At 39.5% G+C, this 72,089-nt stretch overlaps 1 protein-coding gene across 2 annotated transcripts; it reads right to left on the bottom strand.

Annotated features, from left to right (window-relative positions):
- Nucleotides 1-27,505: 27,505 nt before the first annotated feature.
- On the bottom strand, nt 27,506-51,639 carry LOC126343597 (protein max). Of its 2 annotated transcripts, none has more exons than XM_050001952.1 (4): nt 51,556-51,639; nt 49,684-49,794; nt 34,413-34,536; nt 27,506-28,016 (listed from the first exon to the last, which is right to left on the bottom strand). In XM_050001952.1, exons 1-4 carry the CDS (start codon nt 51,556-51,558, stop codon nt 27,835-27,837), a joined length of 420 nt encoding a protein of 139 aa, XP_049857909.1. In that variant the 5' UTR covers nt 51,559-51,639; the 3' UTR covers nt 27,506-27,834. The 2 variants fall into 2 exon arrangements, with proteins under 2 accessions (XP_049857909.1, XP_049857908.1); XM_050001951.1 differs by having other exon boundaries at nt 51,451-51,631.
- Between the last annotated feature and the right edge of the window lie 20,450 nt (nt 51,640-72,089).

The raw sequence follows: 72,089 nt of genomic DNA, 5'->3' as shown, positions 1-72,089 counted from the left end.
TTGTGAAACATTTTTACAGTACAATATAATTGGTTTCCCACTTCTGGAGAAGTATAATAAACATGGAACAGAAAAAATCTACAACAGTTGAGTTACATATAGTACCAAATACTTGGTATCTTCCCCCACAAATAAAAATGACTAAAAACCATTTTAAATGAAACCAAGAAAAATCTGATCACTTCCATTCTTTTGCATATACTTTTGTCCAATATGGTCATACAGTATTGGTATCTGATGCCCCACAAATATTTTATTCTCTGGCTGAAAGACAGAACTTAATTTTAGCATGAATGAAACAGACTGAAACCTTGGTCTACGAGGCAGCTACTCCAATGAATTATTTGTACAGATTTCCTCTTCATCTTCAATTTCCTCCATTATTTTTTAGTTGCTAGAATACAAAAAAGTCTCACAACTATGTTATACTTGGCTCTATTTTGCTATGTTACTTTAGTGCTAATGACACCATACTCACAATCAGAACATTATTATGACTCTTCATATTCTTCAGTTTGTTTCAGTTTCCTATCCATTATTTTCTACAGCATTATCTCAACAAACAGCCAGGCCACACAATTCTTTATTTTTTATGATCTTGGGGACTTTTATCACTGCTACAAAGAAAGATTGAGGGATCACTGTTCAGCTAGCTGGATACTGGCCACTGAAGTTTTCCAGTGATTCCAATATTCCTTACAGACCAATGACCATTTCCCCTCAACATTTCTCTCTCAATGCTTTCTTGCAGGTTTCTCAAACAAGCTAAGAGAAAAATCAAACTTTGGAAATTAACTTACCAAGAATTATTTTCCACTAGCCAATAATTCCATTCCATCTGTCTGCTATGAAATGAAAACTAAGCTAGCATAATGACAACTACTAGGTGAGGGTTTCAAACTGGTACAAACACAGTTGTTTCACTACTACTCTCTTGTTGATATATCACTTGTTGCACCTGTACAATTCTGAAACACCACTAAACTTGTAACTATCTATTGTTACACTGGTCCAAATAATTATGGGATCACATACGCCATCAAACATATAGCTATCTCGCCAGCTATCACTTTTTTTTTTTTTTTTTCGTCAGTCTACTGACTGGTTTGATGCGGCCCGCCACGAATTCCTTTCCTGTGCTAAACTCTTCATCTCAGAGTAGCACTTGCAACCTCTAGTACCATGGAAGTCATTCCCTCATGTCTTAGCAGATGTCCTATCATCCTGTCCCTTCTCCTTATCAGTGTTTTCCACATATTCCTTTCCTCTTCAATTCTGCGTAGAAACCACCTCATTCCTTACCTTATCAGTCCACCTAATTTTCAACATTTGTCTATAGCACCACATCTCAAATGCTGCGATTCTCTTCTGCTCCGGTTTTCCCACAGTCCTTGTTTCACTACCATACAATGCTGTACTCCAGACGTACATCCTCAGAAATTTCTTCTTCAAATTAAGGCTGGTATTTGATATTAGTAGACTTCTCTCGGCCAGAAATGCCTTTTTCGCCATAGCGAGTCTGCTTTTGATGTCCTCCTTGCTCCGTCCGTCATTGGTTAGTTTACTGCTTAGGTAGCAGAATTCCTTAACTTCATTGACTTCGTGACCATCAATCCTGATGTTAACTTTCTCGCTGTTCTCAGTTCTACCACTTCTCATTACCTTCGTCTTTCTCCGATTTACTCTCAAACCATACTGTGTACTCATTAGACTGTTCATTACGTTCAGCAAATCATTTAATTCTTCTTCACTTTCACTCAGGATAGCAATGTCATCAGCGAATAGTATCATTGATATCCTTTCACCTTGTATTTTAATTCCACTCCTGAACCTTTCTTTTCTTTTATTTTATTTTCATCATTGCTTCCTCGATGTTCAGATTGAAGAGTAGGGGCGAAAGGCTACAGCCTTGTCTTACACCCTTCTTAATACGAGCACTTCGTTCTTGATCGTCCACTCTTATTATTCCCTCTTGGTTGTTGTACATATTGTATATGACCCGTCTCTCCCTATAGCTTACCCCTACTTTTTTCAGAATCTCTAACAGCTTGCACTATTTTATATTGTCGAACGCTTTTTCCAGGTCGACAAATCCTGTGAACGTGTCTTGATTTTTCTTTAGCCTTGCTTCCATTATTAGCCATAACGTCAGAATTGCCTCTCTCGTGCCTTTACTTTTCCTAAAGCCAAACTGACCGTCACCTAGCGCATTCTCAATTTTCTTTTCCATTCTTCTGTATATTATTCTTGTAAGCATCTTCGATGCATGAGCTGTTAAGCTGATTGTGCGATAATTCTTGCACTTGTCAGCTCTTGCCATCTTCGGAATTGTGTGGATGATGCTTTTCCGAAAGTCAGATGGTATGTCGCCAGACTCATATATTCTACACACCAACATGAATAGTCGTTTGTTTCCACTTCCCCTAATGATTTTAGAAATTCTGATGGAATGTTATCTATCCCTTCTGCCTTATTTGACCGTAAGTCCTCCAAAGCTATTTTAAATACCGATTCTGATACTGGATCCCCTATCTCTTCTAAATCGACTCCTGTTTCTTCTTCTATCACATCAGATAAATCTTCACCCTCATAGAGGCTTTCAATGTTTTCAATGTATTCTTTCCACCTATCTGCTCTCACCTGTGCATTTAACAGTGGAATTCCCGTTGCACTCTTAATGTTCCCACCGTTGCTTTTAATGTCACCAAAGGTTGTTTTGACTTTCCTGTATGCTGAGTCTGTCCTTCCGACAATCATATCTTTTTCGATGTCTTCACATTTTTCCTGCAGCCATTTCGTCTTAGCTTCCCTGCACTTCCTATTTATTTCATTCCTCAGCGACTTGTATTTCTGTATTCCTGATTTTCCCGGAACATGTTTGTACTTCCTCCTTTCATCAATCAACTTAAGTATTTCCTCTGTTACCCATGGTTTCTTCGCAGCTACCTTCTTTGTATCTATGTTTTCCTTCCCTACTTCTGTGATGGCCCTTTTTAGAGACGTCCATTCCTCTTCAACTGTGTTGCCTACTGCACTATTCCTTATTGCTGTATCTATAGCGTTAGAGAACTTCAAACGTATCTCGTCATTTCTTAGAACTTCCGTATCCCACTTCTTAGTGTATTGATTCTTCCAGACTAATGTCTTGAACTTCAGCCTACTCTTCATTACTACTATATATTGTGATCCGAGTCTATATCTGCTCCTGGGTACGCCTTACAATCCAGTATCTGATTTCGGAATCTCTGTCTGACCATGATGTAATCTAATTGAAATCTTCCCGTATCTCCCAGCCTTTTCCAAGTATACCTCCTCCTCTTGTGATTCTTGACAGGGTATTCGCTATTACTAGCTGAGACTTGGTACAGAACTCAATTAGTCTTTCTGCCCTTTCATTCCTTGTCCCAAGCCCATATTCTCCTGTAACCTTTTCTTCTACTCCTTCCCGTACAAACTGCATTCCAGTCGCCCATGACTATTAGATTTTCGTCCCCCTTTACATACTGCATTACCCTTTCAATATCCTCATACACTTTCTCTATCTGTCCATCTTCAGCTTGCGACATCGGCATGTTATACCATTTTCTGCTGCTGTTGATTTTACCCGATACTCATCTGACCAGAAATCCTTGTCTTCCTTCCACTTCACTTCACTGACCCCTACTATATCTAGATTGAGCCTTTGCATTTCCCTTTTCAGATTTTCTAGTTTCCCTACCACGTTCAAGCTTCTGACATTCCACGCCCCGACTCGTAGAACATTATTCTTTCGTTGATTATTCAATCTTTTTCTCATGGTAACCTCCCCCTTGGCAGTCGCCTCCCGAAGATCCGAATGGGGGACTATTCCGGAATCTTTTGCCAATGGAGAGATCATCATGACACTTCTTCAACTACAGACCACATGTCTTGTGTATACACGTTACGTGTCTTTAATGCAGTGGTTTCCATTGCCTTCTGCATCCTCATGTCGTTGATCATTCCTGACTCTTCCGCCTTCAGGGGCAATTTCCCACCCCTAGGACAGAGTGCCCTGAACCTCTATCCGCTCCTCAACCCTCTTTGACAAGGCCGTTGGCAGAATGAGGCTGATTTCTTATGCCGGAAGTCTTCAGGGGCCAATGCTGATAATTTATCAAAATTTAGGCAGCGGCGGGGATCGAACTCGGGACCAAAAACGTTTCGTTTATGAATCAAAGACGCTACCCCTAGACCACGGGTACAGACCCCTATCATTGTATAATTATTTGGGCCTATGTAACAAACATGCAACATATCACACCACCAAATGTTTGGGTGTAGCAACCAAAAGGAATGAAGTTGAAAAACCAGGAGATGAAGACAATGAGTTTCAGAAAGCGGAAGACAAGGCAAAGGCATATACAGAAGCAGCCCTAGTGGGTGCTAACAGGACGACGAATGGTGATGAAGAGGAGCAGGAAAATGAAGAGAGTCCGAAAAAGAAAAGTTGAATGAAGAGGGAGAAAAGGAAATAGTTGAAGAGGGAAGAGAAGAGGAAACAGAAGAAGGGGCAGAGGAGATAACTGTGAGAAGGAATACGAAAAAAATCAAAAGATGGAAATTTCAGGAGGAGGTGGAGGAGGAGGAGGGACAAGGGAGGCACAACAGTTTAGAAAAGCAAGAAGAATTTGACAATTGGTCCAGCTGGGAGAAGGAAGAACCTTTCAACATACCACAAACTGAGCCAAAAGAAGATGAAAATTTGATGTTACCTGTAACTGGATCAGACCTGACAGAAGGGATAAATGAAGAAGGAAGAGTGGATTATGGAGTTGGTCCTTATTAGATAAGGAACCTGTGGACTTACCTAACCAACTATTAGCAACCTACCACAAGGGCTGCCCATTAATGATGCAGACAATGTATCACGAGAATTTGTTAGCAAAGAAGAGTTTTACAATGTTACTTCACCAGTTCATTTCGTTAGTTTGTTCTATGTGTGCTGCAAGGAGTCAGTGCTGTAACATATATGCAAGATAATGAGAAGCCCTAAGAGATTGGAACCACCACTGCGGTTGAAACAGTTGGCCCAACAAAAAATACTTGTGGTTTTTGGGAAGCACCAAACTTGATTGTTGAAGAAGAGAGGCTGGTTTACAGATGCACTGAAGCATCAGAATATGCAGTGGGGAAAATTTTGAGAAAGGAGAGGATGTGGCCTGTAAGAGACTTGTTGATGTGGGAAGTAGGAACAACTGAAAGTAATTTCAGCACACAATGTTTATACACAAAATAGCTGACAGCTAGCAAGTGATGGGCATGGCACTGCAGCTTCCATTATGATAGGAGTGAATGCACAAATGAGTATGGGAGTATGTGAGATTCAGTTACTCTCTGTCATTAAATTATGTATGTATCCATGTAACGATGGGCAACTGTAATAATAATAAATTATTCTTAAATTGGGGAGGCATATGTAATGGGCATATTTTCAGCCCCTTTTAACACTATCCAAAGCCTCTTACCAGTTTAATGTCTAGAAAGAATGCATTATAAATTTGTGTCTATTTAGTCTTTTTACCAAGTCTTTATGTAAATGTAAATAAGAATATTGTAAGAGTATGTAATATTCATTTGTTGCTGTTATGTTATGTTGTATATTCTGAAGCTTTGGTATAGACCAGAACTTTTTATCTATCTAAAAATTTGTCAGCACGGCAGGAATAAATGAAGTAGAGTGAGCCTAACATGGGACTGAGAAGTGTTAATAACACACTGATTAAGCATGTGTGATTATTGATAGAGAATCAGTTACATTTTGTATGAAGAAGTTGTTCTCTCTATAACAATGAATGAAAGGCAAAATCAGGAAGACAGTATTCAATGTATCGATGTTCAGTCAGTTTTGGTTGGGATTTAGATATGTGTGAGTGGACTGACATGAGCACAGAGTTAACAGTAAACTGGAATGAGATTTTCACTCTGCAGCGGAGTGTGCGCTGATATGAAACTTCCTGGCAGATTAAAACTGTGTGCCTGACCGAGACTCGAATTGCCTTTCGCGGGCAAGTGCTCAACCATCTGAGCTACCGAAGCACGACTCACGCCCGGTACTCACAGCTTTACTTCTGCCAGTATACGTCTCCTACTTTCCAAACTTTACAGAAGCTCTCCTGCGAACCTTGCAGGAGTGCTAGTTCTGCAGAGTGAAAATCTCATTCTGGAAACATCCCCCAGGCTGTAGCTAAGCCATGTCTCCGATATATCCTTTCTTTCAGGAGTGCTAGTTCTGCAAGGTTCGCAGAAGAGCTTCTGTAAAGTTTGGAAGGTAGGAGACGAGGTACTGGCAGAAGTAAAGCTGTGAGTACCGGGCGTGAGTCGTGCTTCGGTAGGTCAGTTGGTAGAGCACTTGCCCGCGAAAGGCAAAGGTCCCGAGTTCGAGTCTCGGTCGGGCACACAGTTTTAATCTGCCAGGAAGTTTCAACAGTAAACTGATTATTTTACAGACAGCATAACAGTTTTAGTAGTGTGATGAAGTGGAGGAGTTTAAGAAGATCAGGAGACAGAGCATGGAGACGGAGAACACAGTAATTACATAAAGAAATGGGTACAACTAAGAACTTTCTAGAATGTAACTGCTTCATTATTGCTGAAATAACTATTGAGATTTTGAAAAGAGGACTAATTCCAAAAATTTGACACAGAAGATGATTTTGCAAGTGTTGAAGAATTTTGAAGGAAAAAATAAGCAAGAACAAGAGCCAAGAATTTCAAGACAGATGATTTTTTTTTTAAAAAAAAAAAAAGGTTTATCACTGAAGACGTTGGGAGCCAGAAGCTAGTATTGCACCAAGTTGCCTTGAACAAGAAGCAATCGTATGAAGAGAACACAAATGCACTGAGATTTCTTCTGGCAGTATACTGATCTATTTTCACAGTTATTTAGGGCAGAACAGAGACAGTGAAATTTGCTCTTTCTATGGACGGTGTTACGACTGGAAGCTGACATCTATAGTCTCATGTCAAAATGAAAACTATTTCAAAGATTTGTTTGATCATTGTAAGGGCCAAAGATTACATTAATTAGAGAGAAAATTTATAAACAGACAACCTGTCACACAAAACACATAGGTAGGCAGTTGTCCACTTTAAACTTAAAAGCCTATCTACTCTTACCAAATCAACTTCTACATCCTACTCCAAAACGGTCTAGAAATTTCAATGTCTTTTTGGTCACAAGATGACACACCACAGCAAGACAGGAATTTTATTTGCATTCTGGTAATGCGCCAGACAAACTAACACTCGTTGGCACAGTCATGGGTTCTTAGATTTACTTCTAGGGGAGGCTGAGTTGACACTATAACAAACACAAAATATTAGATCACTTCATTATAACTTCAAAAGATGAAACAATACTTAACAGTGTAATAATCCATAGTCACAAGAATGTTGTGCATTTGTGACTATCAATGAACACCAACTTATCACCAAATACAGTACAGGATTTTCTCTTTTCTCAAAGCATGACTGAATATAAACTCTACTGCATAGTTCGGTCCTACACAACTCCTGCAATGCTGGCTCTGTAGTTTGATGATGTTGCAATTTTCGGCAATGATTGAAGAGTGGACTGAGAGGTATTCCACTCTGACATCAGCAGGCATGCTGCAGTAGTAATGTATGGAATTTTTAAGGGCGTGTCCACCAGATTCGCTCATTCATTGCAGCATCTGGCAGCAGTTACTCTTACTTGTGGTTCCATTGCTAGGTACCAACTCTGCCACGTGACCTCGTTCTTCGGAAGACACCATATCTCTTAATTTATGAAGACAGCATTTTTTAACAAGTTATTATGCAAACATTGATAGAGATTTAAGAATAGTATCCAGCATTCCCTAAGAAAAGTACTGAACAGAGCTGGCATGCACTGAACTTGCAATCCCGCCAGTACAGCGAAGTGTCAGGTGGCAGCTATTATGTCAATGGGCAGCCATTGACCTGTGGTCACTGGTGGCCTCCAGCTCTACATTTCAATCTCCAAAGTGCTCTCGTTGATGGTGAAGATATACTTGGCAGATATGTCTGCGTCCAGGTGCACCTGAGGTACTTATTTGAAACAGGGGTCAGCCCTCAGCCCATCTTTAGGAGACAGGAGCCAGCAGCATCAATGTCTGCCACAGGAACTACGACGAGCAGCAGCAAGTGGCCCTCCCTCTCGTAGGCATATGATGGGCAGCATCCAGGTCATGCAGGTCAGGCCTCCAGCAGGTCTGCAGGGTAATTTTGTGTTGTTTCAGGGTGCAAAAACAACTAGGGTCATACACCCTATGTCAGAACCGTAGAACACGCACAAAAAATTCTACATGTTAAGCCCAATTGATGGAAGGAAGGGCAGCTAAGAACAGGGACTTTGAGAACAGGGACTTGGAAAAAAGGTGCATAAAATATGGCATAGAGACAACAGATGTTATGAGCTAAAGACTAAATGAATGAAACTCCATTTTCTGGTGTAGTGTGGGACTATGGCTGTTCAATGTTCAATAAAAAAAAATACCATGCACGGTAGTATAGCTTTATTTCTATGCAACCGGTTTCTAAGTAGTGTAATGTCAAAACTGGTTGCCTAGAAATAAACCTATACAACAGCGATTGGTATTGTTTTTATTGAATAAAGGTTAAATGTCCTTTCCCATATTGTTATGACGGACAAAAAATGAAACGCAGTTGACAGCCTGCGCAGTGTTAGCTAAAATGGCCGATAATTCAGATGGCAAACATAAATGAGAATTTAAGTGGTTAAAAAAAGGACATCCCATCAGGAAATGGCAAACCATCAAAGGTCGAGGGCAATGAGCATAAAGTGGTGGGGATCACCATGTAACAAATGGCAATGGCTAAAAAGACAGCACCCAATACACAACCAAGCTAAAATGATCTACTCAATCTGAGAAGGCTCAGAGGAGTTCCGCCAAGCCGCTGGGAGAGTTTTAGTTCCTCGGAGTTGTTCCCGTGAAGGGATGACCAGTTGTGATACTAAAGTGACACCACCTGCTAACAGATGACAGCACAAAGATCATCATAGGGAATGGAAGAACGAGCAGAGCGATCTGATGCACTAAGGGATGGACAGTGTAAGCAAACACAAGCTCTGAACAGCAACGAGAGAGTCAGAGCAGATGAAAAAATCGAAAAGACTGTGTCTCAAGATGCAGTGCATGTCCTGATATAGGGCGAACAGTTCCACAGCAAATACTGAGCAGTGTTCCAGAAGCCAATACTGAAAAATCATCGGTACATCTGACTCCAAGAGACATCAGTGTACACAAAAGTATTATCGCAAATTTCCATCCAAAGGTTTAGAAACTTACAAGGAAGGCCTAGTTACAACACAACAATAAGTACTCAAGTGGCAAACCATCAGAAAAAAGCCTCTGGAATGTGAAGTTGCATAAGTCTGAAGCTGCCTGGATAGCTAGAATAGTGTCCTTAGGAAACGAATGAAGTCCTAGGTGAACATCGACTGCTGTACGAAGTCAAGGTGGTGAAGGGGTTACACCCATCGGGGAAAGAGCCAGGTAGTGTGAAGTTAAGCTGCCGAAAGCGAACTTCAGGAGGTAACAGAGAATAAGGACGCACCCCATATCGTTTTGATCAAAGGAGTTATCGAAGGAGGAGGCATACGATAGATGGTCAGGCATGGCAGGCAAACGGCACGCATATCTGCTGAGGAGAAAATCACGGCAGTATGACAACAGTAGTTCAGCAACTTCTGCATACAGACTCACAAACGGGCTAGTGTAAAAGGCGCCAGTGGCCAAAGTGATGCCACAGTAGGGAATTGTATTGAGACAGCATAAGAGGATAGACGTGTAGATAAATAAACAAAACACCCATAGCCTAGTTTTGAGCGGAAAGGGACCGGTACAAATGGAGGAGGGTGGGCCGATCTGCTCTCAAGGAAGTACTGCTGAGGACTTGTAGGACACTGAGGTACCGTGTACAGTGGGTGGCCAGGTAAGACACATGGAGCAACAAGGAAGTTCCCTTTCGAGCATGAGCCCCAGACATATCATAGTTTTAATGAATGGAAGAGTAACAGGCCCAAGATATAAATACCCTGCAGCACGATAGTGTCCTCCACAACCCATCAGCATTGCCTCAGAATTTGCCACTGCACCTGGCTGTGATCGAGTCCTTCCAGCGGGACATACGGTTCTACAGATGATCGAAGCTGGCTAGATGTGGCAAGGGTGAACTCCCATAGCCTCTCTTCTCAATGGATAGCAGTAACTGAGACAAGGGCTCTTATCTAACTTGTTGACCCCCTCACTGCCATACACAATAGATATTTCAGTGATCACTGCTCTGTCATTAATTGTTGGCATAGGCCAAGCGCATTCTACAGATCTCTAAATCAATCATGAGGTAATGCGTTGCGGAGAGAATGGCATGCCTGCATTCACAAGAAATTAAGAATTCTGAACTGTGGCACAGAGCTGAAGCAGCATGGAATGGCGTACCCATGTCTTTCATTACGCTCAGTTTGGCTCAATGCCAAGCCAGCCTTTGCTAAAAAGGCTGTTAACTCAGATGCAAACATAAACGAGAATGTAAATGGTTAAAAAAACTTGCAGTCTGTCAGGAAATGACAAACTGTCAAAGGTTGCTGATAATGAGCACAAAGTGGTGGAGGATCATTACTTAATAAATGGTAATGGCTAGAAATACAATGCCCAATATGCAACCTAGCTAAAATGATCTTGCGATGAGAGGTCAGCCAAGCCATTGGAAAAGGTTTAATTCCCTGGAGCTTGTTCCCCTGAATGGAGGACCGGTGGTGATACCAAACTGGCACCACCTGCTGACAGATGGCAACACAAACATCATTAGAGGAAATGGAAGAAATAGCAGGCCGAGGTACGAGGACTGTGGCCTTAGCAGCAGCATCAGCAGCCTTGTTTCCTGTAAGACTGATTTGAGCAGGAACCCACACAAACATGGCAGTGGGTTCATCAAGACTGAGCAAGTGACAACTGTCCTAGAGCCATTGCATTAAGGGATGGACAGTGTACAGCACACAAAGACCCTGGACGATACTGAAAGAGACAGAGCAGACGACAATTGAAAAGCCTGTGTTGCCGGATGTACAGCATGGCCTGTGGACACCCCCAGCAGCAGCTGTGCACCAAATCCGATATCTGGTCGAGGGCTGCAAGATTCAGTGTGATGAAGTGACAATTTGGGGATAGCTCACAAATGCAAAGCTGGCGCTTTCTTAGCTCAGTGCTAGAGCACTGGTCTCATAAACCAGGGGTCGTGAGTTCTGCTGAGCAGTGTTCCGGAAGCTGACACTGAAAAATGTCCGTGCGAATGACGAAGTCACACCTGACACCATAGCCAGTCAGAGAGGCATCAGTGAACACAAAGCTACTATCGAAAAAAATCCATGAGAAGGTTGTGAAACTTATGGCAATAGATCAAGGCTAGACTAGTGTCCTTAGGAAGCAAATGAAGTCCTAAGTTCACAACCATTAGGAAAGTGGCAAGTAGTGCAAAGTTAAACTGTCGGCACAAGATCCGACGAACTCCAGGAGGTAACAGAAGAGGGACGTGCCTCATACTGGAGAGCAAAGAAGTCATCAAAGGAGGCAGCACAGGATGGGTGGTCGTGCATGGCAGACAAACACCATGCATATCTGCTGGGGAGAAAGTCGCAGTGGTATGACAGAGGTAGTTTGGCAGCTTGTGCTTACAGACTCTCAACTGGGCTAGGGTAAAAGGCGCCAGTGTCCAAAAGGACGCCAGAATTGTGGATAGAATTGAGATGGTGTAAGAGGGATGGATATGCAGATGGATAAATGAAACACCCGGTACAAATGGAGGAGGATGGTCTGATTTGAAGCCCAGGAAGTACCACAATTGACACACAAGACACTGAAGGACCGTGTACAGAGGACAGCCAGGGAAGATACATGGGAGGACCAAAAAAGTTTCCTATCATGGATGAGCCACAGGAATTTTGTGGAATGGAACAACAACAGGCCCAAGATATAAAGACAGTGGAAGAAACCAACTGCACTGCCAGAAATTCGTACAAATGGTTTTGTCAGTGAAAAAGTGAGAGCCATAGTCGATGCTCCAGAAGTGAAGACGATCAAGACACTGCTGAAGACACCACTCGGACAAACAAGTCCTTGGAGAACAGCAATAGAACACAAAATCATCAAAGAAAAGGGAACCAGAGATGCCCGGCAGGATAAAGGCCATTATAGGGTTCATGACAATAGCAAAAAGGACGATCCTCAGAACCCTGGGGCATACCGTTTTTCTGGATAAAGCTCTCCAACAAGGCAGAACCCAAACGTTCCTTAAAAACTCAGTCTTTTAAAAATTCCTGAAGGGAACAGGGCATGCGGCCATTGAAGTCCCACGTGTAGAGTGTATGAGGATATAAGTTATCCAGTAGGTGTCATAGGCTTTCTCCAAATTGGAAAACACAGCCACAGTCTCATATTTCCACACAGAATGCCATTCATGACATGGCTTGACAAAGTGAAAAGATGGTCTACTGCAGAAAGATGCGCTCTAAATCCACACGGTGCAGTGGAAGAACTCAGTATTTGATGGGCCTTGGCACGAACAGGATAGCTGTGGAGGAGCAAAGCTGCAAGAAGTTGTTCTACTTGAGAATCAGTAGTAGTCTCCAAAAGTAAAATTCCATTGTGTAAATGAGAGCAGGACTTCATAGGACCAGCAACTGCATCAACACCTTTCCAAATAATAAACAGATCTACCGTAGCAAAGGACTGACTACCTCAGTGTGTGAAATCACAAGGAACCATGGCGCAACTGGGAGGGTCTTTGAATTGTTAGCCTCATTCCATTTACATACGGTAGACGTTGACTGTGAAGATGGTGACTGGCTCACTGCAAGAAAATCCCCCGTGATTGCCAGTGTCTCCAATGGTGCACTCCTTCCAACATGGGTGGGCCCCCTCACACGGGGGTGCACCCTCCTTACAAGATTGTTCACACCTCATGTTACACCTCCTGAACACCTGACAGAGGGACCAATCAGCAATTTGGGGATGTAGGAGTTCAGGCTGTCACCCCTCCCTGGGCCTAGCCTGTACCAGAGGGTACTTATGAACCCTACCTATTGAACAGGGGCTGTTACCCAATTACCTGTTAAGTGCCAGATGTATGGGCCAGCCTTCAGGAGCACACAGGGAGGAAGAAGAGAAACCTCACAACATCAAAGCAGTGGAAGGATAGGAGAAGGGAATGGAGAAAGAAAAAAGGAAAGAAAAAACAATGGAGAGACTGTTCTGGTATCTGGTAATGAAACTGCACGACACATTTCCAAAAACATTCCACACATGCTCCAACGTAGGAGAAAAAGAATAGCAAGAGGATAGACATGCAGCATGGGAGGGGAAAGATACTGCAAAGGCTGGGGTCCTGTGATAGCCAAGCACGAACTATGCAAAGAACAACAATCCTCCCCGTGGGCACTCTCTCCACTAAAAATATGGAACTTCTTGATACATTCGATAAAGTTTTCTCCATAAGACTTTTGGATATTGTAAAACATGCTTCCAACAACACGACCACACTCTTGGACAGTGATCCAATATGCCATGTCTTAATCGAACATGTGGCCTTCTTTTCACAGCGAATAAATTTCAATCATTTAACCTGAGCTGTATCATTTTTTGGTGTAAGTAGAAGAGGGCTGTTCTAAATACTTCTGATGCATGTTGTTGGCAACAAAGAAGAAACTGTGGACCTGAGTGTATTTCACAAATGTGTGCTTGCCATTTAGTCCCAAGTGGTTTGTATGCATTATCCCGCTACACATTGGATTTCTTCCCATCCTTGGATATTACCTCTTGGCATTCAACCAATCACCGACTACAAGGGCAATGAGAGATCCTAGTATATACTATTTGACACTGTTCAATATATTCCATGCCTTACAAGAAAATATTAACACAGTGCAGCTTACTGACAGAAATGCATTAAATAATTTAGGATGACACACACACACACACACACACACACACACACATATACATATATATATATATATACATATATATAAATAAAACAGAAAGAAACTTCCACATGGGAAAAATATATTAAAAATAAAGATTCCAAGACTTACCAAGCGGGAAAGCGCCGGCAGACAGGCACATGAACAAAACACACAATCTGTGTGTGTGTTTGTGTGTTTTGTTCATGTGCCTGTCTGCCGGCGCTTTCCCGCTTGGTAAGTCTTGGAATCTTTATTTTTAATATATATATATATATATATATATATATATATATATATATATATATATATATATATATATATATATATTCCTAATAAATGAAAGTACAGATATTTCTGCAAGCAACTCTTTTATTTTCACATATGAATGATTCAATACAATACTGGATAGTATTTTCAAAATCATCACAAATCATTTGGTATTCACTGTTGGTTGTCTTGAAATGATAATTGCTGGCAAAGTGCAGTCACACAAAGTTTTATTAGTCGAGTATCCACAGCCTCATTAATAGTGCCAGAAGTATTTCCTCGCATCCTTCCAGCACCAGCAATACTTGCAGTTTGTGAATTTTACTGTCAACTTTCTACAGATGAAACAACTTGGCATCAAATGATTTTTTTTTTTTTTTTTTTTTTTTTTTTTTTTTTTTTTGGGGGGGGGGGGGGGGGGCGGCATCTTTAGGACTCGAGGTGAGAGAAACAAGCAGGTGACAGAGGAAGATGTTGCATATGGCAACAATTGCTAATGACTTGTTAGATTTTCCATTAAATGAGCTCAAAAGATACACAGACATTCATTGCTGATTCAGGGTTGCACTGAAAATGATACTCATAGTGTAGTACATTCAATGAAGGACTGTAAATTCAGATGTTACAGTGAAGAGTATGATATATTAAAAACAAAGATTCCAAGACTTACCAAGCGGGAAAGCGCCGGTAGACAGGCACAATAAAAAAAACACACAAACAATCAAACAAAATTTCTAGCTTTCGCAACCGACGGTTGCTTCTTCAGGAAAGAGGGAAGGAGAGGGAAAGACGAAAGGATGTGGGTTTTAAGGGAGAGGGTAAGGAGTCATTCCAATCCCGGGAGCGGAAAGACTTACAGTATGAAATACATTTAAACTTATATGTGGAATGATTCCAGCAACTGTCAAGTTTACAGCTGCACTACTACCACAAACTTCCTTAAGTAATATGTGGACAGCATAAAGAGATTCAACTATAACAGCACCTGATCCTGCGGACTAATAGAAATGAATGGAAGGAAGGAAGGAAGGAAGGAAGGAAGGAAGGAAGGAAAATTAGTGAGTAACAACCCATTGACATCAAGGTTATTGTGGACAGTGCACAAGATCTAACTGGTGAAGGAAATCAAGCCATGCCCTTTCAAAAGAACTATCCAAACATATGCCTTCAACGATTCAGGGAAGACACGGACTAATAGAAAAGTTCTTCAAATGAAGCAAGCTCAATCTGCAACACAAATTTGCAAAGGTTGAAAATATGTTTCCAAAACTTTAACATCTTTTATTTAGTATGTGTACTGAAAGCCACACTCAGAGTTTTACACACACACACACACACACACACACACACACACACACACACACACACAGAGGGTGTCCCATTTACCATTACCACCCCTAAATAACTGTCCAGATGCAAATTACAAAGTAATACAAGTAAATGTTCTTTAGCTGCAAGGGAGACACCAGTCAGTACTATTGCCTTCATTGTAGCTGCCCCCCCCCCCCCCCCCCCGTTTTTTCCCCCAAAGATACAAACAGCAGTATGACTTTTTAAAATGGCACCCTGTATTTTTATTCGATAACTCATTTCCTTTCCTAAAAGCCTATTCAAAAATGTATCACAGTCTACCATTAACTGAAACACAATGTTATTAATTACATAAAACAACATTTACTTTGAGCCCAGTATCACAAACTCATCCACTTACTGGAGTTTTCAGAAAACATATGAAAACCAAGTAAAAACATAACACAAAATTGACTGACTCTCCTGTACCATTGCCCAAAAGCAGAATACTCAAATGTGCTCAAAGCGGTGACCCTGGACACCGATGCACTCGTTGAATGGAAGAATTATTTACTGCTTCCAGTTTTGCCTGCTGAAGAGAATTACAAGCATGTCCTCTGGAGTTGTTGGAATATTGCGAAAGACAACGCCTTTAATGCATCCCTGAAGAAAAAAGTCCAGAAAATTTAAATCAGGAGACCTAGCAGGCCAACTAACTGTTCCTTCTCGACCAATCGATCTTGCAGGGCACCTTTGGTTCAGAACACGACGTGCACACAACGCTTTATGTGTTTGACATCCATCGTGTTGATACCACAACATAGACAATCATTCTTAGCGGAATTTCATCCAGAGGAGGAGGAACAATTCATCTGAGGACGACGGTTCAATTCTGCGTCCGGCCATCCTGATTTAGGTTTTCCGTGATTTTCCTAAATCGCTCCAGGCAAATGCCGGGATGGTTCCTTTCAAAGAACACGGCCAAATTCCTTCCCCGAACTTCCCTAATCCGATGAGACCGATGACCTTGTAGTTTGGTCTCTTCCCCCAAACCAACCAACCAACCATCATCTGAGGAAGTTGGCATACGCTGTGCCGATTAGACTACCATTGATGAAATAAGGGCCAAAAATCACAGTACCAAGCATCCAACACCAGACTAACTCTCCACTGACGCTGATGTTCCACCTGTCTAAGCCATCATGGGTTGTCGCTGGACCAATAATGTACGTTCCTTGTATTTACATGTCCTTTGTTTGAGAAGGAACATTGATCGGTAAATAGAACATTGGAGAAAAGTTCAGGTTGGTGAGAATTTGCTGCTGTGCCCACTGACAGAACTGTATATGACTCTTGAAATCATTCCCATGTAATTCTTGATGTAGTAGGGGTACATGGTAAAGATGGAACCAGTGACATAAGCATACAATGTACACTGGTTTTAGGAATACCATTTTGTGTTCAAGCTGTCGAGTGCTCACATGTGAATTCATAGCAACGGAAGCTAGAGCAGTAACTTGGGCAGCTTCGTCTGTGCGAGTGCTAAGATGATTGGGTTGTCGTGGGTTGGAACTCCCCGTTTCCTGAAACGTCGCAAAAAGACAAGGAAACATCAGTCGGGAAGGTGGGTTCTTGTCAGGATATCGCTCTGTACAGTTCCACTGCCTGTGTAGCATTTTGTCTACCTTCAACAACAACAATAACAATAAAGAAACATTATATCGATGCAGTTTGTGGGGAGGATAGCATTTACTGTATGCCTACTCTACACAACAGTATTTAAAAGGACTAAATTAATGTACTGAACGTGCCCATACATAAGAAAACAGTATTGCAATTCTTGTTCAGCTGACATACTTTCCCCATCGATGAGTAGCATTTCTACCTTCTCTTCACTTGGTGTACATTCTACTCACACAACTTTACAACTGATAGTTTACAGAATAAGGGGTGTGCATTCTACTTAAGTTTACATTTGACCTCTGTAACGTCAGCATGTGGAATGTGTTCCATTACCCTGAGTATCTGCACTAAGTGCTGCGAGCATCAACGTCAATGTTGTGTTATGTAGTAATAACACTGCGTTTCAGTGAATGGTAAACTGTGCTACATTTTTGAACAGGTCTTTAGGAGAGAAGATTAATTACTAAATAAAAAAATACAGGGTGCCATTTAAAAAAAAGTCATACTGCTGTTCATATCTTAGCAAAAGACAAAGCTACAATGAAGGCAATGGTGCTGATTGATGCCCCCCTGGCGAGTAAAGAGCTTTTGCTTGAAACATTTTGTAATTTGCATCTGGACAAACAGTTATTTAGGGTGGTAAAGATAAATGGGACCTCCTGTATATATAATAAGTATTATGGCACTCTTATACCAGTAAACATGAAGACACAATATCATGATTAACTTTTTATTTGGTAAAGTATCTGTATGTCTAAACTGTACAGCCTTGGCCGATTCACATATTCTTGAAAATGGATTCAATTAATGGCATTTATAAAATCGAATGGTTTTAATGGCTCTAAGCACTATGGGACTTAACATCTGAGTTCATCAGTCCCCTAGACTTAGAACTACTTAAACCTAAGGACATCACACACATCATTGCCTGAGGCAGGATTCGAACCTGCGACCATAGCAGCAGTGCGGTTCCCAACTGAAGCGCCTAGAACCGCTTATCACAACAGCTGGCAAATGGCATTTATAATGGAATAAATTGAGCATATTTCAAGTTGCAGCAGCAACGTACCAAATGAAAGATGGCACTAGGTTAATTGCCAATTACCATTGCAACTTCTGCTGAATTGTGCAGCAAGTAGGTTTTATTCTCATTTAAGTTGCTTGGCGCTGGATTGGTGACAGTATCAAGTGCATGTGGAAACGCCCTTCATGAATGTCAACGCTAAATTCAGCAAACAATCTCTGGCAAAAAACGAAAACCTTCTGAAAATTTATAGAGAATTAGTATCACAGCAGATTAATTGTTTAAATCCAGCTGAGTCATCTCTGTATGGTATTACCAGGTATGTAGACATTCGGTTGTCTACAGTACTATCATATCCACTTGAAGTTCTGGCGAATGGATATGTGAAATACACTAACAAGATCATGGCTTGTGACAAATCCAGAGAGAATAACGTTGTGATGGTGTGCTGAATCATAACAGAAGATAGAGGTGCTTGCAGTCAGTCATTAGGGTCTAAATACAACTTGGATTCATACTTAAAGACTAACTATTTTTCCAATTGGCACGTTCTACAACATTAACTCTCATTAGAGAAATTAAAGCAACAGCTCATTGTGTCTTCAATGGGCATACTCACTGTAATTTTGGAACCTACTGATATCTATTTTCTTTGACAGTGTGAACATACCAACTTTTGGAAAAAACGAGCTAGCAATATCCTTTGTAAACAATAAATTTGGGTATCACAGAGTCAACATCACAGAGGCTCCGTCAGTTAAATGTAATTATGTGGTGACAGATTCCTTGTGTTCTAAACTACTAGTGTCTAATTTTTAAATAAACACAAAAATTGCCGCCAAGTAGCAGTATGGTACGGAACACACATTAAACTCAACTCAAGTAGTGGATTAGCTTCAGAAATGATTCAGTTGTTACAGTTAAAAACTAAGATGTCTTAACACCAAAGGTCATCCTCCACACTGTCGACCAGTTGTGCATATATTTCAGTGAAATGCAAAGTTTTGTTAACAAGACACACAATCCTACAAGTTTAAGGCATGAATAATGACAATGTACGAAAATTACTGTAGTGCCCCGACACAAAATAGAGATGTAGAGGACCACAACATCTTATAGATTCTTTTTCCAGGTAGTTTAATATCTTCATCCTATTTTATTTGAAAATATGATTGTCCAATCCAGTATTCATCATCATCATCATTATTATTTGGAAACTGCAGTGAAAGCACTACTGGAAATTTTAAAATGTGTTGAAAGTAAGTAACAAATGAGTAATATTAACTTTGCATATTTTGTTAGTTCCCTATAGCCACTTGAAACTGGTATTTAACGAAAGTTCTTTGGTCACCTATTTTCAGCAAAAATGATGTACCTATCATATATACACCTATCATGTACACAGAAACAAGATAAGAAGATAAATTTAGCATCAGATGCGACTAATGACTTCGCTGATGTCTCACAGCAAATAAGTCAGATTAGTATCAGTTTTTCCTCCCTGGCGAGATTAAAAATCTCAAAAGTGTGCTTGGAGGTCAGATTCAATAACCCTTACCAATAAACTAATGGTACTGGAACAACTTTAGGCACAGTGATGCAGCTCTTCAATCATATTTGTAATTGGTTGACAATATGGAGGATATGCTTGGGCATTAGTCATTCCAGTCTTTAACTTTAACAACTGATTCACTTCCAAAGGTAATTCCCTATTTGGACTCCATACCACGCTGCTACATGGCGGCAATTTTTGCGCATAAAAAAAATTTGTTTCTCAGAGGTTTTGCACATGGGATCACTGTCACCACATAGCTGCATTTAACTGACTGAGCCACTATGATGTTGACTCTGACTCACAAATTTACTGTTTACGAAGCACACTGTCAGCAAGTATTAGAATATGCTTGACTATTGGAAAGAGAGACGCAACACATAGGAAAATTACAGAGACCTTTGGAGAAAAGAGATGTAGTTTTATGACAATCAAGAGTTCATGTAAGCAAAGAAGTGAAAACTGAAAGGTGGAAGAAATAAAGAGAAAGAGTATACAAGGGAACAAACTTAAGGCAATATTATAGAAAGGGAAGAGGAAGTATATTATGATGAAAGAGAGAGATTATGCTGTGAGAAGAATTTGAAAGAGCACTATATGACCCAGTGTGAAACAAGGCCCCTGGAGCAGACCACATTCCCTCAGAACTAATGATCTTGGGAGAGCAGGCATGACAAAATTATTCCTCCTGGTGTGCAAGAAATGTGAGACAGGCGAAATATCCTTTGACTTCAAAAAGGATGTAACAATTCCAGTTCTAAAGATGGCAGGTGCAGACAGGAGTGAATACTACTGACCCATCAGTTTGATACACAATTGTTGTAAAACACTGGTACAAATTATTTACAGAAGTTATGTGAGTAACTGGCAATGGACAATGGACCTTAAGTGATATTTAAGAGGAAAACTAATTCCAAAAATATCAGTGACAGGAATATTGGTCATGCATGTTTGGCAATATCACCCTTGTACGTTGCTTAACTTACATAACATGTTGATGCTCAACAGCTTTGCAAACATGCAACTGAGGAAGTGCCACACAGGTTACAACAAGGGAAAATTGACTTACTCATTATTCCTGGAGGCCTAACATCTGTGCTGCAACCGCTAGCTGTGTGTGTAAATAAGCCATTCAAAGCTCCACATAAATGGCACTAATGCAACGAATGGCCAATGAAAACCACAACAAGTGCAAAATGAAGCAGCCAGCTTTATCCCATTTGAGAGTAGGTGAAATGAGCATAGGACTCCAGTCTGCTACACTGGTGGAAAAATTTCTCAATGTATGTGGTATCGGAAGTTCATTGGACAAAACCGAGAAAGGCGCTCTATGGAAAGATGACAACGACAACAACGATTCTTCCACTAGGGATGATTGCAGTGGTGATGAATAGAATCATTATGTTACATTATTTATTGTAAATAAAATGCTAATTAAAGCTAATATTCCTTGTTTCCCCTCCTCCCTTACAATTAAGGTGCATGGATTGTTCATGTGTATACAAGATTTTTAGGTGTTGTAAACCACAGAACATATCAACACTTCCTAAAAGATTAGACTCCTTTTGCTGGGATGGAACTAGAACACTGACCCTTACAATTCCCAGCAGAAGCAGTTTTTAATTTGGCACAGCTCATGACCTGCTCAGTAGATTCCATTTGGCACTAACATTCTCCTGCTCTCCAAACTCCTCAGAAACTAACCTGTTACTACATATCTGCCAGGTATTTATCATTACCACATTCAAACTCAACAATGTGTTACAGTCATTGCTTCAAATGGTAGACTCTGAGTACACAATGAGCTATGAAAGGCACACAAAAAAAATTAAAAATAGAAAAAATGAGATTAAACACCTATTAAAGATCATCTCCATATAGTGAATACTGATATACCCTCACTTTGCAATGCCACATACCACTTAGTTTTCAACAATTATTTACACAGCACATATACATGATTGGTTTGTCCACATCCAGCCTTAAAACAATGTTTACACGGTCATGAAGATCATTTGGTCATGCCAGAAACCATTGTTTAACGTAATTTTCCAATACATACAGATTTTTTTCTTGTCTCTCCTGCGATTAACCCAATCAACACTGCACTGTTTTACAGTGTTCGGACTGTTGGAACTGGACCATTCACATTAGCCAGACAGCACAACAGAGGCATGTGGAACATTCTCAACGTGTTTTCTGTGACCAAATAACTCAACAGTTATATGTCAAATTTCAATTACCATTACACGAGAACAGTAAGACATAATGTACGAGGGCTGGAAACTATTTATTTACAGCTCGTACAAAATAGATACTGCACTCCCCTCACTTAAGCCCTCATGAGTTCAAGTCAATTTCTAAACGGAAGGAAACACTTCATGACATTCTCTTCAGAAATGCTACAAATTTGTCAGGCAGTAGACCGTACCGTTTGAACTGTCAACACAACTGGCACTGTTAAGAGTATCCTACGACTTCCACATCGCTGGCAGTGGGTTATACACAATGCTGGTGACTACTTTGAAGGTCAGTAAAACTTTGAAATATGTATCTATTTTGTACAAGCTGTAAATAAATAGTTGCCACTATTAAAGTTCCAATCCTCATATTCCAGACAACAATAAATGTTACCAGACTGCAACAAAGTCATGCCACAAAGTTTCACTCGATATAAAAGAAGGTGGGATGTTACAAATGAATATGTCTTACACTCAGAAAAATGAAATACTGCTATATTTTCCCACTATACATTTCAGGAAGAGAAATGGGTCATCGTTTAAATGTGCCTAAATCCAATCCATCAACTAGTTGCTGCAGGGAAGTAAACATTTTGTCTTCATAATAACGAATCCAATGCCATCAAAAATTCTTCAGAACTAGACATGGAAGAAAACACAATACCGCAGTATTTATTACACTAACCAGTTATAGTGAAACAAGGACAAGTTTCATACTGGAAGTGATGTGTGAAAGTCTCATTTTGCAAGTCCTGTTGTAAGACAACAATACCCCATTTGTGTGGAAAGGCATTATTTTAAGAGGTTGTAAATTAGTGAAATTCAATTTGAATAAGAGAATAGGGATGCAGAGGGAAAATAAACAATCACAGAAGTAAGAGTATTTAAGGCACTTCATTTCTCACAAATAAAAATGTAAGTATACTGAGAACTCATCAGCAATACATACTGAATTGTTAAGAGGTTAGTCAATAACAGCAAGAGGAAAAAAGTTGGCACACACAGTGCACTGGTGATTGGAAAATCCTAAAGTAACAACTGAAATGTGCAAAACCATGCTACAGATAAAATGTGAACTGGAAACTTGTAACTGCAGTAAATATGTAGAGTGCCAAGAAATAAGGAAACGACAAACTCGACAAGGCCACGCATATTACAAGAAACATTTCATAAAGCAGGAAAAGGAGCAGCAGCTTCACAGTTCAGAGCATTTCAAATTTTCACAAAGATTAAGTGTAAGAAAACAGGACTTCAAATGCTAACAATAACAGAACAGAAGAGAACTTGCTTGCTCTCCCTCTCACAACAGAGATCGCATCTTGCATATTAGTATCTGCTGAACAATAAACCACGATTTGTCCTCTTTCTCTTAAGACTGAAGCTCATCACTTTCAATAACTAACACTAATAACTTACACAGCAACAGCTTTCACTTAAGTCAGAAATTACAATGAAGTTAGTTCCGTCGTAACGATGAAGGGGAGGAGGAACCAACTAACACAGTAAATTATGGAAAATAGACTGACTAAGATGAAATATGTTATCATTCCAACTGAGAAAGGAGTATCCATTATGCCTAGTGGATTAGTGGGCAGAATTCCCTCCAATACGCGATTGAATAACATCAAAATAATATGAGTGGCATTTGTAAAGTCCATGCAAAAATAAAAACTACTTACAAGTTTGGGGTAAACATTTTTTATTTTCGACAGTCTCCTTGTAGACTTGTACAGTTCGGCCAACACAGTTCTAATTTGTTGATCCCTTGCGAATAATAGGAATTGTCAAAGTCTGCAAAATAGCTATTACTTGCTGCAACCACCTCATTTGAATAAAATCTTTGTCCCATCAGCCATTTCTTCAAATTGGGAAACAAATAGAAGTCCGAGAAAGCCAAGCCTGGAAACAGGAGGGGGGAATGTGAAACAAGTTGAAATCATATTTCCATTAATGTTGCAACCACAACTGCTGAGATGTGTGCTGGTGCATTGTTGTGATGGGAAATGAGTTTTTTTGCAGTTTAATTGCCAGCATATTCCTTGTAGCTCTTTTTTCAAATCGTCCAATAACGATGAATAATATGCACCAGTTTTACTCTTTTCCGGATATTCGATGAGGATTATCCCTTGCGCATCTCAAAAACAGTCGCCATAGCCTTTCCGGCCAAAGGAATGGTCTTCGCCTTTTTTGTGTGTGTGCGCGCAGATTCTCCCTTGTTAACCCATTGTTTAGATTGTTCTTTGGTCTCAGGAGTATAGTAATGTATCCGTGTTTTATCCACAGTGACAAAACATCGCTTTAAGTCCTGTGGATTCTTCCTGAACAGCTGCAAACCATCCCTGCAACACTTCACACGATTCTGTTTTTGGTCAAGTGCGAGCAATCGCAGAACCCATCTTGTGGATAGCTTTCTCATGTCCAAATGTTTCTGCTAAATATTCTGTACCCGTTCATTTGAGATGCCCACAGCACTAGCAATCTCACGCACCTTAACTCTTCTCTTATCCATCATCATATCATGGATTTTATCAATGATTTCTGGAGTCTTAACCGCCACAGGGCGTCCAGAACATTCAGCATCACTTGTGCTCATATGGCAACTCAGAAAATTTTGAAACCACTTATAAATTGTTCTAATTGAAGGTGCACAGTCACTGTAATGTTTATCAAGCTTCTCTTTAGTCTCCTGAGGCGTTTTCTCTTTCATAAAGTAATGTTTAATCACCAAGCAGAATTCTTTTTCGTCCATTTTTTGACAATCACTCAACTTCCTTGATTCACAGGAATGCCAAACACACAGAAATAGACCAATATGGCTGAAACTTGGTGTGCGTTCTTTCCAAAGATGCTACTAACTAAACATGATCTCAATACATGCCGGTGATGCCATCTCTTGGACTTTTCAAGCACCCCTCGTAAAACATCCATTAGCAACGAAATAACAGAAAAAGGGAAATAAAAATGACAGACTCAAACCAAGAGAAAGTGAAATAAAACTAAAAAATGATTAACAGTTGTAAATGAGAGAATTACCATTCCAATCCCCCAAGATTTCTCCAAGTGAAATTCCCTAATATTTCCCTAATTTCCAGATAAGTTTTAGTAACTTTCCCTGATAAATTTTAAGGTCTAAAGGGTAAGTAGAGACATAAGTTAACAAAAGAAATTAAGGACATCTGTATTTCTAAACATGTGAGCAAACATATAAGTACTACCATCAACATATTGTGTAATGAAATGCTTTTAGATGGAGAAAGCAAGCCAAAAGGTATGTTTGTTTCATTAAGACCACTACTGTTATTTTATTTCAATAAAGCGAAACAAATGGTGACAAGAACACACATTTTGTTGGAGTTGCAAGACAGATTTAAAATACCTTCACTGCTTTCAGAAATAACCTCAGAAAAAAAGCAGGCCTCTTGAAAGAAATGTATAAGGTGGGGAACAATTGTGTAAACCCACACTGTAGGTGACCACTAATAAAATGTTGGTTCTACTTTGTTTGTTATTGTCAGTTATTACACATTGTGTTACATCTATTATTCTAAAGGTATTGTGCGATTTTTCTTTCAAGAAGTACACGAGTACATAGTGTACAAACTTCCAGCAACTGCCACAATTTTCTTCTTCTTATCGGCCATACTTTCTAATATACAACCTAATTTTGAAATTCCAAAATGAACTACAATAAATAAAATGTCTACAAAATGTGACACAGTTGCAATACCTTAAATCCATCGCCCATGGCCTCTGGCCTGCTGAGGAGCACCACAGTCCTGGCTCCATAGATAAACCATGAAAATCTGCCGCATTACACCACACACAGACAGACCCAGCTTGCGGGCAGACCAGTGATACTAGATCCAACAGGAAGGCCCCGCACATTAGTGGGAAAGTATGGGCTTCAGATCAGCAGGGCCAATCCATTAAAGAAATCCACAGAAATGGCCTGCGGTTTTTGCCCAACATGCAAGTCCACTCATGTGGCCAGTTATTCACGTGTCACAGACACCATGTTAATGAAATGAGACCGTGGTGATCACCCACACTAACTTGTGCAAATACTCTGAGAATCAATACTGGTGAGAACTGGTAGCAACTAACAGTAAAGATAATCGCTAAGCCACAGAGGGGGACATAGGAAAGACACACTCCCACAATTAAATTTTTGGCCATAGCCTTTATTGGAAAAAGAGAGCGCACACACATTCACACAATCACTCAGTCACAACTGTCTCCGGCCGTTGCGTCAACAAGCTCTGAGAATCACACCCAAACAAACCACTTCCCATGCTGCCCTGGCTCTCAATGCAGTACCAGTGCCTACTGCTTTAAACCAAATATGGCAAGAATGTGTAGATGCACATGTTTAGTTAAAAGGTGCGAATTGGTGGTTTATTCAGAAGCTAAATGTGAAACCTTCACCAAAAATTCACTCCTAAAAAAATTCTTTCATTTTCTTGATATATTATCCAGTGAACACACAGTTAAATAATGCCTATGGCATATAGAAAGCCAAATGGGCATGAACTATTATGGAAATATTTCCAAATCTTTCATCAGTTCTGGGGAAGTAAAGTAATAAATGAGTCTAGCATGTGTCCTTGATGTTTGGTGTTACAGTCCACTTTTCCAATTGGATAACCACACACTACTTTCCAGGAAAAGGGAGGAACTGGTTAACTGAAATTGTTGCACCACAAATCAGATTTTAAAAAACAATCACATACCACAAATAAGGTATTCATCATGCAAATAAGGAGGAAATAATTATAACTCATTAAACAACAATTACTGAACAAAGTAAACAACCACATGCTACCTGCAAAATTACTGCAGTGTTTAGTTCATACTACACTGAGACATTTCAGGTAAACAAATTTACGCCAACTCCATAAGCACCATTTCAATATCAATGAACTTCTGATGCAAACTTATTTAAAATGCGAAAGACATGACTGATTTTGGATGTCAACATTAACCTGTAAAGAAAATTGCAGCAAATTACCGACCTTGACAATTTTAATTATTTTTAAAGTAAACTTATCATGAAAGTGAAATGTATCTTTTTAACACACCCCTAAACTTTCATACTACTTTGTGATGTGTGTTGTAGAAAACCTCCGAAGAGAAAATTTGTAAGAAAACATGGGTGGTGTTTCATGAAAACACTAAAATCTACTACAAACTGAAAATGCAGGAAATGTGCCGTTAAAACTTCCGGATGCATTCCATAATATTACTGCTAAGCACCAATTTTAATTATGTATTCCCAAAAATTTAACATTTTAGCTGCACTGTTCCTATGTGACAGGAATATCAATCCATGTCTAGTAATTGTGGTTCAATCATCTCACCATGATTCAACAGCAGAAACTATATTAAATACTAAAATATTTCAATATATTCTGATGACATTTAAGTCACAACATAATGAAGGGAGGAACTGGATGGACAAAGGCAGTTTATCATTGGTTTCAAGTGATTACACTTTTACAGTATTCAGATTCATTTCATAGGATATATCTTACATAACTAAGCACAAGTTTCAGGTACAGAGACAGGAAATGTTCCAGCTTTTACATTCCACAATTTCATTTGCATAACACAGTAAGCAACCTCACAGTTCTTGCACACGTATTCTGTACCAGTCAGAGTTTCACCTGTAATAAAATCTCTACCCTGAAGAAACAGAAGCCAGCTAACTGACGGTCTGCTTATACATGTCAAATTGGAGCATCATTAAATGCTTCATGTTGGTATCTCTTAAGATCCTTTACAAACCAGTAACCTTGAGTTTTTTAGGACGACGTGTTGTGTGGGATGTCTCAGAATCAGAGGTGTCAGACTCCGACTCCTGCTGGAAGTTTGCTATGGCATCCGGTTTGCCAACAAGTGAAACTTCACTTGTTTCTGCAGCAAAGTTGCCAGTTGCTTTGGCTTTCTCCAATGTTCGAACTGCAACATTAAATTTTCATAAATACAATCATTTACAACATACAGATAAAAATACATACAACAGAATATTGATAAAATACAAAAGGTTGCATTGCATCTTGCAGTTCTAGAACAAAAGATTGAATACTGAATGTAACACAAATGGACAAGAATGTTACTTATGAGGACAAATCATTTAAGATGTGCTAAGTTCAGTAAACACCTGCAAAATATAAAAAAAAGAAAAAAAATACCAACACAGAAAGTGACTGTCACAATTTTTAAAATTCTGAGATGACTTTATTATAGACTGTCTGGAAAATGACAGAGTGAGAGGCTCTTATCAAACTTGACCATTTGTATAGTGCAGGGTGTATACACAGACCAGAAAAAAGAATTTCCCCACATTTCCTGGTTGAAGATACGCTTTTTCTCCAAGTGAAAATACACTTCTTCCTTGATGAAAATACACCTTTTCTGTGTTAAGTTACAATATACTTTCCCATGGAGCTGTAAAACTTACAAATCCTTCCCAGCACTTTAAGAAACAAAATACACTGAAGATCTTTTATGCAGGGCAACACGTACACTCCACATTTTTATATTATGAAAGTACAAATATGAATTCTGCAAGTACAGCACAGTAGCTTTTGACAGCCTGAAATTGAGATCGTGATCTGCTTTCGTCGGCCAATCATAGCTCATGTCACGTGACTCGCAAGATGCCAATGACAACAAATATTCAGAGCATAGGATTTGTGCCAATAGCAAGATCGCTGCTAATCAGCACTTACACATAAATAGGAAAGTTAGTTTGAATTAGTACACATCCTGTACAGCTACACGACATTGCAACAGGTGAATATTTTGGACAATTACAATTGTAAGTTTCACTACTGGGCATTTTGTGTGGTCCCTGGCTGAATAAATGTTTCTATGAGCACTTAAGTCAAATATGTGTGAAATTGCTCAAGAATTCATCTGACACTTTCTTTTGAAGCATAATTATACTTTTCGAGATTGTTATTGCAGAATTTGTAATCTATGAAAGAATTACAATGAATACAAAAAATAAACCTTGAAGCTTGATCTTTTTTATCAAACACAAACATGGCAAAGAGTTTTAAGAAATGGCACAAATGGCTGGTCTTCAGAGCCATTTTTCCAAGCCGCTGGTCCTCAAAATGTTTTGAATAAGAACCAAATGATGTGTGATTTAAGAAATAAATCAGCCAGGCTCACATGTAATGTAATTCATCTTTCGTAAAAGGAAACTTATTTTGAGAGTAACACTTCTCAAACCATCAATCACAATATTTTCAGACGGCCTACTAGAAATGTAAACAGTTGTAACATCAAACTCATCGAAAACAGTTTGTTGTTACTAAGTATTGCACAGTCTTTGTCCTAACGCCCTTGACACATGTTGCTGTTGGCAGATGCTTGTGTGCGGATAATGTTTTGTTGCAAATAGCACATTTTATTTGCAATAAAATTTTTTTGTGTTATTCTCCTGTTTACATTTTCTTGAAGCAGTATTATTCTGCAGTAGTGAGCCAAAGTAAAATTTTTTTGTTAGAGTATCACTTCTTACCAATCAAGTACAAAAATTTAAATGGAAACCAAAAGTATGAAAAATTCTTGGGCTTTTTCAAAGATGAAAAATTTCCCATGTTTTTCCTGATGTTACCGATGAGTGAAGTAGATGTGATGAAGATTATGTTGCCTCAGGATAGTACGCATGTACACAAAGACTGAATACTGCAGTGAAAAAAAATGTGCAACAAAACAGTTCTCAAAACTACCTTCCCCAAAGTTGACATTTTTGTTAACCTCACAAAACTGTTTGGTGGCGGTGGTGGAGCAGACTTCAGCTATTTAAGAAGTAAAATTACACAAGATGGCTCAAGCAAATACACCATCAGATGTAAGATGGTGCACACAGACAGTGCATTTTTCAACAACAGAATTTATTAGTATCAAAACTCAAGTGATTTAAGGCAATTTTTTTTTAATCTGTTCACCTGGAGCATGACAATTATGTAAAAAAAAAAAAAAAAATGGAATCCAAGAAAAGTCAATACCAAGATATTGGAATTATTTGAAATGAGGTGCCCGATAAAGATTTTATAAGTGAAATGGACACAAAACAGTGAAAGAAAGATATACACAAAAGGAATGAAGTTTAGAAGTGCCCAACCAGAAGAAAGAAGGACATGCTTTAAAATCTTCAAGAATAGGCAGCTTGTATGAAGGGTAATCAAAGTATTAACTAACACATTAAATGTGTTACATTGTACTTGCAGTTACATGTCTGCCATCCAGTGTCATTACACATACAGTATAAAACTAGAGAAGCCTAAACATAACAGCAAACACCATTGACAACATGGAATATTGTGCAATAATCAGTTTCTGCATTTGGAGGGGGAACAGTGCTGCAATGATCCGTGCGGAGCTGGCAGAAGTAAAAAGCAGCCATACACCATTATGTGATAGACATATGATACAATGGTTAGGTGGCAGGAAATATTCTAGCATAGTGAAATTTTCTGAAATGACACAGAACAATGTGACAGAGCACATCTCTGTGAAGAAACTGGAATCTCGAGAGAAGTGGAGACCATAGTGCTTCAAGATCAGCTCATTACAATCTAGGTGACAGCAGAAAAAGTTGAAAATCAGCGGATCAGTTCTCAAAATGCTGCACGACAATTTGGAATGTGACAAATATTTCCATCCCATGGGTTCCATAACTGCTGACATTATTGAAAAAGTTTGCAGAAATGAGGCAACAGAAGAACTGTTGCAGATGTGTCAAGCCAAACCAGATGATTTCCTTCGCCACCTAATCACCACGGAAAAGTGCTGGCTGTATCACTATGACACGGAGATAAATGAGCAGTAGAAAAATGGAAACATCCCCACTGAAGTAGACACTCAACTACTTTAGGGCAATGGGATGCTGATTGTTATTTCATACTGTCATGGTATGATGCTACTACATTATGCTCGTAAAAGGCAAACCATCATGCACTGTGTGGGAGACACTTCCAGAGTGAGAAGTGGTTTTCAAGGTCTAATGTTTCCTAAACAACTAAAATGTAGATTACTACACCCAAGGTATCCATCGGTGAGAAAAACATATCGCAGTGCAAGATGAATATGCACAGAAGAAGAAACACAGAGTTTCATGGTTGCACCTACATTTTTGTACGTAATGACAGAAACTTTATGATCATCCCCTCATGTGGCGAAACACTTCACCCAACTTTCAAGTCATGATCACTTTATTTCTCAATCACTACAATAATATAAATAAAATAGAAAGAAACTTCCACATGGGAAAAATATATTAAAAACAAAGATTCCAAGACTTACCAAGCGGGAAAGCGCCGGCAGACAGGCACAATGAACAAAACACACACACACACAGAATTACTAGCTTTCGCAACCGATGGTTGCTTCTTCAGGAAGGAGAGGGAAAGACGAAAGGATGTGGGTTTTAAGGGAGAGGGTAAGGAGTCATTCCAATCCCGGGAGCGGAAAGACTTCCCTTGGGGAAAACAAGGACAGGTGTACACACACACACACACACACACACACACACACACACACACACACACACACACACACACACACACCCATCCGCACATACACCAACAATATGTCCTTCTAAAATCAATCTGTCATTTAGTAAGTCTCTAATCAACGTATTTATGCACACAATGTATGTTGTACGCTGAATTATAATATAGAAACTATTTCATCAAACATTTGAAGAGAATGTAGTCATTCACAAATTGTAGACTCATTATATGATAGGCATGACTATTCTGGATAAATTTGAATATGCATTTGTCTTTTACAGATACGTTTCACACTTTACGCTGATGACATTCGGTACAATAGGATGGAGCAAGAAATTTGCAAAAATTTATCTTCTATACTTATGGAATAAATCTCTTGGAGAAATATGGAGAATGTATTCTGCTTACATATGACTTCTTGTGGAATGACAACTCTTCTACAAGGTTGAATCAGAAAAATACTTCCAATGGGTATTAAAATAAGCAAATGATTACAGCTTCATGACATTTGTGTAGTTGGAAAGAGAGACTTTGAAGGTCACATTGCACAAGGTGCATTCTGTCATTCACTTCCAGCATGCACAATAAGCCAATTCTACCAAGATTCATCACGGCCTGTGCCCTGTGTATGGGTATTGGGTTACGAGTGACGATAATGCAAGAGAGTGGTGCAGAAAATTCAAGGCTGGTCACACACATGTGGATGATTAAAGTGGTAACAGGAGACGTTCAGATGTGGCTACTGAAATTGATAACAGTTTTCATGAAAGTAATGCATGAGAATACTCTGACATGACATTTTACATGGTTGTCTTATACAGCTCCAAAGTGTAGTGATACATAATCTGTGCTGTATCACCAAGGACTTCATCGCATGATAAGTCATATGATTAACTTCATGCCTATCATCAAAATAATAGCATATTTTATAATGGAATAAGGATCTGACTTGTGAGCAGGGGTATCTAGTTCTGAAACAGTTCACCAAGATATAGTCCCAAAAAAGTAAATAAAGCAGCTAAGGAAATAGTGAGCTATTAATGAAATGAAGATGACAGATGTTTTACTAGTTGAAAGTGTTAACAAAGTGTATTAATTCTGAAATCATTTAATTTTAATTTGACCGATAGCACAACACAATACACAAACTATAGTTGAGTGCTCTATTAAACATTTTCATTGGCTGGCTGATCCATGAACAAAAAAATCAACAATTGCATTATGAAGGCTTCTTGTAAAGAACATAACAAAAAGTATTTTTCCTTTCTCATCATTTTCTACATCAAATGAGGTGAACCAGGAAACCCATTACAGAATTAATGATATGCAATCAGAAAAGAAGCTGCAGTGAAGATGTGACAAACAGTCATCACACAATGCAAATATGTTCAAGAAGATGAAATATTAGTGACACTTAGGACAACAAGTAATAGAAAGTCAATTCAAAACAATCTGCACAGGTTGATTACTGAAGAGATCATTCTTCTTTACAACACTGCACAACCACATCCTTAACATGAAGGGCTGGCTGGGTACTCAGTACTTCACAACCAACAACGAGCTGAAGGTTGCCATCAACTATTGTCTGAAGCACCACCATTCTTTGATGAAGTGATGAAGATGGTGTCAATGTACGACAAATGTTTGAACTTCGGTAGTGACTATATGGAGCAGTAATGTTAATAGGCAGGTACATATTGTAAATAAAAAGTCGTATTTTTTTTTTAAGAGCCAATCAGAGGCTGATTTTTGAATATCTTTCATACGTAAACAGACAAGTATTTCACAAAGCAGAGCTCTTTTAAATCTCAGCTCGCTTTCTTCGTCCATGATATCCAAAATGCTGTAGGCGGCTGGTGCACAGGCTGATGCTGCGCTCCTTTTGGAAGGCATTTGATACCATCCAGGAATACCATACAGTGAACAAAGTGCAAGCTTACCTGTGTTGGACCAAATTTGTGGCTGGATTCAGGACATCCTAGGAGATGGAACTCAATATGTTCTCCTCATATCATAAGGTGGCTTGCTGATATAGAATTACGTGTCTTTAGCAGTAAAGGCATTTTGAACATTTGTGTAACCCAAGGGAAAAAGGGATTAACAATCTAATTTTCTTTGCTAATTACAAGTCATTAAAATTACTCTCTAATGGAGTAACAACAGAATGAAACGCTTGCTACTAAGAGGTAATCAACGATAAGCCTTTCAACAGAACGAAAATTTTCCATTTAAGTAATTCTAAACGAAAACTCCAGCCCTGACGCAGAAAATTTAAGTGGATGGAGCAATCTGATAGCTATAAATAACAACAAAAAACGAGAACAGAAGTACTTGGCACTAGGAGATGAAATACCTCTTGTTCTCAATGGGAACAGTTACAAGTAAAAGATATTAATGATAACTTTCTGAACTTTCAGTTTACTTCTTTGGGAAAGAAAAGAGGATCCACAAAAAGAGGACATTTGGACTTGCGGAGGATATCTGTGACCTATGTAATCGATTATAGGAACAGTGTTTTGGTCACATGATGTTTTATTAATATTGATTATTGGTTTCGGCTTTGCACTGCCATCTGAAGGTTGCAAAGCTGAAAGCAGTAATCAATTTTAATAAAGTAGTTTGTGATCAAGACAATGACTTTGCAATCTAGAGAGATTAGTTGAGGAAGGGATCAGGTCAGCCAAATGGTATGTTGAGATAGATTCACCTGCTTCTGCTCCAAATAAACAAAAATATAAATTAATGAAATTTACCTTTGTTCACTTGCCCATAAATAATCTAACAACAAAAATTCACAAAAGGTAACAGACCACAGGGTACAACTTACTCTGAGACTCCAAGAGTGTATTCTGTCTCTTCAGATCATCAATATCTTGTTGATGGGCGGAATTTTTTCTTCTCATGAACTGAATATAGTCTGCAGCTTTCTTTAAGATAAGCGCACGACTTGCCTGGGAAGCAAAATACATATTCCATGTTATTTTGGTTTCCTTCAAACAAAAATAATGCATTACAGGATTATAAATTTCTATCAGAAACTTGTGTCAAAACGGTCTCCCACAGCTACCAAAGGGAAGTGGAAAAAAAAAAGCACAAAAAGTGAGAGTGAAATTTATAGATTAATCTGTGTGACACTTACTTCCCGACCCACAACTCCCCACATGACTGCGTAGCTGAAAGCGGAACATTTCAGCGATTTTGATCGAGATAAACTCACGCTGCAGTATTGTTCTTCTGCACACCAGTGTAGAAGTGTGCACACAATTAACTAAGTGAAAATTCCATGCAATATGCACATTTATTTATATATAAAAGCCTATTTAAATAAAATAGAAAGAAACTTCCACATGGTAAAAATATATTAAAAACAAAGATTCCAAGACTTACCAAGCGGGAAAACGCCGGCAGACAGGCACAAGAACAAAACACACAAACACATACACAGAATTACTAGCTTTCGCAACCAATGGTTGCTTCTTCAGGAAGGAGAGGGAGAGACGAAAGGATGTGGGTTTTAAGGGAGAGGGTAAGGAGTCATTCCAATCCCGGGAGCGGAAAGACTTCCCTTAGGGGAAAAAAAGGACAGGTGTACACACACACACACACACACACACACACACACACACACACACACACACACACACACACCCCATCCGCAGAGTGGTCGACTCTACCCCAGCGTTGCCACCGCAGGAAGCGGTCTTGGAAAAACTACCCCCACACCGTCACCATTGTGCAGGGGAACGGACCCTCTATATCCACAGAGGAGCACAGATGTATGTGTGTGTGTGTGTGTGTGTGTGTGTGTGTGTGTGTGTGTGTGTGTGTGTGTGTGTGTGTGTGTGTGCGCGTGCGCGTACACCTGTCCTTTTTTTCCCCTAAGGGAAGTCTTTCCGCTCCCGGGATTGGAATGACTCCTTACCCTCTCCCTTAAAACCCACATCCTTTCGTCTTTCCCTCTCCTTCCTGAAGAAGCAACCATCGGTTGCGAAAGCTAGTAATTCTGTGTGTGTGTTTGTGTGTTTTGTTCTTGTGCCTGTCTGCCGGCATTTTCCCGCTTGGTAAGTCTTGGAATCTTTGTTTTTAATATAAAAGCCTATTTAGGAATTTCCCACTGTGCGAGACCACATGTACAAGATTGTGCGCCAATGTAAAGTTCTAGATTCGCACAATGCGTCATTTCTGCGTAATCTTTCATTGATTGTATCAATTCCCATTTGTTCTGTCACACATTGTGAAATTTTGAATATTTGTGAGTGCCATGATAAACCTGTACTGTTATTGTTAATTGTAGGCATAAACTCAATAGTGCTCTTTTTAAAATTTTGAGAACCGTAGGCGCATCCTCCCCAAACAATCTTTCTCCAATTTAATTGTACAATTATGTGAGAAATAGGTTATTTTGAGAATTTTCAGATGCTACCAAGACTACATTTTCATAAGTTACCGGTACATAAATTATTTTGTAGCAGATCAGCATTTGTGGTTCACAGTTTCACCAAAAAATAGATCACCCCTGAACTTCAGTGTACATTAGTGCAAATGAACATGTACTTTTGAGAATATAATCTATAATATATGAGCTATTTCTAGCCAACGAGTGTGTGTGATTAGTTAATGTAGCAGATTTTTTGACTAACATTGTGTGTTACATCTAGTTTTCCTCTGCAGAGGAGTAGCCCTATATACTACATGCATTTATCATAAATTAACTGTTTTTGAGTTTCCTAATAATTATAATTAACATCAAAACACTTTAGGAAACTAATAGTTTTTACCACATGTCTTCGTGTTGCCTTAATAGAAATCTCATTTTGTGTATTTGCTTCAATTCTTATACAGGGAATTAGCAACTTTTTAGCTCAACAGATTACAAGATAAGAGTGAACTTAACGTTATTTGTTCATTGTCACAGCCCCACTGTGTATGCTGTTCTCGAGCACGGAATAAGTTGGCTGATATTCGTAAGTACCTGGAAATCATCCCGATTACTGTCAAATGATTGGCAGCTGCTGAAAATCACAAGTGTTGGGAGAACTCCAGAGAGCTGTGTGGAGCTGTGTATATCTGTGCTACCTGTACCAGTGGCAACTCAAGTATTATCCTCCCCATGGATCTTGTCTCCTCTGCAGAAAGTACAAATCTGCTATCAGGGGGGGGGGGGGGGGGGGGGGGAGACAGGGACGACTATGGAGTTGTAGTGATCCCACAAATCAACAAGTCTGAGGTGCTGTCTTTTACTGAAACTGAGCCAGTGGGACTCATTTCACCTGTTTTGGGGAAACTGTACATTGTCAGGAAATGGCAAATGCAAAAGGGTAGGAAGTCTATTAATTGCCAGCAGTTCAAATGTACAGTGAACAACGGTACCCTCTAGCCCTCCAGGGATATGCAGCAAGGGACAGAAAAGGACACCATGTGAACACGGTATGTATTCCTGGAGGCCTCATTCAATATGCTGTAAAGGCTGTTCCAGCAGACACTGAGGGAACAGGGTGCAACCAACTGCCAATTGTGGCACACGTTGGAACAAATGGTGCCTGTTGTCTGAGCTCTGACGTTATTCTTGGGTCATTCCGGTAACTGGCAGAGAAATTTAAGAAGACCAGCCTCGTTCATGGAGTTTCAACAAAACTCACGACTTGCAACATTGTTGCCAGAACAGATGGTGGACCTTTGGTTTTTGGTACAGTGGAAGAACTGAACTAGAGACTTCAAAAAGTTCTGTGACAAGCTAGGATATGACTTCCTGGACTTGTGCCATAGGGTTGAGAACATTAGAGTGCTCCTAAATGGGTCAGGTGTGCACTAAAGAGAGGCTGCTTCTCAGGTAGCTGACTGTGTCGGGTGCACACAAGGGTTTTTCAGCTTAGGTGACTTGCCACCCAATCCAGATAATCGCTGTAGGAAACCCTGATACACCAGTGTAAGATTGTAAGAAATGTCTCCCAAACGTGAAAGAATAAAATCCTAACGGTAAACTGAACTAGAGTGCCAGAGCTTGAAGAGCTCATGAAAAGCGGTGAAGCTCACGTAATACTAGGTACAGAAAGCTGGCTGAAACCTGAAATTGATAGCAGTGACGCTTTTGGGGTAAATTTAAGTGTATATCAAACGGATAGGCATATGGGAACTGGAGACTGTGTATTTGTCACAGCAGACAAGAAACTCAAATCCACTGTGGTTTAAACTGAAGATGCATGTGAGATTGTTTGGGCAAGACTCAGTTTCAGGGATGGGCATTAAAAAAATGATTATTGGATACTTCTAAAGCCATCCAGACTCATCTCCTGATGTAACCGAAAACTTTAGAGAAAACCTCAGTTCACTTGTACACGATTTCCCCTATCATACTGTAATCCTCGGTGGAGGCTTTAATCAACCAACACTTAAATCAGTAGTGTCATATCCTAGCAAGGGGCTTGAAACTTTCAGCTGAGGGCAGGAGCACACAGAGTAACTCTGTCCCTAGTTTAAAAGAATAGTTCACCATAAACTGGATAGATATGTACCCCGTAGAACAGTTCACAATTGGAGGGAACCTCCATGGTATATAGTCACTCTAAAGAAACAGATTATTGCACAATAGATGTAAACCAAAATGCAGGACAATAGATAGAGAGATGCTGAATGAAATGTGTTTGGCTGTTAAGAGAGCAATGCGCTATGCCTTCAATGACTACCATAGCAGAATACTGTCCAGTGATCTTTCACAGAACCCAAAGAAATTCTGGTCATATGTAAAGGCTTTTACTGGCAACATAGTTAGTGTCCAGTCCCTAGCAAATGAGACAGGAACAGAAATTGAGGGTAACAAAGCAAAATCTGAAATACTTAACTCCATTTTCAAATGTTTCTTTACAAAGGAAAACCCAGAAGAATTGACCCAGTTTAATCCTCATACCACTGAAAAGGTGAATCAAATGAGTATTAGAATCAGTGATGTTGAGAAACAGCTGAAATCGTTAAAATTGAACGAAGTTCCAGGGCCCGATGGAATACCTGTCAGATTTTATCCTGAATTTGTGGCTTAATTAGCCCTTCTTCTAACTATAATCTATTGTAGATCCCTCCAACAGAAAGGTGTGCAGTTCTTGGAAAAAGACACATGTCACACACGTCTTCAAGAAGGGTAGTAGAAGCGATCCACAAAACTACATTCAATATCCTTGACATTAATTTGTTTTAGAATCTCAGAACATATTTTGAGCTAAAACATAATGAGGTGTCTCAGAGTAATCTCCTCCATGCCAACCAGCATGGAATTCAAAAACACTTCATTTTAAACCTAACTCATGCTTTTCTCATACAACATATGGATAGCTTTGGATCAAGGCAATCAGGTAGAGACACTATTTCTTCACTTCTGAAAAGCATCTGACTGACGAGGGGACCTTTCTGTCTTGGAAATTCAGTTTGGGATGAGACTTCACAAGTTGGTAGGGTACCTCAAGAGTGTCCACTCATAAGTCAAAGCAAATTGTCTAGAAAATTTCAACAAAAAGAGCTCTATAGTTTTAAGTGTAGCTCATACGCACTTCATTTATGGTCAGTAGCAGCATTCCAGCACACAAGTGAAATAGCGAGGTCAGTAGCATGCTAGAATATCATATGGCTGATCTGGATTTGATCCTACTTGCAGGCTCATTTTTATTTAATTGTTTTAAAAATTTTAACAGCTTTTAAACACAGTTAATGACCTGAAGTATTATCAATTCAATCACAAATAATTTTAGTTTCTTTATGAAATGGCTGTCACAGGCTACTTAAAATATGAATTACACTCATCAATACGTTCTTTTAAAAAGTGGTAATTAATTTACCTCCATTAAAAATTATTCAACTTTTTAAAAAGAAAATACTGATGAGTGTAACTCACATTTTAAGTAGCTGTGACAACCATTTCATAAACACATAATATTATTTGTGATTTAATTGATATACTTTAGTTCATTAACTAACAGTTGTTATAATTTTTTAAAATGATTAAAAAACATTGTGAAACCGTACCAACAGGTAGGTAGGATTGAAACCAGGTTGGCCACATGACATAGAACACACTATTGAGTGAGCTACGCCTGAATATAAAGAGCCCTTTTCTGGATAGTGCACTTTAAGAGTTCTATGAGTCAACACCCTTGACATATACTACTAATCTGGGAAGTCTCATCCCGAAATGAATTTCTGAGGCCGGAAGGTCTCCTGTCAGTACCACACCTACACTCATTGTCAGAAGTACAGTTATGACATATAAAGTGAAATTTGTGACTGAAATGAGGACTTTTTGGTAGGGAGGATGCAGTATGTTATCTGGACGGACAGTCATTGTCAGATGTAGAAATAACTTCAGGTGTGCCCCAGGGAAGTGTGTTGGGATCCTTATTGTCCATGTTAAATATATGTAACAGACAATGTTACTAGTAACCTTTGACTTTTTGCAGATGATGCACTTATCTGCAATGAAGTACTGCTTGAAAGAAGCTGCATAAATATTCAATCAGGTCTTGACAAGATTTCAAAGTGGTGCAAAGACAGCAACTTGCTTTAAATGTTCAGAAATGTAAAATTTTTCACTTCACAAAATGAGAAAATGTAGTGTCCTATGACTATAATACTGTTGGAATCGGCCAACTCATACAAATTCCTGGCAGAATATGATTAGAATAATCACTGCAAGCACAAAGGCATTGAAACAATCATTCTTACCCACATTCCATAAGTGAATGAAACAGGAAGAAACCCTAGCAACTGGTACATTGGGATTTATTCTCTGCCATGCACCTTGAGGTCGTTTGCAGAGTATAGTTGTAGATACAGCTGACAGACAAAATAATCAATTAGCTGGGAGGAAGGCAAAAGAGTCTTTTCGTTATGAAAAATTCTCTTCCAGTGCGGATATGGTAAAATCCAACAGCATGAAAGACTATGAAGCAATTTATGAAAGAAAGAGCTTGTTTGGAAAATACAATTTGTAAATAAGGAAGAGAGTACATTGTTTCAGTACCTAACTGACCAAATTACATCATCAAGAGTATAGAGAAACACATTTATGGATGCAACTGAAAAAATAAATAAAGTAAATTAAATGGAAAACATCGTTCAATATTCATATATCACTTGATATTTGTCATAAAAGAAAGTTCAATCAAAAACAAACATGGAAACTCCAGATTATAATAAGTACAGATAGCTACTCCACACACACTCATGCAAGGTGAGAATGAGGGGTGTGCACTGGCAGCTACCATGCTATCTCCCCCCCCCCCCTTCCCCCTTCCCCACCTCACTCCAGACTGCTATTCATGTGACAGTCTTATTCCAATCAGAGTTGCAGGTGGTGGTCATCACATGCGAACAAGGTGTGTGTGTTTATGTGAATGTGTGTTTTCTTTGCTGAAGAAGGATATAATATGTAACAGTCCATTCGTTGCAGCTGTCTCCAACTCAACAGATCATCTTTACAGTGCATAAACAAAGTAGTATTCAGAAAATCACCAGTGAAGTAAATTAACTTTTTTTGGTGGAAATATGCAGAATGAATAGTGGGGACAATGTATCAGGACAGATATTCTTAGCACCGCGATTAAAATAGCTTCAAAATGAGAGTTATGACTCCGAATAAATTTTCACTCTACTGCGGAAAGTGTACCAATTCGAAACAGGCTGGAAAATTAAAACTGTATGCTGGACCAGGACGCTAGCGACAGAGCCAGCCAAGCACAATTCGCGATCTGCCTCACTGCTTTATCTCCACCATTGAAACTTCACAGAAGTTCAGTGAAGTTTGGAGATGAGCTACTGACAGAACAAAGTAGTGACATGGGTCACGAGTTGTGTTTGTGTGAGAATTTTGAATCTTATGCCTCACTTGGGTATATACCTTACACATTGCTATGGATGCTCAATGTCTTTATTCTGTGTACTAAGCTGTTAAAGATTTCACGTAACAGGTTTTAAACTATTAATGTGTGCATAATAAATCTTATCATTATAATCAGATAGTGCCAAAAAATTACTCCAGACAATATGTGGAGCAAATTTCTCAACATGTTTAATATAAAAGAGTGTTAACAGATATCTACACCACGTGGCAATATGCCACTGCTTTCTAAAGAACTGGGCATACCACACTGGCAAGCTGTCAAAAGTATTTTGAGATATCTCAAAGATACCAAGCATCTGAAGCTATTGTTTTCTTAAGCAGGTGACTGCCACATAATAGGTTAGTGCGATGGAGACTGGAATGGAGATCCTGAATACAGGTAGTCAACAACTGGACATCTGTTTATATTTCAAGGAGAAATGATATCCTGGCAGAATAAGAAACAGCTAACAGTACCTTAATGAATATCCATGAACTCAGCATGACATGAGGTTCTACTCTACGGCTTTAACGTTTAGGCGGCAAGATATCTCCAAATTCCAAGAACAATCCTGTCAAACTACTGTGGGACAACAACACAGCAATTGACTTGTCAAAGATTAATGGCCACATAAAGGCCCCAGACACCATTTTATAAGAGAGAAAACAAAAAAATAGTGTCAGTCCAAGTAGCTTTGCAGCACATACTTTCAGACAAAATGCTGGCACACATCTGGGAAAGCCTTGCCATCATCTCCAGCTTAAAATTTTAAAATTTAGATTTTTTGTATGTTTTAACTTTTTGCAGACATGAGTCTGGTGGGAGTGTGAGAAATTAGATTTTATTTGTGTAAATATGGTTTGTGTTGCTATGGGCACACAATGTCTTTATTCCATGTACTGGATTGTACAAGATTTTGTGTAACAGTTTTTAACTTGGTAATGTGTGTATCATAAATCTTATCATTCCAGTCAGATACTTGCCAGCAATTACTCTAACAGATTGGTTAGCTCAGTCTGTGGAACCCTTGTCCAAGATTTGAGTCCCAGTACCAGTTTTAGAGTGCCAACACATTTCTAAGTAATGATGTCTGGTAAACTTTGTCTCCAAACAAATGCTTTTCAATAAGAAAACAAAAAGGACAAAGTAAATCTTGCCAAAAAATAAGTAAGCTACAATACTGCTCTGATAGCATGAAATATAATAGTATAATTTTATTGTTAGGTGATACATCTAAGCTGAGTAATGAATTTACAGTTGTGAACACTCTACATTGATTCCACTGGCCATACTGGATTTACTGCTATGTTGGCGTACTGTTAATTATGGCACTATACTTCTTATCCAAAATTAGTAGTTTAGGTAATAAGGAAAGAGCTTTTAGCTCATTAGTCAGACAAGTCTTTGTCATATTTCATACTGTACATTTAGCAGACCTCTAGAATTCTTTATTCTCTCCAGAATATCAACAAAAATCTCATGGTAAACCAAGTGTAATTACATACATTGCTATTAGGCAGTCGTGTATGAACTGGAAGCTAGGGCATAAAGGGTTACAGGCAATGGTTAAATATTAATCCTTTCTGATGAAATGCTAGTTTGCAACAAAAGGACAAGTTTAAACTAATAAATCTTGAGAGAAAAAGATAGGAGATCCATGGTAGCTCACACCAGCGTCACACAGGTTAGCTTGCGTTGCACTGATACCGCAGTGGTACGGCATCACTCGCATGTGTGAATTAAACAATGCCTCTGAATGTGTTAGTGCCAACTTCAAAATACAAGTATGGTCAAGGCTCCAGTTCTGGCTATTACACCACTTATAGCTACTTTGATGTAATTAGTGAATTTTTAAGCTTCTTTTGAATACCAGCCAATCTTACTATAGCTTATTATAAACAGCATTAAATGTGGTTGGTTGGTTTTGAGGAAGCAACCAAATAGCGAGGTCATCAGTCACATCAGATTGGGGAAGGAAGTCAGCCATGCACTTTCAAATGAATCATCACAGCATTTGCCTGAAGCAGTTTAGGCAAATCACAGAAAACCTAAATAAGGATGGATGAATGTGGGTTCGAACCATCATCCTCCCAAATGCAAGTCCAGTGAGCTAACCACAGTGCCACCTCACTAACATGAAGTGCACTATTGAATTAGACAGAAACATTTCTTTTGTTTGTTCTTGTTTAGAGTCACAATTTTATGAAAAATTCTGTAGTTAAGAAGCTGAGCTTAGAGTTTTTCTCTAAGCAACACACAATCGATTTTTCATATTTTACATAGTAATAGTCTTGGCTCAGCATCTCATTAATTTAATATAGCAGAAAATGCAACAGTAATTATAAATGCAAGAACTTTTTTTTTTAACTCAAGGCCCTTGAGTCAACCAAAGAATAAGGAATTTCATTATTCTCTCAGCAGAAGTAAAAATGCACCGATTGCTGTTGTTGAGGCGATTATGATTGGTTCACGAGGCTCTCAACTGTGCAGTCATCAGCACTCGAAAGTCCCAATTTTCACATAGTTCAATTTTTCCACATTCCAATCTAACCACTGTCATGAATGAAGATGAAGCTGATGAAATGATGATGACAACAACACAAACACCCAGTCCCCAGGCAGAGAAAATCCCCAACCCAACCGAGAATTGAAACAGGAACCCTGTAGTCCAGAGGCAGCAACACTAGCCACTAGACCACGAGCTGTGGATGTGTTGAGACAATGAAGGTTGCTACTGCAAACATGTTTTACATTGCCCAAGAACATCAAGAAATAAAACTTCTGTTCTCTTTCCACATGAATTTCGGGCTGAGAGAATGAAAGAAATTGATGGATTTTTTTTTAATGTTCCAACAGAGAGTTCCTCATTACTAAGGCATCTCTCTGTATCTGCACACAAACTTATTACTAAAACAATGTCACATCTTTTTTTAGAGATTAGTTTCTAGCAAATGGATTCTACAGTGATTTAACACCAGAACACCCGGCAGGGGTCAATTGACCTTTTTTATTTTAAAATACGAATATCTTTAGTTTTTTAAAATACTCTGTTCTTGTGATTTTTCTGACTTCATAGTTTTAGACTATGTTTTAAGTTTCCTTAATAGTTTTGCTCTGTAACGACAAATTTTTTGGATAATTACACACCTATCGCTGGTTCCCAAGGGCGCTCAATTAACCGCTTCTCACATCTGTAAGGTTTGCCTGGTTTAATTAATGCTTTTGTTAGCAAACAATGATCAGTTTCATACATTGTTGCAAATAATGAGTTAGAGTCTCACCGTTTTCCCAAACAATGAAGTGACGAGGACAACACACACAAACCCAGGACCTGGGCGGAGAAAGTCCCCAACCCAGCTGGGAATTGAACCCAGGACCCCGTGATCAACAGGTAGCAATGCTAGCGACTATACCACGAGCTGTGGACATATCTGTTTATGTCAGTAGCAGTTAGACTGGCAGCTGTACTGGACTGCTATCACAGTTGTGGCCTTTCTGAAGTTGAAATTATAGAAGCTCTTCAAACACCTCCACCTCAGTCTGAAGCAGATGAGGCTGAGAGTGAGTACAATGAAAGTGGAGCACTACACAATGAACACCTCCTGTGCATTCAACTAGCGACTCATCAGAAATTAGCAATGATGATAATCAACCAAGAGTGTCTTCCGATGATGATGCTGCTTTAACTTGTGTAGATATATCTGGCATTGCTTTGTGAAATTCAAGTATTGGGAACTGTCGCAGATGGAGAAAGGAGGTGAGTGAAATATAATTATCAAGTGCAAACGTTTTTAAAAATATTATTTGTTTATTTTTCATCTTGCCTAAATATATAAAATTTATTTTTATAATATTTACATTGATCTTATGTCACAACTTCCAAATTTTTGCAGAAGTCACAGAAAAAAAAGAAAAAAATATTGGAATGAGAGCTGATACTGATCAACAAGAGTTCTCATGGAACAGCCATTTCTCCTACAAACTCTGCAGGAAGGAAGAGTCAGCAAAATGTTATTCAAGAGACGGATGAACCTAATGCGTATGCAAAGTGCACTGTTAGGGAAGTATCCCAAAATAGTGCACTCTGTCTATTCACTAGAGAAAATATGTTGTGTCTGGTGAAAAAGCACACTGAAACAGGAACACACATTGTACTCCATGATAATTTGTGGAACTTTAATTTGGAAGAGCTGGAAGCATTTATAGCCATATTGTATGCTCGAGGGGCATTTGGCACTTGAGTCTTTGTAGGAGAAATTTGTGGAGTCTTGAGTGGCGTCCTGCCTTTTTTACTCAAGGAATGGAAAGAAAAAGACTTTTAGCAATCATGTGATTTATTCGTTTTGATGTCAAAGCTACGCATCAGCACTGTAAAGAAGCAGACTTGGCATCTGAAATCTGGTACATGTTTATAGACAACTGTAGAGTATGTTACAAACCAATTAAATTCCTAACCGTGAAACCAATTAAATTGTATGAGCAGTTGTATCTGATGAAATGCTGATGCCCATTTATTCAATACATGACTGCAAACCTGATAAGTACAGCACAGAGTATTAGTTACTCGCAGATGCTGAAGTTAGATATGTTCTAAATCGTTTTCCTTACTTGGGCAAAGACCAAAAGTGATCTGCCCATTATAGCCTGGGAAAATAATACTATGTCTCAATGAACCTTACTTACAAAAAGGGAGATATGTTATAACAAATAGCTTCTTCCCTTCACTCTAGCTGGCAAAAGTGTTGAAAAAGAGTGACACAAGCATTGTTGCCACTTTGAACAGAAGTAGAAGGGAAGTGCCACCATCTGTGAGGGAAGGTCAAGACATACTTCAGTCAAGTGTTGTTTACAAGGCTGGTGACATCACTAACGTCTTACAAAGGAAAGAGTAAGAAAAATATGCTTATTCTTAGTTTATATACTTCAGCATATCAATAAATGAGGTTGCATCAACGCACACTCTAGAAATCTAGAAAGTTGATTTTTACAGTAACTCCAAATTTGGCATAGATGTGAAAGATGAAATGTCCTGCAAATATCATAAGGGCCATGATGAGCTGCTGGCCAGTACATGTCTTCCATAACATTTTGGATCTGATTTTCATCATTTCTTGTAGTGTTCCGGGATATTTGTAAACATCCAAAAGTATTCGACAAGGGATGCTCATGACTAAATTGAATAAGGATAAATGTAGTGGGGAAAGGGAAACTGTATGTTTTCCTTTCTTGTATGCAGTGAATGTGAAGCAGTGGTGGAGCTGGCGAGAAGGGGAGCAGTAAAAATGGTATTACAACCACTGTTCATCCGGGAGTCATTTGTACCATGGTGCAACAAGTGCCTAAATCCAAGAGCCGTGGAGTAAATGACGCACCAACAACAATGTAGTGAGCGACTCGAGAGTGGTAGTTATTTTTCTGGTTTTTCCTCTCAGGTCCTACAGTACAGACATTTGAATGTATTCAGAGAGTGGTATTACCATAGCAATTGGTGGTTGTGTTGTGAAAAATAATGAAAATGTTGGACAAAAGATACCCCTGTTTGTGAGAAGTGTTGCTATTTATTTAGTAGCGCAATAGAGAGAACTTGTGGAAGCATTCCAGGGATCTTCATCGCAGTTGGACCGACAGGGAGGTGGCCCAGAAGGATCCGGATAATACTACTTTCATCTGGGGGGGGGGGGGGGGGCATTGGGATCAGCGAAATATTGCCCTGTTATATCCACCAGGGACGCAACTTCCCACAAGTGCTGGTATAAGACTCACCACAAATCTTACAAAATAAAATGAAAAGTAAACACGAATGGAGAATGCAACAGCAAGTAGGTGCAGAAAATTGATTTGAGTCAGAATTAAGGCTCCAAAGAACACAACACAGAGAAGTTGCCCCTGGCAACTAGCAATCAATAATAGTGCCTTATAAAACATGTAACAGGAAATCAAAATTCATTAAGATCTTCTTTTGAATGAATTGTCTAAGAAATAACAGTAAACATATAATGAATGGAAAATATAATTTACTGTGACAAATCTGAAACAGAAAGAAATAAGAGTGGCAGCAGAAAGTGCATTCATATTACAAGCAACGAGTCCACAGAATTAGTTCAAAACTTAACAAAACTGTTTCAACTTGATAACACATACTGCAGACATCGATCCGGCAAGAGGTATCAACGCAGAGCAGCAAGCAGTTAAGCGAGTACGGGGTGCTGCAATGTCCAACCAGCTATAGCACACAGCACGAGAGCAAACGTAGGCTTGAGCTTTGGCACCAGCTTAGACTGTTGTACAACCAGCACATAGTTCACAGTTCCACAGAAGGGTGAGCCATGAACATTTAAAATGTAGGAACAGTTCTTTGAGTATAGGATTTAATGTTAATATTGTCAATTGGTAATAAATAGTACATGCCGATCACAAGAAAGATGGAAATTCAAAATGAGGGGTTAAGATCAATATTAGAAGGTATAATCAAAGAATGTACTAGACGCAAGAACCTTAAATCGTCACACTGAACCAGAGAGAACGTCTCATATGCACAGATGAACTACTTGCTCATTTAGCAAAAGCAAATTATGTTAGTTCCATGGATCTTACAGTTGGGCACTGGCAGATAAAATTGGCTAAAGAAACTAGATCTTATAACGGATTTCTACATGACAGAAAGTCATACCAGTTTAAAGCCATTTGGATTAAACATATTATCAGTGTTTGTATGAGCATTAGATTAAGCATTAGGGAGAAAGTTGTTACAAAGCTATTGATTTATGTAGATGATATACTTACTGGTTCAGAAACCTGGGTCAAACATTATGATTTACTTGCAAAGACCACAAAGAGAAATTTTATACCACCAAGGGAATACGTATTAAGCTCATTAAACCATATTTTGGGCGAGAGGAACTAAAATTCTTGAGACATCTCTTACGAATAAGATGAATTCAACCAGATCCAGAGTACAGTAGGGTGATTAAAGACCGTCCACACCCACAGAATGTGAAACACTTACATTCATTTTTAGGATTAGTGGGATTTAATAGATGGTATATAAAAGAACAAGTCATGAATAAACCACGTCTACTATTGCTATTACAGGAAAAGGCGAATTGGGTATGCGATGAAAATGAACTCCAAGAAGTAAAGGATACCCTAGTCAATGGTCCTATTTTAAACCATCCAAGTCTTCATGAACCATTTGGCATCACAACAGATCCATCAGAGTTATGCATAGCAGCAGAAGTATTTCAAGGGAAATGGGACCTAGAAGAGAGAGAACATAAAATCACCGTTTTCACTAGTCGCAGCCTAGACAAACATGAACTGAATTATACAGCAATGGAGAAAGAATTACCTGCTGCAGTATGGAGCAAATTTGAAACACTGATTTGGGGGATCAGAAATTGTTATTTATACAAATCGCCAAGCATTGATATTCTTAATGGAAAGTCATTTATTTCATAGGAGGCTCATGAGGTGGGCTATACGAAAGATGAAGTACGTGTATTAGCTAATAAAATAGGGCAAGGAATGAAAGATGAGGAAGAGTTAAATCCTAAAATGTTAAAGTACTAGAAAAGTGAGTTACCGCCTACAGAAGACAAATTCCAGACAGTGATCAACCAAGTATTGTTTTGGAGAGAGAGAATACAAATACATCACATTGGAAATTGAGTGTTCCTGAATGTGCACAAAATGATTTTATTTGGGTTATACTTCTTCCTGTTTTCTCGGCTGATCTGTGTTCAGTTTTTCAAGGCCTATTCACTGTGCCAAATTATAACTAAATCTGAGGGGGGTGTGATGGGGAGGTTCCCTTGTCAGAAATAATTAATGAAACAGACAATGCACAAAAAACATCACTCAGACAAATAAACATGGTTTCTGGAAGACATTTTTTCCCCTCATTACATGAAAATCTATGGTACCTAGACATGAAAATTACAGACAGACATTAGATTTACTTTTATAGATGCACAATACCTATCAAATTCAACTGAAAAATCTACTTTTTAGTCAATTTTCTACAGTCAATATGGTGAAATTTTCACCAAAGTTCCACAAACATCAAATTCAATTGCACACTTAACTAGTCTTTATATATTGGCTTTGGGTAATTAAATCTGACAGACTGTTTTGTAACAGATTTTTGACATAAATTAGCTACAGTATTAGAATGCAAGCTGCTCGCTGATTAGTAGAAAAGGCATATGTAATAGAGAAAAATCACAAAACACTGACCACTTTCTCTCCTTGCAATGCGGGAACTGACTCACGCAGGCTTGTGAAACTGTCTTTTATGTGATCACGGCGTTTCCTCTCAAGTGCATTGTGGTGCGCCCGCTTCTCCGCCTGAAACATTATTTTTTAGATATTTAAGAGCAAATCTAGAGAAACATAACTACTTGCCAGAAATTTTTAGTGGAGTTCACTCAAGTGCTAAAAATTAAGTTTATACATGGAGATTAATCATACTGATAAGGGATGCTTATGGGAATAACCACTTGGTGACTCCAAAATATTTGAAGTAGTCTGAATTTTGAAAAAATAAAGAGAGCCTTTCTCAGCCAGAGGTGAGAAACTTAGTGGTGTTTCTTTCCTTGTCTTGTTATATTAAATGTTCTCCCTGTGTTTCCACATCATTTTCTAATTTGATATTCTTTTATAATAAGCAAATCAAGGTTAAATAAAAATCTGATAGTGCAGAATCACCAATTCATTACCTGTAAATAAAATTAAAATTTTCCTTGCCCAAGTCACCACCCATCTACAATGAGTACTAAAAACAAACAAGGGACACTTTTACACAAAAAGGATCTACGTAACTACCAATAAAGTGTACGAATAACTGTTGAAAGGTTTATGATCTATGACAATGTGCATGTCAACTGAAAGCAACACATACTGCACAAAAGGTATTACTGGAATCTCATAGCATGCTAGTTAAGTAATCATTACTGCAAAGGTTAAAAACAGTTCTAAATATTGCTCTAAACATGTCAAAGTAGTTCTAAACATTATATGTTTATAGTCCATATATACAAGTGTGCCAAATCATACTGTATGTACTGTACCGTACCTAAAATATTTACTGACGACAGAGTCTCCTGCCCATGAAACAGCAGAGAAAACCCAACGAAATAGCAGAAAGTTTAGTACACAGAAAACAAACATCGGGTGATAACGTAATGTTGTTGAGCTTCACGACTTTTTTTAACTTTAAAAACGTCGTAAAAAAAAGAAACGAACAAACTAACCCATCAAAAAATTTCTTACGTCAGTTTTCTCACGTCTAATCAGTGGATCTTAAGATTACACATGATGTTCGTATATTCTTTATTGTGGTTATAAAGACTCGCCACACATAAACGAATGCAGGTATTTTTATGACGTTCGCGTTACGCTGTAATGCTTTGCTTTACTTCGAAAATTTGCATGAAAAACCAATTCCCACTGTTAAAAGTAGATAATACGCATCGTACACGATTCGTCGAACTGCTTCAAAATACCACTAAAGATCGTCTGGTCACAGTAATTCTTAACAAAGCGACTAGTGTTTGCTTTTGAATTAATTTAGTTTCCATTTTTTTAATGAATTCTGAACTACTTCGTTCAATTTATGTACGCTCAGGAGTGCTGAACTAACGGGATTTCACCAAACAATATATTGTACACAGTTCTTTCTTCTTCGTAATTCAACATCAAAGAAACTTCACTAAAAGTGTGTCCGCCCTTACGAAGAAACCTTTGATCTTGATAGGCCTACTATCTAATGTTTAATGTCAATAAATCACAAGCATAAAGCTAAATATTAGAAATAATTTTAAAAAACACATAAATTAACAGCTTATTCTAAAAATTATGGTCATATAGATGTAGCAAAAGCTATGATATCGCCTGGAGCAAGCATAGTTCCATGGAAGTGTCTCAAGTGAAAGAGAAAGCTCCCAAAACAAGCCATGAAAGTGTCATATGATGGCATGCACAATCGGAACGTAAGGTACATACGACACGTTTCAACTTTGGTGCGCCACACCCGTAGTTTGATCTCATTTTTCGGAACAAAAACACTGACAAAACGCAACACTTCACAACACCTTAAGCATTATTTACCATTGACGTAAGTAACAACACTTCCGTCCACCTCCCACAAACACTCCAATCCCTCACGTTGCTTTTACCCTTTCCACTGGACAACAAGCGCTGCCAACTACGGAGAGTAAACACCCTAACTTTTATATAATATGCATTGATTAATGGTGCTACTTAACGGCGCCAATCAACTTTGAATTCAGAATCACATAAATTAATACATAGTTGGAATAGATATACCTATAATAGTTGTTATCAGTTTTGATAGTTATGGTGGTGCAGCTCCCATGCTATTCACCCGTCTCTATAACATCAGAGAGCATCCTTGTTAATAGCGGTTCGATTTGCCGCTCGAGAACTAGACGAAACCTTGTTATCATTGCGTCGTGTACAATTTTTGTGACTATCGCTGCAATAATGAAAATATGATATCACTTGAAAATGATTAGTGATTCATCTGTATGGGAAATGACTACTGTCTCTCAATATGTACACAAAAAAAGTACTATTTGCAAGTTTTTAATTGTATCACTATATTTACCGTTAATAATATGCCTATATAAAATTATCGATCTTTATTGTGTTTTTTTCGTTACATTAAAATGAAATTTCCACGATCAACGTAAGATTTAGTTGTCAATGAATAAGTACTAGTGAATGTTCGTAAACATAAAATGTTTGCTCTCCACAGATTGTTTCACAATGGAATCCATTCCTGTTCCCAACATCGACGTCCTTCTTTGTTCAATACAAAGAGAAGTTGGGAGCTTAAGTGTCTTATTTTCCAAACAAAATAAATTCAATATGTATTGTATGCTTTACTGCATGCGAATGGATTTAGTTTCTTCTTAGTTTCTTGACAAAACAATAAATTATAATCAACAAATTGGTTAGTAAATGACGCTTCATTCCTGTCTACAGTGTCTAGGAGACTTCTGATGACCAAACATTCAGATATTCACTACACTGGAAAAGAGCTCTTGATTGAAAAATGTTTGTATTTGTTGCGAGAAAATGAGTTGCAAACAATAAAGTAGCTAGGCTAGGGGAGATTACTAAATTATTTAAGACAAAAACAATAGCATGAAAGGAAGCAGAGCAGGTGAAACCTTCAAAACGTAGCATAGCAATAAGATAAAAGTAAATTACGAACTGGTTAAAACGAAGAGAATAGAGACGAAAGGATGAGAGCAATTAAAACATACAAATATGAATGTATCTTTCAAGTAATCGCAAATTAAAAACGGATTTTGCATGATATTAATAGAGATGAAGTGCAACTAAACACAGCACTGATTGCCCTTTGTAAGTGGAAACAACACAATAGATTTTTAGGGTAAGTGCTTTATTGGAAATGTCTTCAGAAGGTGTCAGGAGGTGTCAAATGTTATGTTCTGTGCTATATTACTAAACCAGATATTGATGTAGTCTTTATTATTGAACACTAGTTGAAAGACGAGATAAAATTAAACCAAATATCAAGAATTACACTAAAAAGCTATCTTATTAAGGAATCCTCTGCACATGACAGAAATAGTATTTTTGCGAAAAAAAAAAGAATTTCGTTGAAGTTAAATTGTCGCAATATAAAATGATTTTGAGATATCTGCAAACAGTCTGCCAGAACTAAATTTTGTAATCTTACTCAAACACACACACATACACTGACAGATATTTATTAAGTGGAACTTTATCTGTATTTATGAACAAATTGTATGTTCTGCTGAACAATTTCAGCCCATTAAATATGAGGATACAGCTACACTTCGTCAATGTATGTGTAAGCATAACATATAAAGGAATAATGGTGTTAGCAAAAATTTCTAAAAGTTCTGGACCAATTTATTCCATATATTTACATAATATTCTAATACACAGTGTTAGATGTATAAGTGCAGATATTTTTATTAGCAGCTAAGAACAGTGTACTGAACATCATTACATTAATATTTGCTTCAGTCTGAGACTAATAATTATAGCTGTTAGAAGTAGTATGGTTTTAGGTTTGTTAGTACTTCCAATCACACATTTCAAGAGCAGCCATTAATGCTTATTTTCCCTGGGTTGCCTGTCAGGTCCTGATGTGTGGACACGAAACGGTTATTCTACACCGATAGGTGTAGTCCAGTTAATGATGCAGTTACGACCATGCAGAAAACATCAGGTAGTAAATGATATTACATGTTTCCAAGGAAGACTAAGATGCAGAGAAAACACAACTAACATACAGACTTGCGTACATATTAAGGTATCAATATTGGCACTTGTATCCCTAACACCCGACAGCTATATATATTCTTCACTGATTTACCTCAAATTTTTACATGATACTCTAATAAACACACTGGACATACATGAGCTACATATTCTTTAACATACAGCACTTATTGGATATAAATGGAGAAATATCTGTTGGTGACTGTGAACAGTGTACTGAACGACATTGCATCAGTATTTACATAATTTGTATACTAATAATTATAGCTATTACAAATTGTATGTTTTAGGTTGTACACATGATAAGAGTAAGCCATTAATGTTGATTTGTCTCCTGGTTAGCAGATAAGGTGTTGAAGTGTGTATTATGAGCACAGTATAGTCTAAAATGATTTAGTCCACTTATACCCATTGCACCCTGTGTATGGTACATAAATGTATATATAAAGAAATGACGTTATTAACAAAAATCTCGGAAATTTCTTGGGTGATTTACTTCAAATTTTTACGTGATAATCTAACAAATGATCAGGTAGACATACGCTAATTGTTTTTTCAAACAATATGCAGGTTTTCTGTTAAAACCGACTGTGAGATAGAAAATGCTATGCTGTGTAAACACAGTTTCGTTTTATTTCTTGCAGTCAATTTTAACTTCAATGGAAGAGCATATATATGCTTTCTTCTTATATATAAACAAAAATTGTTTATACAACTATATGTTGTTTTTTTTCTTCTTTGCAGTCAGCTTTAACAGGAAAAAGGAAAGTTGTATTTATGACCTATCAACTTATTATTAGAATACTACAAAGGAATCTGAATCATCTGAAACTTCATAATCCTACTGATTTGCAGATCACAGCTATGTGAAATACTATAATGGAAGCTGCTATTCTAAAGGTCCAGCAGCAGGAGAAGTCTGACATACCCTGTATATCATTGATCCCAACCAATTTACTCATTCATTTTGAGCAACCGCAGTTCTGAATCAAGATTTCGTTGGCAATAACAATTAACAAGGCTCAAGGTCGGAGGGAGGGGAAGAGGAGATCAATAGCACAGAGGAAAAGGAAATGAACATAGATAGGGTGAAAGAGAGATGAACAGAGACAAGAGAAAGGGAGAGATGGGGAGAGATAGAGGGGACAGAGGGAGGGAAGAGGAGGAGGAGGTGGAAAGAGAAAGAAAGAAGAAAAAAATTAGGACTACATCCAATTCCCTTACTTATTTACAATTAGAAAGCATTGCCAAGACTGCTAGTGATGAGTAACACAAGACTGGAATGTTGCAGTCCGATCCCTGGTAAGTCAACCAGTGATGAAAGTATTACTTCCCAAATTTGCTACAAAAGTAGAACATATCTTGTAATGCTCCATTAACTATGGAGCCTTATTTAACACCCCTACTGATGCCTGCAAGACAATTCTCACCATGCTACGTTCTACTCTGGCCTGTGGTGGCCGCCCCTCTTCGCCAGGTTAAGGGAAACGATGCTATCAGCTACCCTCAACAACAGCCTCCTCAACTATTGCAGAGATGGAGTGGAGGGCTAGTACACACAAGGGTGCCAAGAGAATAACAAAGTGATGTCCACAGAGCTCTATCTGCGAACCAATATTTTGGGATTTTGCAACTGAGCCGTTGATGAACACCCTGGACAGTGTCAACAGAGTAAGAGGTGTAGTGGCATACACATATGACCTGTCAGTCAACTCGGGAGCAGCACTAGAGACAAAAGGCACACAGCTGCTTCAGAAAACTGAACAGTTGTCAGCGCAAAGAAAATAAACTAAAAATAGCACCCAACAAAAGTGTATATTTACTGCTCACAGGAACATTACAGAGGAAGCCAGTTCTAAAATTATTCAATACTAGCGTACAGAGGAAGCAAGCCACACATTATCTAGGACTGCATCTTGGCGAAAAACAGACTTTCAACTATTGCATCAAACTGACAACTGACGAAATCTCTAAAGTAATGCACAAACTAGTAAAACTCAACACAACTCAGTACAAATTGCCTATTAAGGCGAAAGGGCATGCCACATTGTGATATTTGAATCCATTGCATTCTTTGCCTTAAGTGCTTGGACTCACAGATTGAACATACAGACTAACAAGACAATTGCAATACGAAGTCAACATAGAGTACTCCTGAGAATGAGCAGAGCCTTCAACACCACATCACTAGAGGCACTTTGTGTTGTGATGTGGACCTGCACTACAGACATAACTATACGTTATAGATCTGCATTTTACTGGTTTAGGAGGGACAGGCTCGACAAGGTCACCAAAATTACAGGAACCAAAACAAAAATAAAACACTGGCCGATTCAAACCTAGCAACGAGAGTGGGATGCATCTGACAAGAGTAACCGAGTGCACTCTCTCTTTTCTAACATACACGAAAGATTACAACTGAAACATGTTGACCCAAGCTGGGGGATGGGCCATTTCTTGACAGGCCATATGCCATACCCAGTACACTTAAACCACATGGGCCTAACTAACGATGAAATTTGCATTTTCAGAGAAACACGCTGCTATTCAACATGGTAGTACATGCAAGACCTATACAGAACGACAGTGAAATCAGTATAGCTGATATAGTACTGAACACATTGCATGAAGAAATCAAGAGCTGAACTCCATATGGAAGGAGGCATAGACAAGCACAAACAACACCACAAACCACATGGCAGGACAAGCAAGATTCTGAAAGCAAGGAAGGATCCAACACACTAAGTGCAAATGCCTCAGAAAAGATAATCACATAAGGGACCCAAACCAACAACACATGACACTGCATGCCGTAACACAGTCACATACAACACAACAAGCAGTAACAATCATGAAACAAACAAACAAATACTGAAACCACATATTAAGACTCTAGTAATAAGGTACCGTCGATTGGGAGGAGAAGGCTTGAAGAACTTTAATTCTGAGGCTCCTCTTCCCTGATGATATACTTCATATTGTTCAAAGTTGGTTGATAATAGCCTGTTTCCTCCTATTTCAGGTGAGTAGATCTCAGTAGAACCTCGAGCTATTCTCATCTGAAATGATTCGTGTTTATGTATGTTTATTTTGTTTCTGTGTAATGATATATTACTTGCAGTGTTGCATTTCAGGACTTTATCGTTTGAAACGCCTAATGATTCGTATAGCAAGTGCCTCCGCCATTTTTCAACGGTTTCTGGAACAATTAACATTCAAAGTGGATGGATGCATTAACTATTTAGACGACATAATTGTAACAGGGAGAGCCACACAGGAGCACCTTCGCAGTCTGAAATCTTTATTCAGCGTCTTAAGTGTGGCTGGTCTACAATGCAGAAAAGAAAAACGTTGTTTTTTCCAGCCTGCGACTGAGTACCTCGGCCACATCATTTCCAGCTCAGGCATTAATGCTCTGGATAAACATGGCAAAGCCATAATCATACTTCCCAAACCAACAATGGTTAAGGAACTTCGTTCCTTTCTGGGGAAGACATCGTATTATCAAAAGTTCTTACTGCCAGCAGCAACAGAAATCGCCACCTTGTCCCAATTGTGCAAAAAAGGGGTGCCTTTCCAGTGGACACCACCTTGCGAACGCACCTTCCACAGGATGAAATCCCAGATGCTGAGGGCCACTTGCCTCGCAAATTTTGATCCCACAAAGCCGATAGTTGTTCCAACACATGCATCCGACACAGCTGTCGGAGCGGCCCTACCACACCGGAAGGGGGATGGTTCTGAGTACCCTGTGGCCTACGCATCGAAAACAATTGACTGACAGCCCACGCAAGTACTCCCAAATAGAAAAAGAAGCGCTGACCATCATCTTGGCATTAAAGAAGTTCCACGTTTTTGTTTATGGGACGAAGTTTCACCTCGTCACAGACCATAACTGCTGATCTCCTTATTCAATCCAGCAGCAAAGATTCCAGACAGGACTGCTCATTGCCTCCAGCCCTGGGCTTTATTTTTGGCGCGCTTCCAGTATGAGATTCACTTCCGCAACACGACTGAGTATGCCAAAGCTGTTGCCCTTTCCCGCTTCCCATGGGGAACCGATCCACACCTCGAAAAAACATTCTGTTTTCACACAGATGAAGAAGCAAAAGCCGCGGTAGATTTGTTTTCCCATTACCAGACTCAACCGGTAACGACAACGTACTCCAACATGTCGGATTCACAAACGAGGGTTGGAACTTTAATAGTGGTAACTATTTATTTACAGCTCGTGCAAAATAGATACGTGTTTCAAAGTTTTAGTGACGTTCAAAGTAGTCACCAGCATTGTCTATAACCCGTTAACAGCGATGTGGAAGTCGTAGGATACTCTTAGTAGTGCCAGTTGTGTTGACAGTTCGAGCGGTGCAGTATATTGCCCAACGAATTTGTAGCAGTTCTGAAGCGAATGCCGTGAAGTGTTTCCTTCAGTTTAGAAATCGAGTTGAACTCACGAGGGCTTAAGTCAGGTGAGTGCAGTAGGTGGTATAGTACTTAGCAGTCAAACAAATCAGTAACAGCTTGCATTATACGTGCTTGAGCATTATCCTGCAAAATGATGTTCGGGTCCTGCAGAAAGTGTCATCACTTCTTTCTCTGTGCTGTTCATTTTTGGAACACAACCTACGACCATCATAGAGACAGAAGTGATGACACTTTCTGCAGGACCTGACCATCATTTTGCAGTTTTTCGAACTAAACTCCTGGCTCGCAGGTTCACTTACTAGTCGGGATGGACCACATTTTATTTTGGATATAAATGTGTCACATACTGTGCTGGGTGTAGGAAACAAAGGCTATATTACTTGCATAAGAAAAGCGAACATTGTTGTTGTTGTGGTCATCAGTCCTGAGACTGGTTTGATGCAGCTCTCCGTGCTACTCTATCCTGTGCAAGCTTCTTCATCTCCCAGTACGTACTGCGACCTACATCCTTCTGACGTTCATCTTATATCCTCCTTTCAAGACACTATCCATTCCGTTCAACTGCTCTTCCAAGTCCTTTGCTGTCTCTGACAGAATTACGATGTAACCGGCGAACTTCAAAGTTTTTATTCATCTCCATGGATTTTAATACCTACTCCGAATTTTTCTTTTGTTTCCTTCACTGCTTGCTCAATATACAGATTGAATAACATCGGGGAGAGACTACAACCCTGTCTCACTCCATTCCCAACCACTGCTACCATTTCATGTCCCTCGACTCTTATAACTGCCATCTGGTTTCTGTACAAATTGTAAATAGCCTTTCGCTCCTTGTATTTTACCCCTGCCACCTTTAGAATTTGAAAGAGAGTATTCCAGTCAACATTGTCAAAAGCTTTCTCTAAGTCTACAAATGTTAGAAACGTAGGTTTGTCCTTCCTTAATCTAGCTTCTAAGATACGTATTGCCTCACGTGTTCCAACATTTCTACGGAATCCAAACTGATCTTCCCCGAGGTCGGCTTCTACTAGTTTTTCCACTCGTCTGTAAAGAATTCGCGTTAGTATTTTGCAGCTGTGACTTATTAAACTGATAGTTCGATAATTTTCACATTTGTCAACACATGCTTTCTTTGGGATTGGAATTATTATATTCTTCTTGAAGTCTGAGGGTATTTCACCTGTTTCATACATCTTGCTCACCAGATGGTAGAGTTTTGTCAGGACTGGCTCTCCCAAGGCCGTCAGTAGTTCCAATGGAATGTTGTCTACTCCGGGGCCGTTGTTTGGACTTTCAGTGCTATGTGGACTTTCAGTGCTCTGTCAAACTCTTCACGCAGTATCGTATCTCCCATTTCATCTTCATCTACATCTTCTTCCATTTCCATAATATTGTCCACAAGTACCTCGCCCTTGTATAGACCCTCTATATACTCCTTCCACCTTTCTGGTTTCCCTTCTTTGCTTAGAACTGGGTTTCCATCTGAGCTCTTGATGTTCATACAAGTGGTTCTCTTATCTCCAAAGGTCTCTTTAATTTTCCTGTAGGCAGTATCTATTTTACCCCTAGTGAGACAAGCCTCTACACCCTTACATTTGTCCTCTAGCCATCCCTGCTTAGCCATTTTGCGCTCCCTGTCGATCTCATTTTTGAGACGTCTGTATTCCTTTTTGCCTGCTTCATTTACTGCATTTTTATATTTTCTCCTTTCATCAATTAAATTCAATATTTCTTCTGTTACCCAAGGATTTCTAGCAGCCCTCGTCTTTTTACCTACTTGATCCTCTGCTGCCTTCACTACTTCATCCCTCAAAGCTACCCATTCTTCTTCCACTGTATTTCTTTCCCCCATTCTTGTCAATTGTTCCTTTATGCTCTTCCTGAAACAATCTACAACCTCTGGTTCTTTCAGTTTATCCAGGTCCCATCTCCTCAAATTCCCACCGTTTTGCAGTTTCATCAGTTTTAATCTACAGGTCATAACCAGTAGATTGTGGTCAGAGTCAATATCTGCCCCTGGAAATGTCTTACAATTTGAAACCTGGTTCCTAAACCTCTGTCTTACCATTATATAATCTATCTGAAACCTGTCAGTATCTCCAGGCTTCTTCCATGTGTACAACCTTCTTTTATGATTCTTGAACCAAGTGTTAGGTATGATTAAGTAGTGCTCTGTGCAAAATTCTACCAGGCGGTTTCCTCTTTCATTTCTTAGCCCCAGTCCATATTCACGTACTACGTTTCCTTCTCTCCCTTTTCCTGCACTCGAATTCCAGTCACCCATGACTATTAAATTTTCGTCACCCTTCACTATCTGAATAATTTCTTTTATTTCATCATACATTTCTTTAATTTCTTCGTCATCTGCAGAGTTAGTTGGCATATAAACTTGTACTACTGTAGTAGGTGTGGGCTTCGTATCTATCTTGGCCACAATAATGCGTTCACTATGCTGTTTGGTAGTAACTTACCCGCATTCCTATTTTCTTATTCATTATTAAACCTTCTCCAGCATTACCCCTATTTGATTTTGTATTTATAACCCTGTATTCACCTGACCAAAAGTCTTGTTCCTCCTGCCACCGAACTTCACTTATTCCAATTATATCTAACTTTAACCTATCCATTTCCCTTTTTAATTTTTCTAACCTACCTGCCCGATTAAGGGATCCGACATTCCACACTCCGATTGTTAAAACACCAGTTTTCTTTCTCCTGATAACGATATCCTCTTGAGTAGTCCCCGCCCGGAGATCCGAATGGGGGACTATTCTACCTCCGGAATATTTTACCCAAGAGGACGCCATCATCATTTAATCATACAGTAAAGCTGCATGCCCTCGGGAAAAATTACGGCCGTAGTTTCCCCTTGCTTTCAGCTGTTTGCTGTACCAGCACAGCAAGGCCGTTTTGGTTATTGTTACAAGGCCAGATCAGTCAATCATCCAGACTGTTGCCCCTGCAACTACTGAAAAGGCTGCTGCCCCTCTTCAGGAACCACACGTTTGTCTGGCCTCTCAACAGATACCCCTCCGTTGTGGTTGCACCTACGTTACGGCTATCTGTATCGCTGAGGCACGCAAGCCTCCCCACCAACGGGAATGTCCATGGTTCATGGGGGGAGGAAGCGAACATTATGATTGCATTATATCCGATTTTTATTATCTCTGTTGTTGAATTTAATCTTAATGACTCCGAATTTGTTCTTCCTTTGAAAAAGATGAAGGGAGCATATAATTGTAAATATTACGTGTTACAACTCGGTAGTAAAAGTTTTATTCAAGGAAGAAATCAACGAGTCCTGATCTCTGACAAATAATTAGGTGAGACTCAAATGGATTATAATTACTATGCAAAGTTTCGGCTACACTACGTTGACGTGGAATTGGAGAGACACTGGAGAGATTGGCGAACGATTCTGCAAATAAACACGGCGACTTTCAACGGACTCAAGAGCACGCAAAAAGAAAACTGCCCAGCTCTTTACCAACGTGTTAACAAACGACGAAACCCACATAAGGCGAGTTTAGTTTCAATGGACATTTCAATACACCATTTGAAAACAAAGAATATCCCTTAACGTATGAGGTGACCCTTCTGTAACGTATACCACAAGGTGGAGTCTCCGGGACCCCTGTGTTTAAACCGAGATTTAAGGAAAAAATCGTAAAATTTTTTAATTTATGCTATATAACATTTATTTTCACAATCATTTAAGTGTTGTTTAAATGCTTCTAGTTTATTTTACTGCACTAAACAAAGCCTGCATCATTTTACTATTTGTCACACAAAAAGGACATAATTCTGTGTGGTTATTTTAAATAGCACACATAAATGGACTGTTAGAGTACTGAATTTTACATTCTGATAAAATATACAATCTCTGTAGCAAATAAATTTCCATATAGAACCAAATTGAGGGGTTTAAATTTTCACAGAAAGATGCTCGCCGACAGCTACAAAACGAAACGCTGTCAGATTCACATGAATTGCTGGGAACTACTTTCTTCTTATCACCAGTCAGAACACATTCGATTTTGACAGGCACTTTAAGTTTTTCATTGAAGAAACAGACAGATCCGCATCGCAACTTTCCTAACGTTCTTACTCTGAATGACGAAACTGTGATCACTGCCTGATGTTGGCACTCCGTGCTCCAAACGTCAGTTCTCTGCACGTCTTCCTGCCTTTTCTAGCCTTGCGACTTCAGTGTATAAAACATCGTCAGCCGCGAAAGACTGCTGGAACTTACAATGTTGTCTAGAATGTCACTCATATATTTTGTGTAATGTAAAATTTTGCGGTACTCCAAAACGTCTCTCCATTGAGAATGGTATGCTGTGTGGTGTTTGCTATAAACTCTTCAGTCCAATCACACAGTTGGTGCGATGTTTCGTACATTCGCGTTTTGTTCATCAGGAAGTAGCACGGGATGGTATCAAATGCAAAGGAAAACGGCATCCAACAGGGAGCCTTAGCTTACTACCTTCCGGCTCTCATGGGTTTCACCGGATTATTGTTTTGGGAACCCATGTATTTTCCTACAGAGGAGATTTTTGGACTCCAATGCTCATCTAGTAGAGATGAATGAATAAGAATATTGTCTATGGCTATGCTACTGTTCCCTGCACACTGGTTAGAAGAAACACAGTCAGCATTAGATAATATGAATTTGAAAGATCTACCAACATCCTTTTTCTTGCATAATCATATACAAAATTAATACTGAAGTCACCACATATAACTAGTGTTTGGTACTTCCTATAAAGAGAACCAAGAAGGCTCTCTAGCTTGAGCAGGAATGCTCTGAAATCACAGTTAGGGGACCTATGTTGTTGTTCTTGCGGTCTTCAGTCCTGAGACTGGTTTGATGCAGATCTCCATGCTACTCTATCCTGTGCAAGCTTCTTCATCTCCCAGTACCTACTGCATCCTACATCCTTAAACAACAACAATTAGAAGTTTAGTTTCATTAAATTCGGCTGCCCTGCACAACATTTAAATATCTATTCAGTGCAGTACCATGATACGTCTACGGACTCAAATGGAATACTGTTTTTCAAGTACAAGGCCACTCCACCATACCGCAAAGAACTCCTTGAAAAACAGGTAGTTAATCTGTACCCTGGTAAAGGAAGCCTCTGCATTGTCAAATTATTCGCGAGTAGTACAGGGTTGCAGGAACCAGATAGCGGTACCGAAAGTACCCTCCACCACACACTATTAGGTGGCTTGCGGAGTATGATGTAGATGTAGAATTAACTGGTGCTCCGATATACCCACAATGTCAGAGTCAACATCTATAGGCAGTTCACTAACTTTATCTCTAATACCTCTTATATTTTGATGAAATTTGGACACCTGACCTTTGTTAGAGGAACTTCTTTTAAGTGGGTATAAGTATCAGCAGACTTCAGTCTAAAAAGGTGCAGCTCTAACACCAACTACTACAGGAATTTTTCAACACGTGATCCCACCACGGCCGGCCCCTGTGACCGAATGGTTCTAGGCGTTTGAGTCCGGAAGGGCGCGACCGCTACGGTCGCAGGTTCGAATCCTGCCTCGGGTATGGATGCGTGTGATGTCCTTAGGTTACTAAGGTTTAAGTAGTTCTAATTTCTAGGGGACTGATGGCCCCAGATGTTAAGTCGCATCGTGCTCAGAGCTATTTGAACAATTGGATCCCACCACCACCCACTAGACTGCCAGCCTCCCGTTCCCATATCTATTGAGGTGCAGGCCTTGCCTAATAAAACCTGATCTATTGGTAGAGTCAACTGGCAGTACTGCAATGTGAATCATGCCCTCTGCCATCAGTGCCTTCCTCAGCCCCATGTTAACGCGCGTAATACCTGCATTAACATGAGGTCGATCATGACGCTGAAACAGTTGCATGAAGTGCACGTGAGTGCCGCCATTTTGAGTAACCGTCTTTACCAGGTCACCACCTACATCATATTCCCCGTCCCTATCAAGACTATTCCCTGCTCCATTCACAATCACTAATTGATCCTCTTTCGTAAAATTCCTACATTACTCCCTCATGATGTCAGTCAACTGAGCCAGGCCTGCACTAGGCTTGACAATGCTGGTGACCTGGTACTCGTGCGAACTACGTAGCAGCAGAACCTTCTTCTTTCTGTTAGAATTTGCAACTGACGTGGGCTTCCTAACTGCTGAGGACTGCTGCATGTTTCCTACACCTACAGCTACACTCATCTCTGGCAATTGCTCAAATCTATTGCATGCACGCAAAGTACAACTATCTGAATATTTCCTTATCCTAAATGCCTTCTTACCAACTGCCAGTTCCCATTCCACAGAAACCTTCACTCTCCTCAACCTATCTAGTTCCTCCTTTGCGTCTCGTAACTATACCTGAAGGGCACAGATCTTACGCTCCTGCTCCTCTGTCATCTTACTTCTGCTACAGATTATGCATTCCCAGGAGAGGATCTCTCTAGAATGCGCACTGCCTTTCCCACTGTATTCCCCCCTCTCCTCCCCAATGAAAATACTTTGAAGAAATCCCACACCGTAACCCACTATTCAGAAACCTACGACAAAGCCAACACTTCTCACTCATGGTAAAATTTTGACACTTACTAAAAAAAAACTAAACGTCTACGTTAGTTCAATTGCAACAATAGAACTATTTAAAGAACTAACAATAGCGGTCTCAAAATTCTCTCTCTACTAAGAAATCAATTTTTATTAATAGTACCAAACGACAACTAATACCAAAATCAGCAAAACTTGGCACAATTTCCTAGCTAAAAAAAAAAATCAAGCGGCCGCTGGAATGCTCAACGAAGTTAAGAGATTGAATGAAAATTTTACTGAAATATTTCACTATAAACAATTAGAAACGTCAACTGGAAACAACCGCACGAAATTTACTAAACGACTTCAAACGTTTTAGACAACTCTAAAAAACAAAATGGGTGAACGTTTCCAAAAATTCATTGAACCGCTATTTCACCATAAACAGCACGAGGCACTGTTGAAAGCTACTAAATTTAATAACTGTATAACCGTACACAAACAACTTTATCAGAACGCAACTTGAGAACCGCAGTAGTTGCAACTCCAGGCCGTTAAAAGATTTATTAGGGCTCCTTTGACTACACTACTTTGTTTATGAAATCCATTGGCTTCGTAATGTCATCCTCTGTAATATCTTAACGCTTAACATGGACAACCCATCTACATCTACACCTACATGACTACTCTGCAATTCACATTTAAGTGCTTGGCAGAGGGTTCATCGAACCACAATCATACTGTCTCTCTACCATTCCACTTCCTACCAGCGCGCGGGAAAAACGAACACCTAAACCTTTCTGTTCGAGCTCTGATTTCTCGTATTTTATTTTGATGATCATTCCTACCTATATAGGTTGGGCTCAACAAATTCGCATTCGAAAGAGAAAGTTGGTGACTGAAATTTCGTAAAAAGATCTCGCCGCGACGAAAAACGTCTTTGTTGTAATGTCTTCCATTCCAATTCGTGTATCAAATCTGCCACACTCTCTCCTCTATCACGTGACAATATAAAAGGAGCTGCCATTTTTTGCACCCTTTCGATGTCCTCCGTCAATCCTACCTGGTAAGGATCCCACACCGCGCAGCAATATTCTAACAGAGGACGAACGAGTGTAGTGTAAGCTGTCTCTTTAGTGAACTTGTTGCGTCTTCTTAGTGTCCTGGCAATGAAACGCAACCGTTGGCTCGCCTTCCCCACAATGTTATCTATGTGGTCTTTCCAACTGAAGTTGTTCGTAATTTTAACACCCAGGTACTTAGTTGAATTGACAGCCTTGAGAATTGTAGTATTTATCGAGTAATCGAATTCCAACGGATTTCTTTTCGAACTCATGTGGATCACCTCACACTTTTCATTATTTAGCGTCAACTGCCACCTGCCACACCATACAGCAATCTTTTCTAAATCGCTTTGCAACTGATACTGGTCTTCGGATGACCTTACTAGACGGTAAATTACAGCATCATGTGCGAACAACCTAAGAGAACTGCTCAGATTGTCAACCAGGTCATTTATATAGATCACGAACAGCAGAGGTCCCAGGACGCTTCCCTGGGGAACACCTGATATCACTTCAGTTTTACTCGATGATTTGCCGTCTATTACTACGAACTGCGACCTTCCCGACAGGAAACCACGAATCCAGTCGCACAACTGTGACGATACCCCATAGGCCCGCAGCTTGATTAGAAGTCGCTTGTGAGGAACGGTGTCAAAAGCTTTCCGGAAATCTAGAAATACGGAATCAACTTGAGATGCCCTGTCGATAGCAGCCATAACTTCGTGCGAATAAAGAGCTAGCTGCGTTGCACAAGAGCGATGTTTTCTGAAACCATGCTGATTACGTATCAATAGATCGTTTCCTTCGAGGTGATTCATAATGTTTGAATACAGTATATGCTCCAAAACCCTACTGCAAACCGACTTCAATGATATAGGTCTGTAGTTAGATGGATTACTCCTACTACCCTTCTTAAACACTGGTGCGACCTGCGCAATTTTCCAATCTGTAGGTACAGATCTATCGGTGAGCGAGCGGTTGTATATGAGTGCTAAGTAGGGAGCTATTGTATCAGCGTAATCTGAAAGGAACCTAATCGGTATACAATCTGGACCTGAAGACTTGCCCGTATCAAGCGATTTGAGTTGCTTCGCAACCCCTAAGGTATCTACTTCTAAGAAACTCATGCTAGCACCTGTTCGTGTTTCAAATTCTAGAATATTCCATTCGTCTTCCCTGGTGAAGGAATTTCGGAAAACTGCGTTCAATAACTCCGCTTTAGCGGCACAGTCGTCGGTAACAGTAGCACCGGCACTGCGCAGCTAAGATATTGACTGCGTCTTGCCGCCTGTGTACTTTACATACGACCAGAATTTCTTCGGATTTTCTACCAAATTTCGAGACAATGATTCGTTGTGGAACCTATTAAAGGCATCTCGCATTGAAGTCCTTGCTAAATTTCGCGCGTCTGTAAATTTTAGCCAATCTTCCGGATTTCGCGTTCTTCTGAACTTCGCATGCTTTTTCCGTTGCCTCTGCAACAGCGTTCGGACCTGTTTTGTGTACCACAGAGGAGCCGTTCCATCTCTTAGCAATTTATGAGGTATGAATCTCTCAATTGCTGTTGATACTATATCTTCGAATTTGAGCCACATCTCGTCTACATTTGCATAGTCTGTTCGGAAGGAATGGTGATTGTCTCTTAGGAAGGCTTCTAGTGACACTTTTTCCGCTTTTCTAAATAAAATTATTTTGCGTTTGTTTCTGGTGGATTTGGAAGAAACGGTATTGAGCCTAGCTACAACGACCTTGTGTTCACTAATCCCTGTATCAGTCATGATGCTCTCTATCAGCTCTGGATTGTTTGTGGCTAAAAGGTCAAGTATGTTTTCGCAACCATTTACAATTCGCGTGGGTTCGTGGACTAAATGCTCGAAATAATTTTCGGGGAAAGCATTTAGGACAAACTCGGAAGATGTTTTCTGCCTACCACCGGTTTTGAACAAGTATTTTTGCCAACATATCGAGGGAAGGTTGAAGTCCCCACTAACTATAACCGTATGAGTGTGGTATTTATTTGTTACGAGACTCATATTTTCTCTGAACTTTCCGCAACTATGTCATCGGAGTCTGGGGGTCGGTAGAAGGAGCCAATTATTAACTTAGTTCGGCTGTCAAGTATAACCTCCGCCCATATCAATTCGCACTGAGTATCTACTTCTACTTCACTACAAGATAAACCACTACTGACAGACACAAACACTCCACCACCAATTCTACCTAATCTATCTTTGCTGAACACCGTCTGAGACTTCGTAAAAATTTCTGCAGAACTTATTTCAGGCTTTAGCCAGATTTCTGTACCTGTAACGATTTCAGCTTCTGTTCTTTCTATTAGCGCTTGAAGCTTAGGGACTTTCCCAGCACAACTACAACAATTTACAACTACAATTCCGACTGTTCCTTGATTCAAGCACGTTCTGTATTTGCCATGCACCCTTTGAGATTGCAGCCCACCCCGTACTTTCCCGAGGCCTTCTAACCTAAAAAACCGCCCAGTCCTCGCCACACAGCCTCCGCTATCCGTGTAGCCGCCAGCTGAGTGTAGTGAACTTCTGACCTATTCAGCGGAACCCGAAACCCCACCACGCTATGGCGCAAGTCAAGGAATCTGCAGCCAACACGGTCGCAAAACCGTCTGAGCCTCTGATTCAGACCCTCCACCCAGCTCTGCACCAAAGGTCCGCAGTCGGTTCTGTCGACGATGCTGCAGATGATGAGCTCTGCCTTCATCTCGTAAGCAAGACCGGCAGCCTTCACCAAATCAGATGGCCGCTGGAATCCAGAGAGAATTTCCTCAGATCCAAAGCGCCACACGTCATTAGTGCCGACATGTGCCACCACCTGCAGTGGCTGCACCCTGTGCTCTTCATGGCATCCGGAAGGACCCTTTCCACATCAGGAATGACTCCACCCGGAATGCACACGGAGTGCACACTGGATTTCTTCTCCTCCTAAGGGATCCCATTACACGCCTAACATTGGAGCTCCCAACTACCAATAAGCCCACCCTCTGCGATTGCCCGGACCTTGAAGGCTGAGAAGGCAGATGCAGGCAGCTGCATCTGGCTCAGCCAGAGACAGTGCCTGAAACCTGTTTGTCAGACGCACCGGGGAGGCTTTCTGATTAACCTCCGGGGACGTCTTTCGCTGCCTGCCACGCCTTGGAACGACCTCCCAATCAACCACATGCGAGGGCTCAGCCCCACTGCGGCAGCAACCGGGGCAACCACAGCGGCAGACCGATCTGGGGACAGACGGGACGAGGTTGACATCCCCGTGATACCCAAGTCCGGCTCCCAACAGTGGTGTCCATTGGCAACAGCCTCCAGCCGAAGTCAGCGTCGCTTGCAGCTGTGAGCGAAGGGATGCCAACTCAGCCCTCATCTGAACACAGCAATCGCAGTCCCTGTACATTCTAATCGATGTTGGAACAACAGTTACTGAAACACGAGTCTGTGCCTAGATAACGCAAGCGAAACACGCAAAGAATGTATTAACTAACCTGTACAAATGCATAACGACTGCGCTACTATCTGCCTGAATTTACTATTACAGTAACTAAAACTCGAAATTACACCTCCTATACGAAACTCACACGCAATTTAAGTAAGAATCTACGAAGTGAACACTAAAGCGCGATGCTACAACTCTCAAATACTATAATACGCCCGAAATTTATGAATTAAACAATGCAGGTACTCAAAAACACGCAAAGAAATTAAGAATTAAACCATGTAACAAATAAGTAAGCTAGGGGTATACGACTTGCTGCTGCAGCTGCTTATCCAACAGCGGCAGGGAGCACACTGGCTGTGACCAACCGACACTGGCCGTTCAAAACAAATACAGAAGTCAGACGACTACGCGAATTTACACTATTCAGGTACTAAGGCGCGATGCTACAACTCTCAAATACCATAATACACCTGAAATTTATGAATTAAACAATGGAAGTACCCAAAAACACGCAAAGAAATTAATAATTAAACTATGTAACAAATAATTAAGCTAGGGGTATACGACTTGCTGCTGCAGCTGCTTATCCAACGGCGGCAGATGTCTTCAGGAAACACCTGTATTAGTTTCGGAGCAAGAAAGCGACAATAATTATCTTTACTAGCTGCTATAGAGTGAAGTGCGTGGAGGCGACCATTGCATTCGACGTACGTATGGCTGAAAGAAGTAGGGGTAGTTGGCTGTAGAGGCTACAGGTACTCAAGGAAATCAACACGGGCTTGGATGATGCGATTAGCACCTACGTTTTTAGCGCTTCCTCGTACATTTAAGATGTTACAGTTAATGCCGTTAACCAGATTTTGATCTTCGACACTGTAAGGTAGATCAACACATATAAAACTGTCTGGCTACGACAAAAAACAATTGTTACTCCGCTGAATGTTATGTTTTATTAAATCCAAAGAATGTAATACAAGCATAACACAAATTCCTAGAACTAAATACGTTAATAATCATAGATTTTGTCACTCACACCTCTACAGTTGCCTCGTCATTGATACCAACGCATGATACAGTGCTCCGAGAGAGACAAGTTGCACCGTGCACTATTTCGATACTATTAAATCAAGATAGTCAAAGAGGAATTGGAGCCCTGATCTTCTTCTATCTTCGACATGACACTACATCGCAGTTACGACATGCACAGAGCTATTGGTGTATATGGAAGTTAATAACCTAGACTGCATTTTTCTGGTACCTATAAACAAGGGTACTTCTTACGTTTTACATATGCCTTTACAATCTACAGCTCGGTGAGTACTACGAGAGAGAGAATTTATTGCTCTGTTTGTGAGGAGAGGAGGGGATGCTAAAGGCTCAGCAATCAGTGGAACCGCCATCTGCCAGCAATAGCCTTGTAGGATAAAAAGAAAAGAAACCTTCAAAAATAAATAAAAAAGGCTGTCAAGAAATGAATTTCTGAATATGAACGTAGGTATGGTACGCTATTTGGCTATTAATAATAAGTGAGGTGGACCAGTAGTTGAGGAACTTCGCTGGTGTGTAAAACATATCGACGAAAGTAACTTTCGCATGACGTATCACTGCCAAGTAATACTGTTTGGTGCAATTCAGACCACTGATAGAACAGCTACAGTATAGTACAGAAAGCAAAGGAAAGAAATGCACAACGAGGCAAACAAGACTATAATTATACTAAAGTCACATCGATTTATGATGGTTCTCTGGGTATAAGGTAGTTATTTTGTATATAGTGCTGGTGGGTACAGCTATTTTGTGATTGCGCGCAAGTGGAAACGTATCTTACTGTCTTCTCAAGCCCAGGGTAATAAAGAGACATTCTACATAGCTATTAATTTAGGTCCTGTAATGCCGCTAATGTTAGGTGCGGATCATCTCAAATTAATTAGAAATTCTGCTGTGACATAACAAGAAAGCACAAATTGATATAAAAGAGAGTTCGGGATTTTTTTCTAAAATGACAACACAACCTCTCCATTTTTCATCCCACATTTAATTTATCACTGCTCTCAAGGTTCAAGTGATAGATATCAAGCAAGTTCAATTACTTTTAACTCTCAACAAAATAATTAACATTTAGACATTGAATATGTGATTATTAAATCGTTATCTCTATATATGAGAATGTTATAACTAGCAAAACAATTAAATCTTCATCTGTGAAGTTTACACCTACGTTGTCGTAGCTGTTCAATGGACTAAGTTGGTGGAGAATTATATTTTAACTTTCAAACTAATCAAACTCTCGTGTACTCAATGGAGGGCGTATTAGTGTTCAACTCCTGAAATTCTATATTCAAAGCGTACACAGGTTGGAGTAAGCAAAATCTCGACTCAACATTTAATGTCACCTAATACGCGTTGGTACATTACCAATCGGGAACTGCGGCGGCGTTGTCTCTGTGCTGGATCTGAAAACCTAATTCCCTACTCTGGCCTTGACCGAATCACTCAGTCTCAACTTTCCTGCATTCTGTAGAGCGTTAAATTTTCCCTAGTCGAAATAATGGCTATTGCACACTCGCTAAGGGATGGAGCGATGTGCACAATGCTCTCCCAAAAAAAATTCCAGCAGGAATATGAACGGCCACTTTACATCTGTCGCCATGATACATGAAGTGTACCAACCTCACCGCGCAGACGTCGCTATTTTTACAGACATAGGGGTGGCCCGCTGTGAGATGAGAGAGCTCTGTTAATTTAGCTCTCAAACATGCTTTTATATGACGTGACTCTCCCTACCGTGTTTCTTCTACGTCACATAGTATGGCTTCAACCAACCGCTTCCTCATTATAGGTGAATTT

Source organism: Schistocerca gregaria, chromosome 1, assembly GCF_023897955.1.
Source record: "Schistocerca gregaria isolate iqSchGreg1 chromosome 1, iqSchGreg1.2, whole genome shotgun sequence".
Classification (NCBI taxonomy): domain Eukaryota; kingdom Metazoa; phylum Arthropoda; class Insecta; order Orthoptera; family Acrididae; genus Schistocerca; species Schistocerca gregaria.
The sequence above is the reverse complement of the archived record's forward strand: the minus strand, read 5'-3'. Positions and strand labels throughout refer to the sequence as shown.

Excerpts from the sequence above, each read along its gene's own strand:
- LOC126343597 (XM_050001951.1), bottom strand. The coding sequence starts at position 51,495 with ATGAGATCAAACTACGGGTGTGGCGCACCAAAGTTGAAACGTGTC. Across the intron at positions 49,795-51,450 it reads CACCAAAGTTGAAACGTGTC|GCGGAGAAGCGGGCGCACCA; the intron begins GTATGTACCTTA and ends ATAATGTTTCAG. Across the intron at positions 34,537-49,683 it reads CATTGCAAGGAGAGAAAGTG|GCAAGTCGTGCGCTTATCTT; the intron begins GTCAGTGTTTTG and ends TTTGCTTCCCAG.